This window comes from Microcebus murinus, chromosome 22, assembly GCF_040939455.1.
Source record: "Microcebus murinus isolate Inina chromosome 22, M.murinus_Inina_mat1.0, whole genome shotgun sequence".
Taxonomy (NCBI): Eukaryota; Metazoa; Chordata; class Mammalia; order Primates; family Cheirogaleidae; genus Microcebus; species Microcebus murinus.
Window position 1 is genome coordinate 23118306 of NC_134125.1, and position 71734 is coordinate 23190039.

Genomic DNA, 71734 nt, shown 5'->3' on the forward strand with positions numbered 1-71734 from the left:
TTCTTCCTGGGGCTGCTCAGTGACACTCCAACTCTGCGGCGTGTCCTCAGGCCTGGGGCCACTCCATGTCCCACATAATACACTCTTATGTCCCGTCCCCTTCCCCTGCCCAGTCCTCACCTGCAGGCTGATGACCCCAAATATTCATCCATGGCAAAGGTCCCAGGAAGGGCTGGGTCTCTAGAAACCAGCAGGGCCAGCCACAGTGAGCACGTGGCGCCTCTGGGGCCACTCCAGAGCCAGGCAGAGACCCTGAGCCCAAACTCAGTAAATCTCTGTGCGGGAGTTTAGGTAGACAGGGCAGGTGGTCTCTTTGGGACTCTCAATGGATCACTTAACAGGAGCGAGAGGATATTTTTCAAAATAATGAACACATTAATTTATAACATATGGAATAAACATGTGTCAATATTTTATTTAGCTGGGATGTTACTGAGGAGACCAGCGAGATGGTAAACTTGGCCAATGAGGGTTTGCAAATCACCGTATACAAACTGAACAGGAAAGGACCTTGGAAACCAGCTGCCTGTGTTGGACCTGGACCAGTTGACATTCTCTGTGTTAATAAAGCCAGAAACTTTATGTTCATCTTCTCCTCTGACAGATTCTGCAAATTAGCAAGACTCCATTTAAACGAAGTTTCCAGAGAAGGACGCGTGTGTTTGGACGTTGTCTGTCTTCACGTTCCCACCCAGTCTCCCCTGCAGGGGTGTCTGTGTCCTTCTTCAGCGTCTCCTCATCCTTCCCGCCACCCCCTCAAAGGCAGGGCTCCCCCTCCCGCCCTGCAGCCCCTCGACCTCTGCAGACCATGACACCGTCAGCAAGCTCCTCGCCCTGACACGTCCACCCTCCCGGATGGCTGAGACCCTGGTCCCGCCAGCTCCTTCTCCTCCTGACCCCCCGTCCCTCAGTCCCCTGCGGCCCCTTCATCAAGTCTCATCCTTCATCCCTGCTCCTCCTTCTAGATCTACTTTGCAAACGTGTCTTCATCTTCACTTGAACCCAGGAGTGGCCTCTCCGCTCATGTGTGCTCTGATTCTCTCCTCCCCTGTGGTGCCAGGAACCTCCAGCCGCTCTGACCCCCGAGTGCAGCCGCTGCCCCTGCTCTCTGCCTGCAGCGGTGACATGAGGAAGGGAGCCCCCGTGAGCGCCACACCTTGTCACTCCATCAGGGCAGCTCCCTGAGGCAGGGACAAGGCTGCTCCCTGCACAGTGACACACCCCCTGCTGAGAGCGCCCAACACAAGGGACGCACCCAGCGTCTATGTGCCACATGCAGCCCTGCCTCTCACCACACGCACGCTGTCCTGAGACAGTGGGTGACCTGGGGACCAGGCTGTGGCCCTGCTCCTCTCCCTGTCCTCGGCCTGAGAGCTTGGGGACACCCCTGGGAGAATGTTCAGGGGCCGGGAGGGGACTTGGGCTGCCTCGTCCTCTCTGCAAGAGACATTGCTCGCCTGGGGAGTCCCTGCTCATTCAGGTGGAGCAAAAGGGAAACAAGGGTTACTGTGACGGTCCCAGCTCCATCAGAGAGGAGGCGGCTCTGGACGCACAGACCACGGCGCAGTGGCTCAGATCAGTGTCCGCATGGCAATCACAGGAACATTTACACACGGCAAGGCGAAACACAAACATAATTTAAAATAATAATTAAAATAGGTTATGCTTATAAAACCAAAATGAAAATGTACTATAGATTAACACAAACTTATACACCTATGTTATTTGGGTGACTAAATATTCAATAAATTAATTTTTGAGAAATATAAAATGTGGTGCACTTAAAATCTGACAGTCCTGGAACCAGGTTGTGATGCAGTCATTGATACAGATGCGAAGCTGACGGCCCTGGTGGTCCCCAGCAGCCCCACCCCCCACGCTCACTCGCTCACCCCGGCTGGTGCATGTACTGCCCTCCACACGTCTACAGTCACACACGAACCTTTGGTTCTTTTTGGTAATTTTAGTATTTGGAATTATTTTTTCTGCTAAGCTTACTTGGTTTTATGATAAAATAATGTATAGCAAATATTCTTTTTGGTGAGAAATTATTAAAATGTCATTTTAAAAAAGATAGCATCATCATTAAGAATAAACCCCATTTTCTCTTAGCCTTGTATTTTGAAGAGTCAGTCTTAATGGTTCTGACAAATCAGGGTCATATGAGACTGGGGCAGTGGACAGAGCAGTGGGGAGGAAGTGCTGGCTCTGGGACACTCTGGTGACAATGTCACACGATGGAGTCTCTGGGTCTGGACACCAGGGGACGATCGGGGTCTACTCTTGAGAGGTGTAGGGTGATCAGAGCTGGAACCAGCACCTGCCCTGCCTGGTGCCCTCTGCTCAGGGCACAGCTGTGACCTCCCCATCCCCTGGGACCACACAGCCCCGCCCCCACCCACCCCTGACACCCTCAGGCACAGGGGCCTGACCAGGGCCCAGGGGGGGCAGAAAGCCGGGGCCATTTGCATGGAGGAGCCTCCCCTCTCAGGGTATGAAGAGGGGAAGGACAGACCTGGGGAAGCTGCTGCAGCTGCGGGCACAGAAGGCAGCACTCCGGACAGTCCCGCCATGGCCTGGGCCCCGCTCCTGCTCTCCCTCCTGGCTCACTGCACAGGTGAGCTGACTCGGGCCAGGGAAGGGCCTGGGAGGACCGTGGGGCCCTGCTCTGTCCTCTTGTCTCCAGACCCAGAGTCACCATGTGTGTGTCTCCCCCTTCCAGGGTCCTGGGCCCAGTCTGCGCTGACGCAGGCGCCCTCGGTGTCTGGAGCCCCGGGGCAGAGCGTCACCATCTCCTGCTTGGGAAGCAGCAGCAACATCGGGGGCAATTCTGTGTCCTGGTACCAGCAGCTCCCAGGAACGGCCCCCAAACTCCTCATCTATTATGATAGCGATAGACCCTCGGGGGTCCCTGCCCGGTTCTCTGGCTCCAAGTCTGGCAGCTCGGCCTCCCTGGCCATCACGAAGCTTCAGGCTGAGGACGAGGCTGACTATTACTGTTCATCCTGGGACAGTAGCCTGAGTGGTCACACAGTGCTGCAGACACAGGGGGAAGTGAGACAGAAACCTGCCCCTGCTTTCTTGTGATCACTGTCACGACTGCCTGTGACAAACGCCAGGCAAAACATTGACTGTGGCCAACCCCAGGCATTCACGTCTGAGGATCTAACTCTCAGCGCACAGACCTGCTTTAAATGCTCACTGACCTTCCAAAGTCAGTGACCTTGCACTCTTTCATATTGTTTATTAAAATATCTTCATTAATATATATTATAATGTCTATGTCATAAATTGCACCCTTTTAAAATATACACTTCAAATTTTCTTTAGTGTTTATTGAGTTGTGCAACCATCACTGGAACATGAATTTAGAATATTTTCATCACCCTATTAATAAACAACTATTAGTCTAATAGCTAGTATCACTATAACTTTGGTTTGTGTATCCAATTTTCATTTCCCACATAACTTAGATTAATACATGAAAATGTTTACTAGGTTAACTTTCATACATGAAATACATCAAGACCTAATTTAGTACTTCATTCATTTTTATTGCCAAGAAAAAGATTCCATGGCATGTACGTCCTACAGATTGTTAAACCATTCATGAGTTTTTGGACATTTACTTTGCTTAAGCCTGTTCGTTTTATGAGTAAGGCTGCTGCAATCAACAAGTTTCCAGTTTCCCTGTGGACTTATGTGTGTATTTTTATTGGGTAGATTGGTAAGAGTGGACTTTAGGGATGATATAATTACTGTCTTACAGGAAATGTCAGATTGATTTCCAAAGTGGTTGCACCAGTTCGCATTTCCACGAAAAACACACGAGAGTTCCAATTGCTCCCCATTCTCATCAGCATTTGTCATCACGGGTCACTGTGTTTGTGGCCACCCCAGTGGGTCTGCAGCGGTCCATCTCTTTGACTCGATGGCATTTCCCTGGTGGCTCATGGTGTGGGACCCACTCGTGTGCCACCTGCTTCCAGTCACGCAGGGGCAGCGAAGGTCTGAGGCCCTTCCCGAGTCTCTCACTCAGGACACGCTAGACTGAGGCGGGTTGAATCCCACACGCAGCCTGCCCCCCACGGAGCGGACACGCCTGTCCCAGCACAGACTCCTCTCAGGGGCAGCGACGGCAGAGCAGGTGACACCCCCGTCCCAGGCCAGAAGACGAGGCGCCCTGTGGACTCCGCCTGCTGGCGCTGCAGCTCCAGGCTCCAGGCCTGTGCTAGAGCCGGCTCCTGCGCAGCCACCGTCCCTCCCCACGGGACACACGGCAGGTCCAGCGAGTGTCCCCTGTGCCTCAGCAGAGCATGCGCCACTGGGAACCGGGACTCGGATGGGGACGTGGCTGCAGTAGCTTCTCTCTGTGCTCACACGGCGCCAGCAGCATTGGCCAAATAGCCCATCAGCTTCCAGACACCCTCATGACAAAGAATGAAAAACAGTATTCTAGGAAAAAATAAAATTTCCTATAGATGGAATAACATGAGACGTAAGTAAGTGCAGAGGTAGACTACATCGATGGGTAGAATTGTGATAACAAAAATATAAAAAATACATGCATTTAATGTACCAAGAAAGAAATCAGACCTAAGAGGTACAGTGTATGCTACCTGGGTGATGGACACAGGTAACTTGGGCTCAGGCAGTACAGAAGCAATTCATGGAACCAAGACATTTCTTCCCATGGAGTATTCTGAAATTTTAAAATAAAAAAGTATTAATGTATTTGAATAAATGCTATTTGAATAAAAATGAAAATTTTTATTGAATCTCAAAATTTTTTTGATAATAATATGGGAAAATTTAAATCCAGGAAAAGCCTCAAGTATTTTGCAAAGGAACACAAAATGAGTGGACACACACTTACTATTTGAGACACAGACTAAAGCAATATTAATTTGAACAGTCTAAGGCTGTTGCTGGAACAAATACAAGAAAGTTTCTTTAACAGTTCAGATATAGTCCTAGGTATGAAATGCACTAGGATACATTTAAAGTACCATGTAGCAAACACGATGGACTCAATGACCAAACAGAGGCATGAATCACAATAAAACATTGCTTCTAAATTTTTTACACAGCAAGATTGAGAATGATATGTAGGAAAAGTATTTTACCTTAATTTGAAAGAACAAGCAGTCCCCCCTGGTGGAATAACACAGAAAGCCTTTCACTGCTCGGGAACTACTAGAGAACTGACAACAGTGAGTTTCAGATTTTCCATCCCACACAGCAGGCCGTGCAGGGCTGGGATCTTGAGAGAAACAGAATGAGGTGGCGTCACGGACGTGGGCTCCGCCATTGACTGGGCAAGCCAGGGAGCCTCCCTGGGCTGTCCTGATCCTGCGCAGACTCGAGTGGGCACCAGGGCTCAGGGTTGCAGCCCCGCTCCGGGTGCAGGGAAGCCTCCCAGCGCTGGGCCTGCCTCCCCTCGGGGCCAGCCTGAGCTCCAGGCCACTCGTGCCACACAGTGTTTCTCACAACGGCGTGCAGGGGGCTGCCTCGGTAAGTTAAAGTTGTTTTGAGTTGGGGCCTCTGAGAATCATGTGAAAAGAAAGGCTTAGACAAGAAAGTGATTTATTTTGGGGAGGGACACTGGAGACAGACACATGGGGAGGGGGCTGGCATGGGTGGAGGGGTCTTCACACTACAGCCCCAACCCCTGTGCAAGGAGAGAGGGAGGAAGGATGGGTAGGACCAGCCTCAGACCACAGGCAGATATGAGGATACCCCAGCAGGCTGAGCGGGTCCTGGCCCATGGGGAGCCCGTTGGAGGATCCTGCTTCCTGCAGGGGGACCTGGCTGCAGGGTCCCCTGGCTCATCACTACCTGAGCCAGCCCAGGGGCAGGGGCTCAGTCACCTGTGCTCCTCCCTGCAGGTTCTCCTGGACAAAGGTCTGGGTGGGCACCTCCATGGCCACAACAACTGTCCTCTGCTGCTGTGTCCACCCTCAGGATAAGGTGTGCCGTCCTCCACCTACACCCCACGCGAGGTCAAAGCTGAGATGTCCTGGGGTTGGGGGCCTTGGGCACCCACAGGCCCTGCAGCCACTGAGACGCCCCGTCTGCCCAAGCTGCATGCCAGGGACAGGGGCTGTGGAAGACCTGACTCACAGCAGCCAACTCTTCTGGGGTCAAATGAAGCCCTCAGGCCTGGGGTGTCCTCTGGAGCCATCCTGATCCTGCTCGAGTGCTGGCGCTTCCTGCTCCCGTGACCTGGGTCCTGTCCCAAAGCTCCTGCTCCATTCCCAGCATCTAACAAATGGCAGGCCTTCCTTGAATATTCTTTTAAAGAATGAATGAACAACTCAACCTCAGTTCCCTGCCAGATGATTATTTTCACACCCCCATTATTCCTATGAAAAGGTAAATGAGTTCCCTGGACATGAATCTCTCTAAATTGTGCAAACTTCTTTCCACACTGTCATTCCATGGTGACAAATGCACAAACAACCCTACCATAGTCCTGAGCCCTGCTCTTCCCTGTGGCCTTCCCTGCATCAGCTGCAGCATCACAGTCTCTCTGGGGTCACTCGCGCCCACCGCACACTCTGACTGTCACCTCCTCTCTCACAGCCTGGGCTTCAGTCTTCTGTCCCCATGTCCCACCTCAGAGGCAAATGCCCTTCTTCCCCTTCCCTATTTCCTCTGCTGTCATCTCCCTCAGCCGCCCAGGAATGTTTCCTGCCCATTCTGTGCTTCAAGGTCTCCTAAAATTCGTGTCCTAGAGCTGAGTCTCTAATAGGGTGACAGAGGACAGGCACAGCTGTGGGTAAACCTCTCCCCTTAAATCAAGGAGACTCAGCCTCATGGCCCTGGGCATTGTCCCCACTGGATGCCTCAGCCCCACCCCCAACCCCTCTGCCCCACACCAGAGTCTGCCACCCCCTCTCTGAGCCTTGCTCTGGACAGGGCTGAGCATCCCACACTCTATGTTCCCCTCTGTGAACGCCATTTCCCCTCAGTGACCTCCTAGTCACACTGAGCAAGTGCCCCTCCTCTGAGCCGTCCTCCCAGAGAGTCCCTCTCTGTGCTCCTGTCCAGAGCAGGTGACACGCTCTCATGACCCGGAGTCCACACGGGCCTCCTGTGATAGTGCCTCCTCTCACCCATTTTTGCCAACAATTCCCACAGAGTCTCTGAAAAGTTCAAAGAAAACATAGACAGTTACACAGCTACTAAGAAATACAAACAATTTCCATTAATAAAAAAATTGTGCAACAGAAGGTGAAATGTATCCAGATGACATAACATAATATCACTATATATAAAGTAAAAATTCATAAAACTGTGCAGGGTGCATATACTATGTATCAGTCAATTTCAGAATGTCACTCCCACCCTGACCTCCCGCTGGAGCCGTCTCTCCCCCCAGACAGGGCAGGGGCTGCTGCAGCCATGGCAGGTGCAGGAGCTCAGGGTGGCCCAGGACAGAGCAGTGGGTGTGGCTGGAGCCCCAGAGCCAGGGGAGGGGCTGCAGGGCTGTGGGGTGGGCGGGGCCAGACCAGGAAGGGGCTGAGGGGTGAGGACTGTGGGGTTCATGCAAACAGCCCTGGGCAGTCACTGACAGAATTTAATCCCAGGGTCATCTGCCTGACCTGAGTGCAAAGCTCTCTCCTGGTGTCCTGAGGACAGAGGCCTGAGGGAATCAGAGGATCCTGGTCATAGTTATTTATCACGAGAACCTCACAGTCTAGGAGTCTGGGACCATTTGCACAGTTAAGCGGATTTGCATCTGGGATGCAGTGAGGAAGGGATGGTGTCTGCATTCATCTGCCCAGGAGTCAACGTCTCTACAGAGACATTAAAATGTCACACTGACCTTCCTAGTAAACTATAAAAAATATAAGTAAGAAAATAAAAATAAGGAAATTATGTTTAGAATGATACAGCTGGAGCCCATTCTACTAAGTGAAATATCACAAGAATGGTCATGCAAGCACCACATGTACTCACCATTGACCTGTGTATAAATTGATCAATACTTATGTACACATAGAGTAGTGACATTTGCCGAGTGTCCAGCAGGTGGGAGGGGTGGGGGATGGGTATACTCACTCATAATAGGTCAGTTCACACCCTCTGCGAGAGGGACAAGCTTGAAGCTCTGACTCAAGCGGGACAGAGAAAGTAGATACAACCTAAACATTTGCACCCTGTAATATGCTGAAATAAAATGAATGAATCAATGAATTAATAAAGAAACACCTTGCATTCTCTGCAAAACAAAATAGTACTAAGAAATATAAGACACAAATAATCAGAAAAATATAAATTTAGGAAGATAAAATTCACTTCAAAAACTTAAGAAATGTGTTAGACTATGAACAAGTAAATGTTATTCACACCAACCTACTAATTTTTCACAAATCATACCTAATCAGTATCCTCAATGTGTAAGTTTTGAAATGTTTTCTGAGTTTCTGAATTTTAAACACATCACTGAACCAATACCTAGTGGTTCTTCCATTCCATTCCCCTGAACAGCCTGTCCCGCCATTCAGATCAGCTCAATGTTCCAGCAACTGAAGAGCCTACAAAGATGGCACATGAGAGTCATTTAGGTTTTTCTAGAATGTAGAATAACATGGGTGGCTGATAAATAAAAAAGTTATATATGCACATAGTCGCACCTCTCATAGTGCAGGGGTCCTTCTGGGAGTGAGAAACCCCAGTGATCACTCACAGTGTACTGGGTCACTCCACCAGGGACTCAGCCCATGGGTGTGTGACCAGAGACAGTGACTGGGGAGCTGCAGAGACCAGCTGGGCTCTCAGGTCTCTGGGCCATGGGGAGGTGTGTGCCTGTGACCAGCAGGGGGCGCTGGGGGACTGCCCTGTGGTCCACACACAGCTGCTCAGGGAGGACCAGTCACTCTAAGGAGCCTGGGCCTCAGGTCTGTGCCCTGTGCTCATTGATGCGGACTCAGCAGTTGTGTCCTCTCTGGCCTGGCACAGTCCCCTGAGCAGGGCCCTTTGTATGGTCCCAGCAGCTGCTTCCTCCTAGGGCTCCCCTAAGGGGCAAAGCAAACCCCCCCCCCCAGTGTGCAGTGAGAGCTGAGCTCCAGCCCAGGGCTCAGGGAGGGGCTGGGCAGTCCCTGGATGGAAACACATTTGCATGAGCAGCCCCTCCTCTGCAGAGGGTGGGGACAAAAGGAGGCCTGTGCAGCCCAGCCCCACTGTGGGGACCAGGGGCTGTGTGCACCATGGCCTGGGCTCCTCTCCTGCTCGTGCTCCTCTCTCACTGCACAGGTAGGGACAGGCCTCGTAAACTGAGTCTCAGTTTCCATGGTGTGTCAGCCCCTTTGTCTAAGACCCATGGAGTACTTCAGTCTGGATTCTGCCCCAGCACTCAGGAATGTCTCTCTTTGCAGGTTCCCTGTCCCAGCCTGTGCTGACCCAGCCCCCTCCCTCTCTGCATCTCCTGGAGCATCAGCCAGACTCACCTGCACCCTGAGCAGTGGCTTCAGTGTTGACAGTTATGCTATAGCCTGGCACCAGCAGAAGCCAGGGAGCCCGCCCCGGTACCTGCTGTACTACCACACAGACTCGGATAAGCACCAGGGCTCCGGGGTCCCCAGCCGCTTCTCTGGCTCCAAAGACGCCTCGGCCAACGCAGGGATTCTGCACGTCTCTGGGCTGCAGCCTGAGGACGAGGCTGACTATTACTGTATGACATGGGATGACAGCTCTAAGACTGACACAGTGATCCAGACACATGGGGAAGTGAGACAAAAATCTCCCACGTTCTTCTGGCCTGGTGCTGTCACCCTTTGTTTGTGGCCCTGACAACATCTACTTCAGGGGTGACTTCTGTTGTCAGATCTTCTAGCAATACCTGATTTTTCTGGGGCAAATAAATGTGACAATGTTACATCATGCTGTTCGGTTCAACTTTTGGATTGACCCAGTGCTCAAATCTTCTCACCCTGTGCGTGTTTTGTCTTGAAAATTCCTTATGTAAGTTAAAAATCTCTCCATGGAGACTTTGGAGGAGACTAAACATATTTCACTCAGGTGGTGTCTCGCTCAGAGTAGAAAGTGTGAGAAAAGATGTGAGTGGGATTGCAGTCCTGGCAGACGCTTGCCTGGGGGCACGTGACCTGCTGGCGTGTGGGGAAGGGGGCGTGGGCTGCTGGCTTGCAGTCAGGGGAGGCCGACAAGGTGGGCAAGGAGAGGCCCAGACCAGGACAGGACTCGCTGCTCTGAGGCTGCTGGGCAGAGTGTGGGAGCGGCAGGCCGGGGCTGGGCTCTGCTGGGCTGAGACTGTGCTGTCACCTGCAGTGTGACCTGAGGGGGTGTGGTTTGGACTCTCCCTTCACCCAGTGAGGCAATGCATGACCTGCCAGCTGTTTGAAGACAGTCACCCAAAAGGCTCTTTGGAGGAGATTCAAGATTTTTGGCTGTATTTTCCAGATTTAGAAATGGAACCTACATCCATAATCTCTGGATGGGCAATACAAGACCTTTCTCTCCAAATACACCCTGTCTGATAGCTGTCATGGCCTGTCCCAGAATTGGAGGGTGTGTCCCTGCCCACATTGGTGCTGTTGGCCTGGTCCTGTAGGGGGAGTAGATTGGGGTGTGACGCATATTGGCGGAATGTGAGACTCAGACCTTTCTGCGTTTTGTAGGAACTGGGGAACAGGCTTCCCCATCCTCCAACAATTAGCACAGAATGTTCCACGTAACAGGACCCAGGAAATACTAGAAAGGCAAAGAGAATGATGACGATTTGTTTGAAGTGACTCTACCGTTGCTCTGTGAATGGGGCAGGGAAAGAGATTCAAGGCAGCTCTGTCTTCACTTTGTACCCTAAGGTGCAGGGATATGGGCTGTCCCCATCCTGCCCTGGGTCACCTCTTCCTCAATATTCTGTAACATGACCCAGGCCCAGGTGTCTGAGGCCCCTGCAGATATCCTGCCCCTGCTCTGCCCACCCTCGGGGACCCTGCCCTGGGATCACAGGTCTCTGCACTTCTCCCTGCTGGTCCAGTCTCCTGTAGGGACCAGGTCCCCGGGAGAGAAGCTGACACCTCCTGCCCTGGAAGACATAACAGCGCTCGGTGGAATGGGCAGGCTGTGTCGTGTTACCATCAGGGATATCTCATCAGAACTCTAGACCCTTTGAAACAACCGCGTGCTCATGGCATGGCAGTTCTTCATGTGGGTTCCAGGCCATCCTCCCCCAAGAGCTCTTGCTTTTATTTCAGGGATGAGCTCAAGAAAGGGATTCTTACATGACAAACACCACTCACTCGTCACCACACAGGTGGCTGTGTCTTCTCAGTGCCAGCAGTGATGTGCCCCACGTGTGCTTCCAGGGTCCTGCACACAGGCTGTGTGCACTCACTGCCCGTCCTCTGGAGAAACGTCACCTCCCCCTGCACTGGGGTCAGCAGCGTGGGGTGGACAGTGTGGTCTGGTCCCACCAGCTCCCGAGAGAAACCACAAATGCGGATACCTGGTGGTTCTCAACCTGCCGGGTCCCATGTTGCATGTCTGGCTTCACGTGTGGCCACGTGGACTCCTGCAATACTCTGGGCTTCTATCCGAGGATGAAGGTGCTGATGACGGTTCAGCATGTGGAAGGAGCCCCGTGCTAACCCTGGGCACCTGCTCCACAGGAAAATGAGACACACGTCTCCTCTCTGATCCCCATCCTGGCCCATGAACCCACTCTGTCATTTTATGGCCAACACCAGACTCAGGGAACATTCCTACAGTCATTCCTCGCTCCAGGACTAAGATTCTGAGAGGAATCCCTGGATCTGGGACAATCTATCAACCCAATGCTAATATTAAGCTATTAAAATAAAAGACCCCAGTCTCGGCATTGTCCCATAGACAGGCAGGTCAGATGGGAATGCCTTTGGCCATCTCAGATGTCTGGGCACGTGTCCTTGCTGTGTGTCTGTGTCCATGACTCAGGATGGGCATGTGGTTAGGAGTGAGGGTGGTCACCATGGATCAAGGGAATGGTGCTGAGTTTTGTAAAGTCAAAGAGTCACTGCTCTTATCTTTACCTAAGGCAGCTTCCTGATGTCTGCAGGTTCCTGTGATTGTCTTCAAATGGTGCTGGAACATGCCTAGACTAGATGATGGGGACACCACCAAAAATCGGGCAGGAAAAAGGTGCAGACTTTAGCACAGACTAATCAATGAAAAGCCACTAGCGTATGCCCAAGGAGACTAAAACACATTCTACTGTCATGCAATTCCCTGTAGGTGTAAAAACAAACTGAACAATGATGGTTTTAAATCACCACAAGGTCCTTGTGGAAACAGATGGCGACTTCCAGCCCACATGTGGCAGGGGCAAAAGAAAGGAGCAGAAAATTCTGGAATCCAGATGGAGGGAATGTCTGCAAGTTCTTGGTGCTGAAGCGATAAAAACTAGCTGGAGGCTCTCTGGAAAGTCCTGCAGGCTCACAGCACAGGGGGAGGGAATGTGTGGAACACACAGTTATAGTGAAGCCAGAGTCACCACCACTGCCAGCAACAGCGACAGTTTCCACAGATTTTATAATTCATACATGTGGACATGTAGAACATGTAGCAATGTTAATTATCAAAATGGACAGGCTTTCTGTAAACCTCTGTTACTTAGAGCGAAGGAGGGTCGGCAGCCCAGCCTGGCAGTGCCACTCGGTGTGTCCCACCACAGCCCTGGTCCCCCCACTGCTGCTCCTAGACACGGTTCACAGGACAGTGCCAGCGGGAAACCCCTGTCCCTTCTCGCTCCCAGCCACGGCTCTGAGGTTTCCCAGGGGGCTCACTGCTGGAGGGAGGAAGACGCGCTACTCATCCACCAAGAAGACGTGGTGTCATTTCACCTGTGCAGGCAGGAAAATGTTCTCAGGTCTTGGGTTACGTTTGGGAAAAATTCGATCATCAGGGCAGGATGTTGAGACCTCATGTAGCTCATCCTTCAGCCCTGAAGTTTCCAGAGAAGAAATGCAGGACGCAGGTCACTAAGGGGAGCTGATTTGGTGACAGATGTCACTTCATATCAAGAGTGCACTTCCCCTTCCTCAAGTCATAAGCAGCACTGGGACACATTTGTCCAACTGCAAAGAGAAAGATCATGATACAGGATGAGAGAGGCGTGAGGCTGCAGGACCATTTCAGCAGGTGGAAAGCAGACTGCAGGGGACCCATTTCCAGGATGGTTTGACTGATGACAAAATCTGAAACTAAATGCTTATCAAGGGGAATGTGTCCCATTTCTCCTTAGAATGGCAAAAGGAAAATTAATACAGAAAACCAATCAACCAAAAGCAGGCACTATTATGGATCTATTGACAAAACCTTTTGAGATTCTCATAATATAATATCCAAGATGTCTTGGATAAAATTTTTAAATCATTTGACATATCAAGAACCATAAAAATAACAACTTGAATTTAAAAAAGACAATCCACAGACAGAGACACTGAGATGATCTTGCTGATGAAATTACATGGCTCATATACTCAAATCAGCAACCACACAATTCCTTTGATGAGCTATTTCTGATATTCTTGAAATAAATGAGAAAAGATTAAATCTCAGAAAAATTTATAAGTCATAAAACAAAGTAAATATAAATTATAACACCAAAAAATTTTAATAAAATTAAGAAACAAACTCTCTTTGAGGAAGCTCAAGTACAAGTGACAATGAAACTGAAATTCAGCTTTTGGACAAGACATTTAACACAACTAGAGAAAGTACAAGCCATCGTTATCACGGCCCAGCAGGGGGCGCTGTGGGTCTTCTCAGAGCTGAGCCAGGCCTGTGACAATCTCAAATGGTTCAAATTTCATGGTCCCTGGGCCCTGCTCACTGGCCTTTGATAGAGGTGACAGCAGGTGCTTCCTCCCAAGGCGCAAACTCAGAGGTCACACACCCTAACTGTCCTCACAACAGAGCTGTCCTCTGGGCCAAAGACACAGACTCACAGGGTGCTGGTGGTGTTGGTGACGGGCCCATATTTGCAGGAAGCGTGACGCAAACACACGCTTCTCCCAGGGAGCTGAGGAGGAGACACGGGAACCATCCCAGAGACCAGGAACAGCTGTGGGTCCAGAGGGTCTTTGGCAAGGCCACACCATGGCCTGGACTCCTCTCCCTCCTCACTGTCTGCCCAGGTACAAAGGGACTTCAGAGACCTTTGGAGGGTCCCCGTCCTCCTTCTTAGTCCTAACTCGTGTCTGACTGGGGTTCCAGGTTCTGTCCTCAGTCTGTGGTGACTCAGGGGCCTCCCATAGTGTCTCCCAGAGGGACAGTCACTCTTTCCTGTGGCTCCAATGCTGGGGCCGTCACCAGTGGTCACTGTTGACACGGGATCCCACAGAAGTCCGGCCATGTCCCCAGGATGCTAATAAATGACAGAAACAACAGACAGTCCTGGAAGCCCGCCTGGCTCTCAGTTTCCCTCCTTGGGGGCACAGCTGCCCGGGCTCTCTCGGGGACCCACCCCAACACCGGCACACATGCTTCAGTATCACCAAGTGTGTAAGGATGGTGACAAAGAAGAAGGAAAGCCACTGGCAAATAGCAACTAAGGAGAACCTGTCACAGAGAGAACTAAAGGGCTTTGATGAAAGAAGGGTCCTGATCCAGGCAGGGAGGTGACCAGAGAGGGCAGCTCAGGATCCGGGGGAGGCTCCACCTTCTTCAGGAAACAAACCAGAAATGAAAACAACACACCCCAAACCTCCCTTGACCCAACCACCCACCCCGGCTCCTGCCCAGTGTCCCCACTGGCTTCTCCTCCAGTCCCTTCCACAGTGTGGACCGTCCTCACCCTCCCCTTCCCGTCTCTGAGTCACGACCTCCCTTCTCAACCCTCGGGCCTCTCTCCTTCCTTCTCCTGCTCTTGTTTCTTGTCAGCTCCTCAGCTAATTACTAAAATATCTTTTATAACAAAAGCTCAGGATTTTTACAACATCTTTTCTTAGGCGTATTCACTCATATCCTGCTTCTCTTGAACTTCTCTGACCCTGAACTTCAGAAGGAGCCCCCAGCGAGCCGATGCCCTTTTCTCATCACTCCAGGACCTCCCCCTTCTCCTCCCTGGTCTGTCCTCATCCCCAGGGAACCCAGGGAGTCCCCAACCTGCTCACGTGTCCTCCAGACACTCCCACTCTGTCCTGTGAGTGTCCTCCTGAGGAATCCCGGGGGAGAGACACCTGCTTCAGGAGCAGCCTGGGAAGGTCCTCGTGGCTGAACTGTCCCTGTTCTCAGCTAGGGCGCATTTTATTCCAGGCACAGTTTGTACAGGAGACACTCCTGCCCCGTCTAGTGGGGGTCCTGTGTGCTGCGCCCACTGAGGCGACCCGAACAGCAAACTGGAGACTGAAGTGAGGTAGGAGCTGCTCTGCGGAGGGGCCTCACTCTGCCCTTGTGCAGGCACGGGCAGTGTGGACGGTCCTGCTTGGGAACAGGAGCCTCTGTCAGGACCCCCTGGCATCCGCTCACAGACGTGCTGCACCTGGGCCTGGGCAGCAGGGGGCGCTGCGGGCCTGATAGTGAGGGCGCTGTGGGGCTCAGCTGGGGAACCAGACAGCTGACCCTGGGCTCTGCTCAGGGCTCCTTGGTGCCAGCAGGTGGTTCCTCTCTGGGGCCCTGGGGAGACTTGCACTCGGCCCCCCTCCCAGGAATGAGGCCCAGCCACTGGGGCTGCACACAGGCCCAGGGCGGGATTGGTGGCAGGGGAGGAGCAGCACATTTGCATGCAGGGCCCTGTCCCTCCTCTGGGCTGGAGGGTGGATAAGAGACATCTGCAGCGTGGCAGCCGCGGCAGAGCTCTGGCTGTCTGCACCATGGCCTGCGCCCCACTCCTCCTCCTCACCCTCCTCCTTCACTGCACAGGTCAGGACGGTCCCCAGCACCCTGACCCCCAGCTCACTGACACCCCTCCCAAACCCATGCCTCACTGTCCCTCCCTCCTGTCCTTCCTCCAGGACATAATGTGTGTCTGTGTTTGCAGGGTCCCTGTCCCAGCCTGTGCTGACCCAGCCGCCCTCTGCATCTGCCTCCCTGGGAGCCTCGGCCAAGCTCACCTGCACCCTGAGCAGTGCGCACGGTGGCTACGGCATTGCGTGGCATCAGCAGCAGCCAGGGAAGGCCCCCCGGTACTTGATGTGGCTTAAGAGTGATGGAAGCCACAGCAAGGGGGACGGGGTCCCCGATCGCTTCTCGGGCTCCAGCTCCGGGGCTGACCGCTACTTAACCATCTCCAACGTCCAGCCTGAGGACGAGGCTGACTATTACTGTCAGACCTGGGAAACTGGTGTTAATCACAGTGACACAAGCAGATGGGGAAGTGGGACAAAAACCTCAGCCTGCTCAGGGTTTTGTTCTATGGCAAGTTTCAAATTTTAAAATAGGTTAAATACATTCAAAGCCTACCTGAATGCACCTTCTGGTTTAAAATACTTCTATTCTCAATTTCCAGTCAATGTTTCAAAGTTTCAGGAAAAGTAAAAACAAAAACAAAAACCTCCCGATAAGACTGAAACATGGTCTGTTTCTCCCAACGTCCTAAACCGGTGCGTGTGGACTTTTGTTTGTTTCCCTGAAAGGCGGAAAATGAGCCTCTCCCGACTCACACCGTGTTCAGAGCCCAGGGCCGTGCCACAGAGACAGTCCTACATGCTGTGCTCTTCCCGTTGTTACAGCAGACACCCCCTGTCCCCCCAGCCGTCTGTGCTCGGCCTGCCAGGGCTCCCCCCGCCCCAGGCACCAGGCAGTGGGGCGGGACTTGCTGCCTGAGGTCGTGGGTCAGGAGGAACTCCAGGGGCACATCTGGCCATGCTCACTGGCAGGCACCTCAGCATAGGGGGTGGGGACGGGGACAGCGATGGGGCTGAGGCCAGCGACCGCCCTGTGGGAGCTGGGAGGGAGGGAGGCGCCACCACTGCTGGGGACCCTGAGTGGCTCAGGGGTGTTGGGAGCAGCAGGTCCTTGGGTGTGACTTTCCTGCAGCTGACGCCAGCAGGCGCACAGGGACCACGGGGCGCTGTCCCTGAGCCCACCGGCACTGACGCGTGTCCTCTCCTGTCCTGCCCCGTGGGGGCTTTTCCACAGTCCATGCCGTGCAGTGTGATCTGTAGGACATCAGGGAGCAGAACCCCGACCGGTGCCGTGTCCTCTCCTTGTGGAGCTCGTGCTGTCCCTTGAGGTCACCTTCTCCTGCACAGGGAGCTGCACAGGCTTTGGGGGTGACCGTGGAGGCTGGTACCACGTGCTCCCAGATAAAACCCCAAGGTTTTTAGGAGACGAGTGATGTCCCTGAGCCCTGAGCTTTGGGTCCCAGCTGGTAGCCTGCCCTGGCTGCGATCTGCGCCCTCTGTCCCCTCCTCACTGGGACAGCAGCGGTGACCTCACAGGCCCCCAAGGATCCACAGAACAGCCCTGCCCAGGCCCACCCAGCACGCCGCTTGCCCTGGCAAATCAGAGATAACTTGCTCCTATTTGTGAGTCACGCGCCCTGCCAGGGTGTCCTTCTGAGCCCCAATCCCTTCATTCTCGGGAGTCCCCTCCTCCTGGGGCGTGTTATTCACCTCCACGTTACTCCACCCAGATCTGCTTGCTGGCCGTCTCTGGGTCTTCACCTCAACCCAAGGAGTCTTCAGGTCACAGCGATGTCCCCTCCGTTCTCCTGTCACCCCTGTCCCCTCTTCCCTGTGATCCACGCGTCATCCCCTCTCAGCCCCCTGAGTGCAGCAGGGGCCTCGCTGGGCTCCCTGGACCCGTGTTGAGGGTGAGGGGGGGCCCTGTGTCCCCACCCTGTGCTCCCATCAGGGACAGCCGCTGAGGCAGGCGGGGGCGGTCTAGACCAGCCTGGTGTTCACAACCAACACTGAGCTCTGCGCTCGACACAAGGTCGGGGCCGGCAACAATTGGCCGACTGCAGACCTGCCTCTCGCCACACTGGCCACGCAGCACTGCCCAGCACGGCCGCCTGGGGCGTCCGCTGTGGCCCTGCTCCCCCTCTGCCCTCAGCCCGGCAGCTCAGGACTCACCCAGGACAGCAGCCCACGGCAGGCAGGGGACACAGGCAGCCTTGTCCTTGTGAGGGACACCTCAGCCTGGGTGACTCTCCAGCCACCCAGGCGGGAGAAACGGGGAAACAAACTCGGCTGGGGACACGTGCACATCACAGAGGAGTGACGGGAGGAAAACGTGGGGTGCAGGCTTGTCTGCAAGAATGCGTTTCCACCTGCTAGTCAGTGACACTTAGTGTCGGTATTTGGTTGTTTTCTTTAAACACAAGAAATCTATTAAAAACCGATCTATGAAAAAGAAGAAATGGCACGGCTTACAAAGACAAAGAACATCACAAATAATGGTATGCTGGGAAAGTGGCACTGGAATCTGGCATGTATTCTCGTGTGCGTGAACCTGTGAACTGATCACGTGTAAGTGTCTGCATTAGCTGTAGCGATTCAGCTTTGTTAGATGGTGCAAGAGAGCCCGCCAGCATTGCGGCTGCCTGCGAGACGCCCACCACACAGAGAGCCAGGCCGCGTCCCGCAGCTCTCCTCCCCCCGAGACGTCCCCGCCTGTTTGTAAAATTTGAGCAAATATGCCAATAGTCTCACAATCATTAATTTTCTTTCATTTTTGCTTTGATAAATGGGAACATCTTTACTGCTGAAGCTCAGTGTAATGAAAAACACCGTCCATAAGATATCGTTCAAGGACAGGAACCATGAGATTCTCTCGTCTTTCCCCAGGGGATTATATATTTGATCAATGATTTGTATCCTGAATATACAAAGAAATTCAGAGCTCAGTAGGAAAACAGATAACCTGACAGAAAATGGGGAAAGACCCGAACGGACATTTGCCTACAGGACACAGGTGGACAGGAAATAGAGCACCTTGGTGAGGCACAGACTTGGACTCCAGCAGTTTAAAGTTCATCTGTAAACGAACAGTCATATCGAAATAAAAGTAAATGATCATATATCCATATTAGAAATTATTTCATAATGCATTTTACTGTGATAAAATACACAACATGAAATTCACCATTAGAAAGTGTGCAATTAGGCCGGGCGCGGTGGCTCACGCCTGTAATCCTAGCACTCTGGGAGGCTGAGGCAGGCGGATTGCTCGAGGTCAGGAGTTCGAAACCAACCTAAGCAATAGCGAGACCCCGTCTCTACTATAAATAGAAAGAAATTAATTGGCCAACTAATATACATAGAAAAAATTAGCCGGGCATGGTGGGGCATGACTGTAGTCCCAGCTACTCGGGAGGCTGAGGCAGGAGGATCGCTTGAGCCCAGGAGTTGGAGGTTGTTGTGAGCTAGGCAGATGCCACTTCACTCACTCTTGCCTGGGCAACAAAGTAAGACTCTGTCTTAAAAAAAAAAAGAAGAAGAAGAAGAAAGTGTGCAATTGAGTGTCATTAGATATATTTTCAATATTTTAGAACCTCACTGCTACCAATGTTCAACATATATCCTTAACCCACAAGGAAAAGCGTGACCTCGAAGGGTGCTCCCTCCTTCCTGCCTCTCACCCCTGGCACGCGCTAGCCCGCTGTCTGGCTCTGTGGGTTTCTATTCTGGGAAATTCATGTAAACGCCACTGTGAATAGCGCTACTGTGACTGGTCCCGCACAAGTGTTTGCATGAACAACTGGTGTCAGTTTTCTTACCTCTTGCTAGCTGTGGAATGAATTGCTGAACTATCAGGTAATTTTATTTTTAACGTATGGAGGAATCATAGACCTGTTTTCCCAGGCAGTTGCGACCCTGTCTGTTCATACGAGCAACGCACGAGGTTTCTGCATTTTCACTTTCTTACCACATTCAGTATTTGCAAGACTTTTTTCTGCTTATCATGTACAGTCTTCATTATATTGAGGGACATTGCTTTGCTATCTAATTCACTGGGTCGTTTTTATGGTGAAAAGGTGGACTCTTGTGAAATGCTTTCTCTACATCTACTGAGATGATCAACCAACTTTTACCCTTGATTCAGTTGCTGTGGTGCAGCATGTTCCTACATTTGCACTCAGGGGTCCTCTCATTTTTGAAGTCTCCACGGCCTCACCCTTGAGAATCACACACACACACACTCACACACACACACACTCACTCACACACACACACACTCACACACACACACACTCACACACACACACTCACACACACACACACACTCACACACACGCACACACACACACTCACACACGCACACACACTCACACACACACGCACACACACACACACTCACACACACGCACACACACACACTCACACACGCACACACACACACACACGCACACACACACACACTCACACACTCACTCACACACACACACACTCTCACACACACTCACTCACACACACACACACACACACACATCTTGTATCCTCAGTGCCCTGTGTGGAGAGCTGGACCCGCACGGCCCCGTGCAGGAGGCTCACGCAGGCCCAGGCACTGCTGGGCGGGACCCGCAGTTGTCACTCGTTCTCTCCGCACACAGCGTGTTTGCCCGAACGCTTCTTAGGTAAAATGTCGTGAGCGTCCTCACTGGGCGCGGCCCTGCAGCCTTGAGCTTGGACGGAAGATTCTTAGAGGCGAATCCTCGCTCTGAGTGTAGACTGACTCTGATTTCCCGTCTCTGGAAACACAGACAGTCAATACGTCCACAGCACAGCCCCTGCACACCGCGCCTCGCGTCTCCTCCCGGCCCGGCACGAGAGCTCCTTTCTCCCCAGCACTGCGGGGCCCACGGCAGGGAGAGCTCTGGCCTCCACGGAGGAGCCTCACATGAGGAGAGGACCTGGAGGCCCAGGGCTGGGGAAGCGGGTTCCTGCTGCGGACTTGGTCCTGACCTGCGAGGACTGTGCGTGGAGACCCCAACTCCGTGCTGACCCAGGGACGGCCCAGGGAGCCGTGCACACGTTCACCCGGAGGAAACCGGTAGAGCGAGAAGATGGCTCTGAGGGATGGGGAGGCCACAGGAGCACCCCTGTCCTGGCCTGAGGCAGGGGCAGTGGACAGAGCTGGGCGGAGGCTGGGCTGGCTCTGGGGGACTGGTCACCATGTCCCGTGATGGTGTGTCAGGGTGTGGACAGCAGGGGGCGCAAAAAACCCATTGCTGAGGTGTCTATGGGTGATCAGAGCTGGGAACAGCCACCTGCCCTGCCTGGTGCCCTCTGTTCAGGACACAGCTGTGACCTCCCCACCCCCTGGGACCACACAGCCCCGCCCCCGCCCACCCCTGACACCCTCAGGCACAGGGGCCTGACCAGGGCCCAGGGGGGGCAGAAAGCCGGGGCCATTTGCATGGAGGAGCCTCCCCTCTCAGGGTATGAAGAGGGGAAGGACAGACCTGGGGAAGCTGCTGCAGCTGCGGGCACAGAAGGCAGCACTCGGGACAGTCCCGCCATGGCCTGGGCCCCGCTCCTGCTCTCCCTCCTGGCTCACTGCACAGGTGAGCTGACTCGGGCCAGGGAAGGGCCCTGGGAGGACCGTGGGGCCCTGCTCTGTCCTCTTGTCTCCAGACCCAGAGTCACCATGTGTGTCTCCCCTTTCCAGGGTCCTGGGCCCAGTCTGCGCTGACGCAGCCGCCCTCGGTGTCTGGAGCCCCGGGGCAGAGCGTCACCATCTCCTGCTCGGGAAGCAGCAGCAACATCGGGGGTAACTATGTGTACTGGTACCAGCAGCTCCCAGGAACGGCCCCCAAAACCCTCATCTATCGTAACAGCAATAGACCCTCGGGGGTCCCCGCCCGATTCTCTGGCTCCAAGTCTGGCAGCTCGGCCTCCCTGACCATCGCGGGGCTCCAGGCTGAGGATGAGGCTGACTATTACTGTTCAGCCTGGGATAGTAGCCTGAGTGCTCACACAGTGCTCCAGCCCCACAGGGAAGTGAGACAAAAACCTGCCCCTGCTTTTTCTGATCACGGTCATGACTGCCCGTGACAAACACCAGGCAAAACATTCACTGTGGCCAACCCCAGGCATTCATGTCTGAAGATCTAACTCTCAGCGCACAGACCTGCTTTAAATGCTCACTGACCTTCCAAAGTCAGTGACCTTACCCTCTTTCATATTGTTTTTTAAAACATCTTTATTAAGATATATTATAGAGATTGGATCAAGATGGGGGACGAGAAACACAACCAGACAGAGTGTCTCTGCAGAAAAGACAGATTCTAGCAGAAATGAGAAGAAAGAAGCAATAAGACGAGCATACAGCGGACGAGGGCCTGAAGGAGGGGTACCTGAGACCCCGGGAGACTCCTCGGGAGGAGGCTGTGCAGGAGAACTGGAAGCTGAGACCCCGGAGCAGCCTGGAGACCAGTGGGAAGGGTAGGTGGATCAGGCACCTTTCTCCTCCCCTGCATCCGGGACTGCTGGTGGGCTCCCCAGCGGGTGGAGAGACCTGCGGACACCAGCCCAGAGACGGCCTCTGCCAGCGAGCAGTGAGCCAGTAGCAGACACGGCACCAGGCTCCCAAATCCCGCTCTGCACCTCCGAGTTCACAGACCCGAGCCGTGCGGCAGGCGCCATATTGCCTCCTTCTCCCCTCCGCCGACCCTACGCTCGGCTGCCGAAAGAGACAATATAGCCACCAGGAAGAGGCACCTCCAGTGAAAGGAACCTTCCCTTTTGGGACCCTACAGCTGACTAAGGGGAACTCAGACTGTGAGCTCCCTACCTGCCAGCCCTCCCAGGTGCTGCTGGCACAGTGATCCCAGGAGAACGGGGCAGCCCGTGAGGATGGGAGACATCGACCCAGCGTGGGCTCCCTGTGGGTGAATTGGGACTGGCACTCCTTTCCCTGGTGGGGATATAGTTTAAACTCTGTGGCCCAGAGGTCAGACCTGCAGACCAGATCCCGTGCACCGAGGTCTCGAATTGCCCGGGGCACAGAAGGGATATACGTGAACAGCCTGCTGAGGTGTGTGTGACTCCAGGGGCGGATCGGCGTCCTAGAGGGCAACCGTCCTCCCAAAGGGAGGCCGTGCGCCCAGCCCAGGTGGTGTTCCTGCGCAGGGAACCTCCTCGGCGGCATCACAGTCCAGGGAGGCCCGGTGGCGTGTGGTCTGGCATGGTGGCAGAGGCCCAGGAGTAGCTGCGGAGTTGGGGAGGGTGGAAAGAAGCCAGGCCCGCTCCAGACTGCGGGTGTCAGACAGCCCCACCCCAATACACGCAGACTCTCTGACTGAGCGGGGCCATTCCAGCCCCGCCCTGACAGCTTTTCCTGGAAGCAGAGAACAGAGCTTTGACCCCTGCTAATGGCATTGGTGGTGCCTGAGGGCAGGCTTACCCAACCCAGCTCCGCCCAGACTCTCTCCTAGGCCAGCCCTCACTGAGGGGCAGAAAAGGACACCCCTGGAAGTCCCAGGGCCCCACCGACCACCTGAGGCACTAGAGTGTCTCCCCAGAGGAACAAGAGCTGATAACAGGACACAAAAACAACAGCCTAGCCTGTTCCTCCAAGCAAGCGCCACCTACTGACAGGGAGGACATCCTGCACAGCCTTTTCACGGCACCCACTGACTCATTATACAGGGAGTGGTCGAATCTCACCCACAGACACCACCTACCTGTTCAGAAACTAAACAAGGCATGTGAATACCCAAACAAAAACCTAAAGAAAAGAAACAACTGATCGACATGGGAAGAAATCAGGGAAGGAATTCTGGAAATATGAAGAACCAAACGGAAAACACACCCCCAAAGAGGAGCACCAGTCCCCTAGAAACAGGCACCAAACAAAGTCAGGCAACCAAAATGACAGAAGGGAAATTTCGTATGTGGATCATAAGAACACTCATCAACCTGCAAGAACAACTCAATAACCAACACAAAGAAACCATAAAAAGCCTCCAGGACCTAGAACAAAAGTTCACTAAAGAAATCGACACAATGAACAAAAGTTTAACCGAACTCCTGGAAATGAAGAATCAATTCAGGGAACTACAAAACACAGTGGAAAGTCTCAAGAACAGGGTAGATCAAACAGAAGGAAGAATTTCAGAGATTGAAGACAATACCCTCTAACTAAATAAAACAGTCACAGAAATACAGCAGAGAAACAAGAGAAAAGAGCAAAGCCTACAAGAGATGTAGGATTATGTGAAGAAACCTAATGTGAGGGTCATAGGGTTACCAGAAGGGGAAGAAGACAACACTCAAGGGTTGGACAAGCTATTTGAAGATATAATAGAGGAAAATTTCCCAGACCTTGCTAAAAATCTTGACATACATTTCCAGCAGAGAGCACGGTGAGACACGCAGTGGCCAGTTCTCGAGGGGCCTGTTGGGCCCTCTGGGCCTTCCAGGCCCTCCGGCTCCATGTGAGCTGGTGCGCCCTCCAGGGATGAGCCTCGGCCCTGCCCTGCAGGAACCCGGTGCCTCGCTGTGGCTGCCCTCCAGTGAAGCCCAGGCCTAGAAGCAGCAGCGAATGTCTCTGGCAACCCCACCTTGGTGACCTGATGATGGCGGCCGACCGCCTGGTCTTTTGGCCCAGCCCTGCCTGGCCTAGGCTAAGCCCCTTCCAAGCTTCCAGAACGCGACGCCTTTGGGAGGCTGCAGGTGTGGCGGGGTGAGAAGTATGGCGACCGCCCAAACGCTGAGGAGGGCCGTTAGGCCTTGGAGAGCCTGAGAAGGCCGGTCTGTGGGCGCAAGCTCGGTCACCTTCTTGGGCCGTGGAGTGGCGCAGATCCGGGTCTTGCTGTGCCCGCTCTGTACCAAAGGGGCATGCCCCACTTAGTCCTGACAATGGCGGACAAAGGCCTTAACGGGCCTGGAAGGTGAGCGGAGCCCGGGATGACGATGGGTGGAATGGTTAGCGGGCCTTCGGGCGGTCGGTCTTCGTTCTGCCACCAGACAGAAGAAGAAAAACACAACCACATTTGGAAATGCCCACCACCTTTTCGGAAGATTTACTGGCCAATTATAGAAGAAGGCCTGTGTATATAATATGAAAAAGCTGTTCTCAACTTTCCCCCCAACCTTTTAAAAGAAAATGTTTACTACATCTAATCCTTCTAGATGTAAAGAGGTTGCCGAAATATGATAGAGTTAGAAAATAACACATCTTGTAAATGCCCATTTGTTTAAAAAAAAAATCATAGGAAAAAAATGTCTTCTGGAAGTGACTTTTTGAAATGGAATTGTTAGACCATCTCTGGAAGCGACACATGTTCACGTTTGTTCAGTGGGTTAAAGGACATGGAGCAGAAAACCTTGAGAAGGAAGAGAAGATTCTGTGCCAGACTGGTCATATTTAGAAGACATTTTCATATCATAAGCATTGTTTTGTGTTTGCATTTTGTTCCTCATTACTGTATATATAGTTCACAAAACTAAGTACTTTTTTGAAATATCTAGTCTTTCTAGATGTTCTGAAGTGCCTGATATATGTTAAAAGTAGAAATAGTAATACCCTTTGTGAATACCTTTTTGTTAAAATTCATATGAAATTTTTTGGGGGAATGGCTAAACCACCTCTTTGAGTAGTGCACATTGTGTTTGTGCAGGGGTTCTGGGGAAGAGGGAGGACAAGGAGGAGCTCTATGCCAGTGCCCTTATAGTGAGGCAAGATTAACCATAGTTCCTATGTCTGTGCATTTTGTCTTACCTGTGTATATAGTGTATATAAAAGACAAACAATAACTAATTTACATCTAGTCTTTCTAGATGTTAAAAGAGGTTGCCAGTGTATGACAAAAATAGAATTAGTAAACTAATAGTTTGTACATTTTTGTTTTTAAATTCGTAGGAAAGATTGTCTTCTGAAAAATCTGAGCATTAATAGCCCACTGAGTTGGTGGAGGAGGGAGGGTTCTAGGCCAGAATGTTCATATTTTGAAGACACTTTCAAATTATAACTGTTACATGTGCGCAGTTTATTCACAACTGCTGTGTATATAGTGGACAAATAAAATCCTTACCTGAAACATCTAGTCTATCTAGATGTTTACAAGTGCCCAACGTATGTTAAAGGTAGAGGTAGTAAAATATCACTTTGTAAATATTTTTTTGCTAAAGTTCACAGGAAATACTGTCTTTCGGAAATAGAATTGTTAAACCATCTCTGAGAGCAGTATAGTACCATGTATGCTCGTTCAATGGTTTGGAGGAGGTGGGAGGGAAGGAATTGGCAAAAGGACATTATCAGATATCAGTTTTCTTATGTTTTGTGCATTTTGTTTTGCTGTGTATATATGGATATATATAATGTATATAATGGATAAATGAGTCCTAATTTTCCAATATCTAGTCTCTAGATGTTAAAGAGGTTGCCTGTGTATGATAAAGTAGTTAGTAAAATTAGCACATTATGCACACTTTGTGTTGAAATTCATAGGAAATCTTGTCCTCTGTAAATTACTTTTGGATATGAATTTGTTCGACCATTTCTAAGCATTACATATGCCTGTACTTGTCCACTGGATATAAGGCAGAGAGAAGGAAATGGAATGGTTCAAGACCAAAATGGTCATATTTAGATGATACTTCAGATTATAACCATTGCTATGTGCATGCAGTTTTATTTAACAGTGCTGTTACATAGTGGACAAGTTCTTATATGAAATATCTATCGTTGTAGATATTTAGAAGTGCTTGATGTATTTAAAAGTAGAAGTAGTAAAATAACACTTTGTAAATAGCTTTTAAAATCTGATGTCCAGATGGTTTCACACCCGAATTTTACCACACTACAAAGAAGATCTAGTACCTATCTTGCAGAAACTATTCCACAACAATGAGAAGAACAGAAACCTCCCTGACACCTTTTATGAAGCAAATATTACTCTGATACCAAACACAGGAAAGGATGCAACAAAAAAAGAAAACTACAGACCAATATCCCAATATAGATGCAAAAATTTTCAACAAAATCCTAGCTAACCGAATCCAGACGCTTATCAAAAAAAATAATCGAACACGACCAAGTGGGCTTCATCACAGGGATGCAGGGATGGTTCAACATACGTAAATCTATCAATGCAATTCACCACATAAACAGAAGCAAAAACAAAGACCACACGATTCTTTCAATAGATGCAGAAAAAGCTTTTGACAAAATTCAACACCCTTGCATGATACAAACACTTAAGAGAATAGGCATAGAAGGGACATACCTAAAAATGATACAAGCCATATATGACAGACCCATAGCCAACATCATACTGAATGGGGAAAAATGGAAAGCATTCCCACTTAGAACTGGAACCAGACAAGGCTGTCCACTATCTCCACTTCTATTGAACATAGTGCTGGAAGTCCTGGCTACAGCAATCAGACAGGAAAGTGGAATTAAAGGTATCCAGATAGGGGCAGAAGAGATCAAACTTTCACTGTTTGCTGATGATATGATATTATATTTAGAAAACCCCAAAGATTCAACCAAGAAACTCCTGGAACTGATAAATGAATTTAGTAAAGGCTCAGGATACAAAATCAATACACAGAAACAGAGGCATTCATATACGCCAACAACAATCAAATTGAGAACCAAATCAAAGACTCAATTCCCTTCACAATAGCAACAAAAAAATTAAAGTACCTAGGAATATATCTAACCAAGGAGGTTAAAGACCTCTACAGGGAGAACTATGAAACACTGAGGAAGGAAATAGCAGAGGGTGTAAACAGATGGAAATCCATACCATGCTGGTGGGTCGGCAGACTCAACATCATTAAAATGTCTATACTACCCAAACTGATCTACAGATTCAATGCAATACCTATTAAAACCCCACCAGCATTCTTCAAAGATATAGAAAAAATAATTTTACACTTCGTATGGAATCAAAGAAGACCCCAAATATCAAAATCAATTCTAGGCAACAAAAACAAAATGGGAGGTATTAATATGCCAGATATCAAACTATACTACAAAGCTGCAGTAATGAAATCAATCTGGTATTGGCACAAAATTAGAAACATTGACCAGTGGAACAGATGTGAGAACCCTGATATAAAACCATCCTGATATAGCCATCTAATCTTTGACAAAGCAGACAAAAACATATGCTGGGGAAAAGAATCCATTTTCAATAAATGGTGCTGGGAAAACTGCATAGCCACTTGTAAGGCTAAAGCAGGACCCACACCTTTCACCTCTCACAAAAATCAACTCACGCTGGATAACAGACTTAAACCTAAGGTATGAAACTATTAGAATTCTAGAGGAAAATATTGGAAACACTCTCGTAGACATCGGCCTAGGCAAAGAGTTGATGAAGAAGTCCCCAAAGGCAATCACAGCAGCAACAAAAATAAATAAATGGGACATGATCAAATTAAAAAGCTTCTGCACAGCCAAAGAAGTAGTCATGAAAGTAAACAGACAACCTACAGAATGGGAGAAAATTTTTGCATCCAACACATCCGATAAGGGGCTGATAACTAGAATATACTTAGAACTCATGAAAATCAGCAAGAAAAAATCAAATAACCCTATTAAAAAGTGGGCAAAGGACTTGAACAGAAACTTTTCTAAAGAAGACAGAAGAATGGCCAACAAACATATGAAAAAATACTCAACATCTCTAATCATCAGGGAAATGCAGATCAAAACCACAATGAGATATCACTTAACTCCAGTGAGAATGACCTTTATAAAAAAGAATCCAAACAATAAATGCAGGTGTGGATGTGGAAAGAGAGGAACACTCCTACACTGCTGGTGGGACTGCAAACTAGTTCAACCTCTGTGGAAAGAAATATGGAGATACCTTAAAGCGATACAAGTGAATCTACCATTTGATCCAGCAATCCCATTGCTGGGCATCTAACCAAAAGATCCAATGACACTCTACAGAAAAGATACCCGCATTCGAATGTTTATAGCAGCACAGTTCATAATCGCAAGGCTGTGGAAACAGCCCAAGTGCCCGTCAATCCAAGAATTGATTAATAAAATGTGGTATATGTATACCATGGAGTACTATTCAGCTGTAAGAAACAATGGTGATATAGCACATCTTATATTTTCCTGGTTAGAGCTGGAACCCATTCTACTAAGTGAAGTTTCCCAAGAATGGAAAAACAAGCACCACATATAGTCACCAAAAACTGGTATTAACTGAACAGCACCTGAGTGGACACATAGGTACTACAGTAATAGCGTATTGGGCAGGTGAGAGCGAGGAGGGGGGCAGGTATATCCATACATAATGAGTGAGATGTGAACCATCTGGGGGACAGTCATGCTGGAGATTCAGACATGTGGTGGAAGGGGGGGAATGGGCATCTATTGAAACCTTAAAATCTGTACCCCCATAATATGTCGGGAAAAAAATGATATAATGTGTTTGCCATAAATTTCACCCTTTTAAAATATACACTTCAAATTTTCTTTAGTGTTTATTGAGTTGTGCAACCATCACTATGACACGAATTTAGAATATTTTCATCACCCTACTAATAAACAGCTATTAGTCTAATAGCTAATATTATTATAACTTTGGCTTGTATATCCAATTTTCATTTTCCACATAACTTAGGAGATTAACAAATGAAAATGTTTACTAGGTTAATTTTCACACAAGAAATATGTCAAGACATACTTTAGTACTTCATTCATTTTTATTGCCAAGAAAAAGATTCCATGGCATGTACGTCCTACAGGTTGTTAAACCATTCATGAGTTGTTGGACATTTACTTTGCTTAAAGCTGTTCATTTTATGAGTAAGGCTGCTGTAATCATTGGTAAACAAGTTCCAAATTTCCCTGTGGATTAATGTGTGTATTTTTCTTGGGTTTGGTAGCAGTGGACTTTCACGGTGATATAATTACTGTTGTTGAGGAAATGTCTGATTTCTTTCCAAGGGGGCTGCACAACTTTACATTTGCATGGATAACACACGAAAGTTCCAATCGCTCCCCATTCTCATCAGCATTTGTCATCACGGGTCACTGTGTTTGTGGCCACCCCAGTGGGTCTGCAGCGGTCCATCTCTTTGACTCGATGGCATTTCCCTGGTGGCTCATGGTGTGGGGTCCACTCGTGTGCCACCTGCTTCCAGTCACGCAGGGGCAGCGAAGGTCTGAGGCCCTTCCTGAGTCTCTCACTCAGGACACGCTAGACTGAGGCGGGTTGAATCCCACACGCAGCCTGCCCCCCACGGAGCGGACACACCTGTCCCAGCACAGACTCCTCTCAGGGGCAGCGACGGCAGAGCAGGGTGACACCCCCGTCCCAGGCCAGAAGACAAGGCACCCTGTGGACCCCGCCTGCTGGCGCTGCAGCTCCAGGCTCCAGGCCTGTGCTAGAGCCGGCTCCTGTGCAGCCACCGTCCCTCCCCACGGGACACACGGCAGGCCCAGCGAGTGTCCCCTGTGCCTCAACAGAGCATGCGCCACTGGGAACCGGGACTCGGATGGGGACGTGGCTGCAGTAGCTTCTCTCTGTGCTCACACGGTGCCAGCAGCATTGGCCAAACAGCCCATCAGCTTCCAGACACCCTCATGACAAAGAACGCAGAACAGTATTCTAGCAACAAATAAAATTTCCTATAGATGCAATAACATGAGACGTAAATAAGTGTAGAGGTAGACTACATCTATGGGTAGAATTTTCTTAACAAAAATATTTAAAAAATAACATGCATTTAATGTACCAAGAAAGAAATCAGACCTAACAAGTACAGTGTACCCTACCTGGGTGATGGGCACAGGTGACTGGGGCTCAGGCAGTACAGAAGCAATTCATGGAACCAAAACATTTCTTCCCATGGAATATTCTGAAATTTAAAATAAGAAAAGAATAAATGTATTTGAATAAATGCTAGTCAAAATTTTTATTGAATCTTAAAATTTTTTTGATAATAATATGGGAAAAATTAAATCCAGGAAAAGCCTTAAATGTTTTGCAAATGAACAGAATATGAGTGGACACACACTTACATTTTGAGACACAGACTACAGCAATATTAATTTGAACAATCTAAGGCTGTTGCTGGAACAAATACAAGAAAATTTCCTTAACCGTTCTGAAATAGTCCTAATACATTTAAAGTACCATGTAGCAAACACGATGGACTCAATGATCAAATAGAGGCATGAATCACAATAAAAACATTGCTTCCAATTTTTTTACACAACGACATTGAGAATGATATGTAGGAAAAATATTTTACCTTAATTTGAAAGAACAAGCAGTCCCCCCCTGGTGGAATAACACAGAAAGCCTTTCACTGCTCGGGAACTACTTGAGAACTGACAACATGAGTTTCAGATTTTCCATCCCACACAGCAGGCCGTGCAGGGCTGGGATCTTGAGAGAAACAGAATGAGGTGACGTCACGGACGTGGGCTCCGCCATTGACCGGGCAAGCCAGGGAGCCTCCCTGGGCTGTCCTGATCCTGCGCAGACTCGAGTGGGCACCGGGGCTCAGGGTTGCAGCCGCCGCTCCGGGTGCAGGGAAGCCTCCCAGCGCTGGGCCTGCCTCCCCTCGGGGCCAGCCTGAGCTCCAGGCCACTCGTGACACGCAGTGTTCCTCACAACGGCGTGCAGGGGGCTTCCTCTGTAAGTTAAAGTTGTTTTGAGTTGGGGCCTCTGAGAATCATGTGAAAAGAAAGGCTCAGAAAAGAAAGTGATTTATTTGGGGTGGAGGGACACTGGAGAAAGACACATGGGGAGGGGGCTGGCGTGGGAGGGGGTTCACACCACAGCCCCGAACCCTGTGCAAGGAGAGAGGGAGGAAGGACGGGCAGGATGAGCCTCAGTCACAGGCAGGTCTGAGGATACCCCAGCAGGCTGAGCGGGTCCTGGCCCATGGGGAGCCCATTGGAGGATCCTGCTTCCTGCAGGGGGACCTGGTTGCAGGGACCCCAGGCTCATCACTGCCTGAGCCAGCCCAGGGGCAGGGGCTCAATCACCTGTGCTCCTCCCTGCAGGTTCTCCTGGACAAAGGTCTGGGTGGGCACAACATGGCCACAACAACTGTCCTCTGCTGCTGTGTCCATCCTCAGGACAAGGTGTGCTGTCCTCCACCTACACCCCAGGCGAGGTCAAAGCTGAGATGTCCTGGGGTTGGGAGCCTTGGGCACCCACAGGCCCTGCAGGAATTGAGACGCCCCCTGTGCCCAAGCTGCATGCCAGGCACAGGGGCTGTGGAAGACCTGACTCACAGCAGCCAACTCTTCTGGGGTCAAATGAAGCCCTCAGGCCTGGGGTGTCCTCTGGAGCCATCCTGATCCTGCTCGAGTGCTGGCCCTTCCTGCTCCAGTGACCTGGGTCCTGCTTCAAAGCTCCTGCTCCATTCCCAGCATCTGACACATGGCAGGCCTTCCTTGAATATTCTTTTAAAGAATGAATGAACAACTCAGCCTCAGTTCCCTGCCAGATGACTATTTTCACACCCCCATTATTCCTATGAAAAGGTAAATGAGTTACCTGGACATGAATCTCTCTAAATTTTGCAAATTTCTTTCCACACTGTCATTCCATGGTGACAAATGCACAAACAACCCTACCATAGTCCTGAGCCCTGCTCTTCCCTGTGGCCTTCCCTGCATCAGCTGCAGCATCACAATCTCTCTGGGGTCACTCTCGCCCACCGCACACTCTGACTGTCACCTCCTCTCTCACAGCCTGGGCTTCAGTCTTCTGTCCCCATGTCCCACCTCAGAGGCACATGCCCCTCTTCCCCTTCCCTATTTCCTCTGCTGTCATCTCCCTCAGCCACCCAGGCATGTTTCCTGCCCATTCTGTGCTTCAAGGTCTCCTAAAATTCCTGTCCTAGAGCTGAGTCTCTAATAGGGTGACAGAGGACAGGCACAGCTGTGGGTAAACCTCTCCCCTTAAATGAAGGAGACTCAGCCTCATGGCCCTGGGCATTGTCCCCACTGCATGCCTCAGCCCCACCCCCACCCCCTCTGCCCACACCAGTGTCTGCCACCCCCTCTCTGAGCCTTGCTCTGGACAGGGCTGAGCATCCCACGGTCTATGTTCCCCTCTGTGAACCCCATTTCCCCTCAGTGACCTCCTAGTCACACTGAGCAAGTGCCCCTCCTCTGAGCCGTCCTCCCAGAGAGACCCTCTCTGTGCTCCTGTCCAGAGCAGGTGACACGCTCTCATGATCAGGAGTCCACACGGCCCTCCTGTGATAGGGCCTCCTCTCACCCATTTTTGCCAACAATTCCCACAGAGTCTCTGAAAAGTTCAAAGAAAACATAGACAGTTACACAGCTACTAAGAAATACAAACAATTCCCACTAATAAAAAAATTGTGCAAAAGAAGGTAAAATGTATCCAGATGACATAACATAATATCACTATATATAAAGTAAAATTTCATAAAACTATGCACGGTGCATATACTACGAATCAGTCAATTTCAGAATGTCACTCCCACCCTGACCTCCCGCTGGAGCCGTCTCTCCCCACAGACAGGGCAGGGGCTGCTGCAGCCATGGCAGGTTCAGGAGCTCAGGGAGGCCCAGGACAGAGCAGTGGGTGTGGCTGGAGCCCCAGAGCCAGGGGAGGGGCTGCAGGGCTGTGGGGTGGGCGGGCTAGACCAGGAAGGGGCTGAGGGGTGAGGACTGTGGGGTTCATGCAAACAGCCCTGGGGAGTCACTGACAGAATTTAATCCTGGGGTCACCTGCCTGACCTGAGTGCAAAGCTCTCTCCTGGTGTCCTGAGGACAGAGGCCTGAGGGAATCAGAGGATCCTGGTCATAGTTATTTATCAAGAGAACCTCACAGTCTAGGAGTGTGGGACCATTTGCACAGTTAAGCGGATTTGCATCTGGGATGCAGTGAGGAAGGGATAGTGTCTGCATTCATCTGCCCAGGAGTCAACGTCTCTACAGAGACATTAAAATGTCACACTGACCTTCCTAGTAAACTATAAAAAATATAAGTAAGAAAATAAAAATAAGGAAATTATGTTTAGAATGATACAGCTGGAGCCCATTCTACTAAGTGAAATATCACAAGAATGGTCATGCAAGCACCACATGTACTCACCATTGACCTGTGTATAAATTGATCAATACTTATGTACACATAGAGTAGTGACGTTTGCCGAGTGTCCAGCAGGTGGGATGGGTGGGGGATGGCTATACTCACTCCTAATAGGTCAGTTCACACCCTCTGCGAGAGGGACAAGCTTGAAGCTCTGACACAAGCGGGACAGAGAAAATAGATACAACCTAAACATTTGCACCCTGTAATATGCTGAAATACAATGAATGAATCAATGAATTAATAAAGAAACACCTTGCATTCTCTGCAAAACAAAATAGTACTAAGAAATATAAGACACAAATAATCAGAAAAATATAAATTTAGGAAGATAAAATTCACTTCAAACACTTAAGAAATGTGTTAGACTATGAAGAAGTAAATGTTATTCACACCAACCTACTAATTTTTCACAAATCATACCTAATCAGTATCCTCAATGTGTAAGTTTTGAAATGTTTTCTGAGTTTCTGAATTTTAAACACATCACTGAACCAATTCCTAGTGGTTCTTCCATTCCATTCCCCTGAACAGCCTGTCCCGCCATTCAGATCAGCTCAATGTTCCAGCAACTGAGGAGCCTACAAAGATGGCACATGAGAGTCATTTAGGTTTTTCTAGAATGTAGAATAACATGGGTGGCTGATAAATAAAAAAGTTATATATGCACATAGTCGCACCTCTCATAGTGCAGGGTTCCTTCTGGGAGTGTGAAATCCCAGTAATCACTCACAGTGTACTGGGGTCACTCCACCAAGGAGTCAGCCCATGGGTGTGTGACCAGAGACAGTGACTGGGGAGCTGCAGAGACCAGCTGGGCTCTCAGGTCTCTGGGCCATGGGGAGGTGTGTGCCTGTGACCAGCAGGGGACGCTGGGGGATTGCCCTGTGGTCCCCACACAGCTGCTCAGGGAGGACCAGTCACTCTAAGGAGCCTGGGCCTCAGGTCTGGACCCTGTGCTCATTGATGCGGACTCAGCAGTTGTGTCCTCTCTGGCCTGGCACAGTCCCCTAGGCAGGGCCTTTTGTATGGTCCCAGCAGCTGCTTCCTCCCAGGGCTCCCCCAAGGGGCAAAGCAAAGCCCCCTCCTCAGTGTGCAGGGAGAGCTGAGCTCCAGCCCAGGGCTCAGGGAGGGGCTGGGCAGTCCCTGGATGGAAACACGTTTGCATGAGCAGCCCCTCCTCTGCAGAGGGTGGGGACAAAAGGAGGCCTGGGCAGCCCAGCTCCACTGTGGGGACCAGGGGCTGTGTGCACCATGGCCTGGGCTCCTGTCCTGCTCGTGCTCCTCTCTCACTGCACAGGTAGGGACAGGCCTCGTAAACTGAGTCTCAGTTTCCATGGTGTGTCAGCCCTTTTGTCTAAGACCCATGGAGTACTTCAGTCTGGATTCTGCCCCAGCACTCAGGAATGTCTCTCTTTGCAGGTTCCCTGTCCCAGCCTGTGCTGACCCAGCCGCTCTCCCTCTCTGCATCTCCTGGGGCATCAGCCAGACTCACCTGCACCCTGAGCAGTGGCTTCAGTGTTGACAGTTATGCTATAGCCTGGCACCAGCAGAAGCCAGGGAGCCCGCCCCGGTACCTGCTGTACTACCACACAGACTCGAACAAGCACCAGGGCTCCGGGGTCCCCAGCCGCTTCTCTGGCTCCAAAGACGCCTCGGCCAACGCAGGGATTCTGCACGTCTCTGGGCTGCAGCCTGAGGACGAGGCTGACTATTACTGTAATATATGGGATGGCAGCTCTAAGACTTACACAGTGATCTAGACACATGGGGAAGTGAGACAAAAATCTCCCACATTCTTCTGGCCTGGTGCTGTCACCCTTTGTTTGTGGCCCTGACAACATCTACCTCAGGGGTGACTTCTGTTCTAGATCTTCTAGCAATACCTGATTTTTCTTGAACAAATAAATGTGCCAATGTTACATCCTGCTGTTCGGTTCAACTTTTGGATTGACCCATTGCTCAAATCTTCTCACCCTGTGCATGTTTTGTCTTGAAAATTCCTTATGTAAGTTTAAAATCTCTCCATGGAGACTTTGGAGGAGACTAAACATATTTCACTCAGGTGGTGTCTCGCTCAGAGTAGAAAGTGTGAGAAAAGATGTGAGTGGGATTGCAGTCCTGGCAGACGCTTGCCTGGGGGCACGTGACCTGCTGGCGTGTGGGGAAGGGGGCGTGGCCGGCTGGCTTGCAGTCAGGGGAGGCCGACAAGGTGGGCAGGGAGAGGCCCAGACCAGGACAGGACTCGCTGCTCTGAGGCTGCTGGGCAGAGTGTGGGAGCAGCAGGCCGGGGCTGGGCTCTGCTGGGCTGAGACTGTGCTGTCACCTGCAGTGTGACCCGAGGGGTGTGGTTTGGACTCTCCCTTCACCCAGTGAGGCAATGCATGACCTGCCAGCTGTTTGAAGACAGTCACCCAAAAGGCTCTTTGGAGGAGATTCAAGATTTTTGGCTGTATTTTCTAGATTTAGAAATGGAACCTACATCCATAATCTCTGGATGGGCAATACAAGACCTTTCTCTCAAAATACACCCCGTCTGATAGCTGTCATGGCCTGTCCCAGAATTGGAGGTTGTGTCCCTGCCCACATTGGTGCTGCTGGCCTGGTCCTGTGGGGGGAGTAGATTGAGGTGTGACGCATATTGGGGGAATCTGAGACTCAGACCTTTCAGCGTTTTGTAGGAACTAGGGAATAGGCATCCCCATCCTCCCACAATTAGCACAGAATGTTCCACGTAACAGGACCCAGGAAATACTAGAAAGGCAAAGAGAATCATGACGATTTGTATGAAGTACCTCTAACGTTGCTCTGTGAATGGGGCAGGGAAGGAGATTCAAGGCAGCTCTGTCTTCACTTTGTACTCTAAGGTGCAGGGTTATGGGCTGTCCCCATCCTGTCCTGGGTCACCTCTTCCTCAATATTCTGTAACATGACCCAGGCCCAGGTGTCTGAGGCCCCTGCAGATATCCTGCCCCAGCTCTGCCCACCCTCGGGGACCCTGCCCTGGGCTCACAGGTCTCTGCACTTCTCCCTGCTGGTCCAGCTTCATGCAGGGACGAGGTCCTCAGGAGAGAAGCTGACACCTCCTGCCCTGGAAGACATAACAGCGCTCGGTGGAATGGTCAGGTTGTGTCACGTTACCATCAGGGATATCTCATCAGAACTCTGGACCCTTTGAAACAACCAAGTGCTCGTGGAATCCCAGTTCTTCACGTGTGTTCCAAGCCATCCTATCCCAAGAGCTCTTGCTTTAATTTCAGGGATGACCTCAAGAAAGGGATTCTTACATGACAAACACCAGTCAGTCGTCACCACACAGGTGGCTGAGTCTTCTCAGTGCCAGCAGTGATGTGCCCCACGTGTCCTTCCAGGGTCCTGCACACAGGCTGTGTGCACTCACTGCCTGTCCTCTGGGAGAAACGTCACCTCCCCCTGCACTGGGGTCAGCAGCGTGGGGTGGACAGTGTGGTCTGGTCCCACCAGGTCCCGAGAGAAACCACAAATGCGGATACCTGGTGGTTCTCAACCTGCAGGGTCCCATGTTGCAGGTCTTGCTTCACGCATGGCCACGTGGACTCCTGCAATACTCTGGGCTTCTATCCGAGGATGAAGGTGCTGATGACAGTTCAGCATGTGGAAGGAGCCCCGTGCTAACCCTGGGCACCTGCTCCACAGGAAAATGAGACACACGTCTCCTCTCTGATCCCCCATCCTGACCCATTAACCCACTCTGTCATTTTATGGCCAACACCAGACTCAGGGAACATTCCTACAGTCATTCCTCACTCCAAGACTAAGATTCTGAGATGCTTCCCTGGATCTGGAAACATCTATCCACCCAATGCTAATACTACGCTATTAAAATAAAAGACCCCAGTCTTGTCATTGTCCCATAGACAGGCAGATCAGATGGGAAATGCCTTTGGCCATCTCAGATGTCTGGGCACATGTCCTTGCTGTGTGTCTGTGTCCATGACTCAGGACGGGCATGTGGTTAGGAGTGAGAGTGGTCACCATGTGGTCCAGGGAAAAGGTGTTGAGTTTTGTGAAGTCAAAGAGGCAACTGACACATGTCACTGCTCTTGGCTGTACCTAAGGCAGCTCCCTGATGTCTGCAGGTTCCTGTGATCGTCCTCATATTGGGCAGGAAGATTCCCTCGAATGGATGACTGGGACCCCACAACATATCAGGCAGGAAGAAGGTGCAGATTTTAGAACAGACTACTCAAGAAAAGCCACTAGATGATGCCCAAGGAAACTAATAGACATTTGATTGTAATGCAAGTCCCTATAGGTGTAAAAACAAAGTGGACAATGACGCTTTTAAGTCACCACAAGGTCCTTGTGGAAACAGTTGGTGAATTCCAGCCCACATGTGGCAGGGGCAAAAGAGAGGACAGAAACCTCTGGAATCCAGATGAAGGGAATGTCTGCATTTTTGTGGTGTTTAAGGGATGAAAAACCAGCCAGAGGCTCGCTGGAAAGTCCTGCAGGCTCACAGCACAGGGGAGGGAATGTGTGGAACACACAGTTACAGTGAAGCCAGAATCACCACCACTGCCAGCAACAGCGACAGTTTCCATAGTTTTCATAGTTAATACGTGGGGACCTGTCCAACACCTAGCAATAGTGATTATGACAGAGGCAGGGATTGTGTAAACTTTTTAAATATTCTCCATTGTAGGGAAATTGGACAAAATATTAAATTAGTGGACTCTAAGAAGACAGGGTTGCAATATCTAGGGTCACTACTGAAACTGTAGGATGTAAAAGTAAATACCTAGTGAGTGTGAAATCATTCAGTGGAAATGCTTGATTCATGAAAAATAAAAGGTGAGAAAGCAGGAATTAAGCAACGAAGCTCAGATTAAGAAAGATAAATTATACACAAACACAAGATCAGTAATTGCACTAAATGGATGGATGGGATGAAAATACAGTTCCTTACAGCAAGGACACAAACGTGTCCTTCCCCCTCTGCCCCACAGGGGAGTTTAAAGATGAAGAGTTTCTACATATTCCGTGATGTTAACAACAAATCATTCAAACATAGTATATATATATATATATATATATATATACATATATATATATATTTTTTTAATTTCTGGTTATGAGGCGCATGGTGTGCTGCGTTGCTGCGTGTGGGGTTGGGAGGAGCGTCTTCCTGTAACGATGACACTGTTTCTCCTCTGAGCGGGCAGCTCCGCTGAAGCTCTCCCTGGTCATTGGCGGTTACTTAGAGCGAAAGAGGGTTGGCAGCCCAGCCTGGCAGAGCCACGCTGTGTGTCACCCCCGCAGCCCTGGTCCCCCACTGCTTCTACTGCACACAGTTTACAGACTGTGCCAGCGGGAAGCCCCTGTCCCTTCACACTCCCAGCCACAGCTCTGAGGTTTCCCAGGGGGCTCACTGCTGGAGGGAGGAGGACCCGCTAGTCACCCACAAAGAAGACCTGGTGACATTTCACCTGTGCAGGCAAGAAAACGTTCTCAGGGCTGGGGTTAGCTTTGGGAAAAATTAGATCATCAGGGCAGGATGTTGAGAACACATGTAGCTCATCCTTCAGCCCTGAAGTTTCCAGATAAAAATGCAGGATGCAGGTCACTAAGGGTGTGGGGAGCTGGTTTGATGACAGCTGTCACTTAAGATCAAGAGTGCATTTTCCCTTCCTGAAGTCATAAGCAGCACTGGGACCCATTTGGCCAACTTCAAAGAGAAAGATTGTGATACAGGGTGAGAGAGACGTGAGGCTACAGGACCATTTCAGCAGGTGGAAAGCAGACCACAGGGGACCCATTTCCAGGATGGTTTGACTGATGGCAAAGAAACTAAATGCTTACCAAGGGAATGTGTCCCATTTCTCCTTAGAATGGCAAAAGGAAAATTAATACAGAAAACCAATCAACCAAAAGCAGGCACTGTTACGGATTTATGGACAACTCCTTTTCAGATTATCATAATATAATATCCAAAATGTCTTAGATAAAATTTTTAAAAATCACTTGACATATCAAGAACCAGAAAAATAACAACTTGAGTTTTAAAAAGACAATGCACAGACACAGATACTGAGATGATCTTGGTGATGAAATTATATTGCTCACATCCTTAAGTCAGCAACCAAACAATTCCTTTGATGAGCTATTTCTCATAATCTTGAAATAAATGAGAAAAAATTAAAACTCGGAAAAATTTACAAGTCATAAAACAAAGTAAATATAAATTATAACACCAAAAATTTTTAATGAAATTTAAAAACAAAATCTCTTTGAGGAAGCTCAAGTACAGGTGACAATGAAACTGAATTTCGGCCTTGGACAAGACATTTAACACAACTAGAGAAAGTACAAGCCATCGTTATCAGGGCCCAGCAGGAGGCGCTGTGGGTCTTCTCAGAGCTGAGCCAGGCCTGAAACAATCTCAAATGGTTCAAATGTCATGGTCCCTGGGCCTGTGTTCACCGGACTGAGTTAGAGGTGCCAGCAGGTGTTTCCTCCCAATGGGCAAACTCAGAGCTGACACCACCCCAACAATCCTGACAACAGAGCTGTCCCCTGGGCCAAAGACACAGACTCACAGGGTGCTGGTGGTGTTGGTGACGGGCCCATATTTGCATGAAGCGTGACGCAAACACACGCTTCTCCCAGGGAGCTGAGGAGGAGACACGGGAACCATCCCAGAGACCAGGAACAGCTGTGGGTCCAGAGGGTCTTTGGCAAGGCCACACCATGGCCTGGACTCCTCTCCATCCTCACTGTCTGTCCAGGTGCAAAGGGACTTCAGAGACATTTGGAGGGTCCCCGTCCTCCTCTCAGTCCTAACTCCTGTCTGATTCGGGTTCCAGGTTCTGTCCTCCGTCTGTGGTGACTCAGGGGCCTCCCATAGTGTCTCCCGGAGGGACAGTCACTCTTTCCTGTGGCTCCAATGTTGGGACCGTCACCAGTGGTCACTCTTGACACGGGATCCCGCAGAAGTCTGGCCATGTCCCCAGGATGTTAATAAATGACAGAAACAACAGACAGTTCTGGACGCCTGCCTGGCTCTCAGTTTCCCTCCTTGGGGTCACAGCTGCCCGGCTCTCTCGGGGACCCACCCCAACACCGGCACGCATGCTTCAGTATCACCAAGTGTGTAAGGTTGGTGACAGAGAAGAAGGAAAGCCACTGGCAAATTGAAGCTAAGGAGAACCTGTCACAGAGAGAACTAAAGGGCTTTGATGAAAGAAAGGTCCCGAGTCCAGGCAGGGAGGTGACCAGAGAGGGCAGCTGAGGAGCCGGGGGAGGCGCCACCTTCCTCAGGAAACAAAACAGAAATGAAAACAACACACCCCAAACCTCCCTCCACCCAACCACCCCAGCTCCTGCCCAGTGTCCCCACTGGCTTCTCCTCCAGTCCCTTCCACAGTGTGGACCGTCCTCACCCTCCCCTTCCCGTCTCGGAGTCACAACCTCCCTTCTCAACCCTCGGGCCTCTCTCCTTCCTTCCACTTCCCTCCTGTCCTATGAGCTCCTCAACCAGTTACCAAAATATTTTGTATAACAAATGCCCAGGACTGTTACAATATCTTTTCTTGGGCATATTCACTCACACCCTCTATTTTTCCTCAGCTTCTCTGACCCTGCTCTTCAGAAGAAGCCCCCAGCGAGCTGATGCCCTTTTCTCATCACGCACACACACACACTCACACACAAACACACTCAAACACACACACTCACACACACTCACTCACACACACACACACTCACACACACACACACACGCACACACATACACACACAGGCACACGCATACACACACACACAGGCACTCACACACACTCACACACACAAACACACACTCACACACACTCACTCACACTCACACACACACGCACTCACACACACCCACTCACACACACACACACACACGCACTCACACACACACTCACACACACTCACGCACACACACACACTCACACACACGCACACACTCACACACACACAAACACACACTCACACACACACACTCACACACACACACACACACACACACATCTTGTATCCTCAGTGCCCTGTGTGGAGAGCTGGACCCGCACGGCCCCGTGCAGGAGGCTCACGCAGGCCCGGGCACTGCTGGGCGGAACCCGCAGTTGTCACTCGTTCTCTCCGCACACAGCGTGTTTGCCCGAACGCTTCTTAGGTAAAATGTCGTGAGCGTCCTCACTGGGCGCGGCCCTGCAGCCGTGAGCTTGGACGGAAGATTCTTAGAGGCGAATCCTCGCTCTGAGTGTAGACTGACTCTGATTTCCCGTCTCTGGAAACACAGACAGTCAATACGTCCACAGCACAGCCCCTGCACACCGCGCCTCGCGTCTCCTCCCGGCCCGGCACGAGAGCTCCTTTCTCCCCAGCACTGCGGGGCCCACGGCAGGGAGAGCTCCGGCCTCCACGGAGGAGCCTCACATGAGGAGAGGACCTGGAGGCCCAGGGCTGGGGAAGCGGGTTCCTGCTGCGGACTTGGTCCTGACCTTCGAGGACTGTGCGTGGAGACCCCACCTCCGTGCAGACCCAGGGACGGCCCAGGGAGCCGTGCACACGTTCACCCGGAGGAAACCGGTAGAGCGAGAAGATGGCTCTGAGGGATGGGGAGGCCACAGGAGCAACCCTGTCCTGGCCTGAGGCAGGGGCAGTGGACAGAGCTGGGCGGAGGCTGGGCTGGCTCTGGGGGACTGGTCACCATGTCTCGTGATGGTGTGTCAGGGTGTGGACAGCAGGGGGCGCACAAAACCCATTGCTGAGGTGTCTATGGGTGATCAGAGCCGGGACCAGCCACCTGCCCTGCCTGGTGCCTTCTGCTCAGGGCACAGCTGTGACCTCCCCACCCCCTGGGACCACACAGCCCCGCCCCCGCCCCCGCCCACCGCTGACACCCTCAGGCACAGGGGCCTGACCAGGGCCCAGGGGGGGCAGAAAGCCAGGCCATTTGCATGGAGGAGCCTCCCCTCTCAGGGTATGAAGAGGGGAAGGACAGACCTGGGGAAGCTGCTGCAGCTGCGGGCACAGAAGGCAGCACTCGGGACAGTCCCGCCATGGCCTGGGCCCCGCTCCTGCTCTCCCTCCTGGCTCACTGCACAGGTGAGCTGACTCGGGCCAGGGAAGGGCCCTGGGAAGACCGTGGGGCCCTGCTCTGTCCTCTTGTCTCCAGACCCAGAGTCACCATGTGTGTGTCTCCCCCTTCCAGGGTCCTGGGCCCAGTCTGCGCTGACGCAGCCGCCCTCGGTGTCTGGAGCCCCAGGGCAGAGCGTCACCATCTCCTGCAGCAACATCAAGGGTAGCTATGCGCACTGGTACCAGCAGCTCCCAGGAACGGCCCCCAAACTCCTCATCTATTATAACAGCGATAGAGCCTCGGGGGTCCCTGCCCGGTTCTCTGGCTCCAAGTCTGGCAGCTCGGCCTCCCTGACCATCGCGGGGCTCCAGGCTGAGGACGAGGCTGACTATTACTGCCAGTCCTATGACAGCAGTCTTGATGCTCCACAGTGCTGCAGGCCCACGGGGAAGTGCGACAAGAACCCCGTCCTCACCCACAGGAGGGTGAACGCCGGCAGCTGCTGCTCAGGCCCAGCCTGTGGCTTCTGGTGCTGCTGCTGCCATAATGCAATAAATGGCAGCAGGTCCAGCCCTTATATAACGAACAGCCACAAGACAGAACCGATTACAGGAAACCACTCTTTGCAGACATGAAACACTGAACAACAATCAGAACAGGACTATGTGACCTCATAGAAGGGAACACATATATGCACACACACACACACACACATGCACAGATGGGCCCAGCAGTGGGTGTGTGCTCTTTCTGTTGGCACTTTGTGGACTGGAAGATCACTCCCTGCACTACTGAAGACTTGGAAGGGGCGTATGCCACCCTCCGAGAGGGAAGCATTCCCTACACAGGAGAGGAAGCTCTGCAGGGATCACGCTCTCTCATCAGGGGACATGGGGACATTCAGGTGACCCTACTTTGAATGGCTGTCAAGGATGCTTCAAACATGGGAATTTTCGCCAGGATGCAATGTGGACGGTAAGGATGAGAGGAGAAGCCCTACGGGATTGTGATGGTCAAGTTCGGGCTCCACTGTCTGCAGGACGAGATGTTGGGCATCTCGCTGACCACTCAGAGGCAGCCGGGGCGTCCTAGAGAGTCCAGGGCTAGTGTGTGCGCGGCATGAGCAGGCGCTGCGTCACATCAAACCCCTGCATCCTCCCTCTGTTGTGACCACACAGAAAGGCCAGATCTCACAGGTGTCCATGAACCCATGAATCCTTGGGAAGTTTCTCTGAACAATTGCAAAAATATGGAGATGTGGCTGGGCCATCCATGCCGTGGATGCTTTTGATTATCTCCCATAACACGGTAAAGTTGAGAGCCTTGCTTAAATCCCCTTATCTATAGGTAAGATGAAACTATCCTTTATCAGAGTTTTTACATTAAATGATCATAAGAAATAGATCTCCAGACTCCCTAGTGAGTCCCATTTCCCCAGTTACCCTGACTAAAGACAACCTGGAACTCAAATGCCACAGAGTCTCCAACGATGCTGAAACCTGCCCCAATGCAAGGAGGATATTCCATCTTTCCTCTCAGATATCCTTTCATCGTTTTGGAAAGATTAAATGTTTAGGGAACTTAGGAGCACGATACACAAACACACTTTGGAAGGTACAGCCAATGAGAGAACCAGAGGTTGACAGTATGGATCATGATCTTGCGCCATGCTTAGTATCGCCATCAGTCCATTCTCCGTGGGGAAACATGCACATGGGTGGGCAGAGATGCATCTGCGGGGGTTCCTGTTAATTCCACACAATGAAATAAACATCCCCACTGGGAAGAGGCACAGGCTGGGCAGGAGGAGCAGAAGTGCTGAAAGGGAAGGGGACACTGCGGGCCGAGGTCAGTAACATATTTCCATGGGGACCTGCACGGGCTTGTGTCCAGGCCCAGGGGCAGACGCTGGGGACCAGGGCTGGGGAAGAACTGAGGGGCCAGGCCCAGAGACAGTGGAATGAGACACTGAATGTTTTACGCCTTGTTCTCGGGGAAAGAGCCTGGGGTGTTTGGGAACAGAGTGGCGCTGTCTTCAGACGCGGGTGAAGCGTCCTCCGCTGTGTAAGAGGGAATGAGGTGAGGACACCTGCCGAACACGTCGTACCGGGCCGAGCGGCCAGGAGAGCGGTGGCGGCCCTGCACTGGGCACGGGCAGTCGGGGAGGCCGGCCTGAGGGCGTGGAGAGGGTGGGCTCGGCGCCCACGTCCTGCGCGGCCGAGGGGCGTCCGCTGTCAGGGCTCCGCGTGCCCAGGGCGGCGCTGCGTCTGTGCTCACTGCGCGTCCCCACAGGAGCCTGAGCTCCACGCACAGGGCTGTCCCCTCCTGCTGGTTCCCGCTCCTCCCCTCTGTGCACCGAGCTCAGAGCTCGGCGCGGCGCCCGGGACACTCTCACCGTCCGTGGAGTGACCAGGTGCCGTCCCCTCAGCGCCACCCCCAGGAAGAGCCTCATGTCTGAGGCAAACATGCTGAGTTTTCGCCGTGGACATCTCAGTTCAGAGTTCTGAGTTCATACAAAGAAGTTGGTAACGGCAGCGCTGCCCTCGGGGTCTAGAGAGCAGGAGAGGAACGTGGGCGCGAGCCCTGGGGAAGTGACCGGGAGCCGGGCGGGTCCCCCAGGCTCCTGCAGAGACAGCGGAGAAGGACTGGACGGGCGGCAGGGCCGGAGCACAGCTCCACGGGAGCGGCGGGAGGAGGAGCAGATTCGGGCACCGAGGACGGCAGACAGGAGCTCAGTCGCTGCAGAGCGAGGGTGGCTGCGTGGGTGGGTGTCACTGACACTCCATGGAACTTAGAAATCGTAAGGCAGTCACTTGTCAGCAAAGCGTTGTACTTCATGCTGGAAATTCACTGTGTGGATCGCGGATATCTCAGATTCACCTGCTCAACTGAAGCCCCTCAAACACTCTCTTGAGAACACACGTGAGGACAGTAGGATGGCGTGTGGGCTCAGTGTCCACAGAGCAGAGACTCGGCGCGGGAGAGGGGACGTGGGGCTGACGACACGGGATCTGAGGGCGCAGCGCCAGCCGCACGTTGCTGCAGTGCGACGTGGCAGGTGTGAGCCCACAGGTGCAACCTCAGGGCGCTCCGTGCCTCCTCCACGTGACAATTAGCACAGCGATGGCAAGAGTGAACAATCAGGAGAGTAAGACACAAATCGACTCATGTGAGAGTGGTTGGAAAACATTTCCATTATCACTAATGGCCAAGAAACAGTAGAAACACATGTATGTATTACACAATACACCAGGAAGCCTTATTACATTGGTAACATCTTAGATGAGGGGCTGACAACCTAAGTTGTCATTTATATACATGTTTGCTCCTCTCATAGTCCAAGATTCCTTCTGGGAGTGAGAAACGACAGTGATTCCACGCAGAGTATCAGCATTAGGATCACAGTTTGTAAGTTGCAGACTGCGCCTGTGTCAATACAGACAGTGACTGGGAGCTGCAGAGACCAGCTGGGCTCTCAGGTCTCTGGGCCATGGGGAGGTTTGTGCCTGTGACCAGCAGGGGGCGCTGGGGGACTGCCCTGTGGTCCCCACACAGCTGCTCAGGGAGGACCAGTCACTCCAAGGAGCCTTGGTCTGGGGGTGGGCCCTGTGCTCACTGATGGGGACTCAGCAGCTGTGTCCTCTCTGGCCTGGCACAGTCCCCTGAGCAGGGCCCTTTGTATGGTCCCAGCAGCTGCTTCCTCCCAGGGCTCCCCCAAGGGGCAAAGCAAAGCCCACTCCTCAGTGTGCAGTGAGAGCTGAGCCCCAGCCCAGGGCTCAGGGAGGGGCTGGGCTGTCCCTGGATGGAAACACGTTTGCATGAGCAGCCCCTCCTCTGCAGAGGGTGGGGACAAAAGGAGGCCTGGGCAGCCCAGCCCCACTGTGGGGACCAGGGGCTGTGTGCACCATGGCCTGGGCTCCTCTCCTGCTCGTGCTCCTCTCTCACTGCACAGGTAGGGACAGGCCTGGGAGACCCAGGGCAGCCCCAAGTCCACTCTGTCTCTTCTGGCTCAGGGACAGAGATGTTAACCCCGATCTCGGCCCCATCATCCATGTGTGTCTGTTTGCAGGTTCCCTGTCCCAGCCTGTGGTGACTCAGCCGCCCTCCCTCTCTGCATCTCCTGGGGCATCAGCCAGACTCACCTGCACCTTGAGAAGTGACATCAGTGTTGGTGGTATAGAAATGTCCTGGTACCAACAGAAGCCAGGGAGCCCGCCCCGGTACCTGCTGTACTACTACTCAGACTCGAATAAGCACCAGGGCTCCGGGGTCCCCAGCCGCTTCTCTGGCTCCAAAGATGCCTCGGCCAATGCAGGGATTCTGCACGTCTCTGGGCTGCAGCCTGAGGACGAGGCTGACTATTACTGTAATATATGGGATGGCAGCTCTAATACTTACACAGTGATCTAGACACACGGGGAAGTGAAACAAATATCTCCTCCCCTTCTTCTGGCCCTGTGATTTCAGCCTTTGCTTGTGGCTCTGACAAAGTCTACCTCAGGGCTGACTTCTACTGTCAGATCTTCTAGCAATACCTGATTTTTCTTGGGCAAATAAATGTGACAATGTTATATCCTGCTGTTCAACTCAACTTTTGGATTGACCCATTGCTCAAATCCTGTGCATGTTTTGTCTTGAAAATTCCTTATGTAAGTTTAAAATCTCTCCATGGAGACTTTGGAGGAGACTAAACATATTTCACTCAGGTGATGTCTCGCTCAGAGTAGAAAGTGTGAGAAAAGATGTGAGTGGGATTGCAGTCCTGGCAGATGCTTGCCTGGGTGCACGTGACCTGCTGGCGTGTGGGGAAGGGGGGCGTGGGCGGCTGGCTTGCAGTCAGGGGAGGCCGACAAGGTGGGCAGGGAGAGGCCCAGACCAGGACAGGACTCGCTGCTCTGAGGCTGCTGGGCAGAGTGTGGGAGCAGCAGGCCGGGGCTGGGCTCCAGCTGGGCTGAGACTGTGCTGTCACCTGCAGTGTGACCCGAGGGGTGTGGTTTGGACTCTCCATTCACCCCAGTGAGGCAATGCATGACCTGCCAGCTGTTTGAAGACAGTCACCCAAAAGGCTCTTTGGAGGAGATTCAAGATTTTTTGCTGTATTTTCTGGATTTAGAAATGGAACCTATATCCATAATCTCTGGACGGGCAATACAAGACCTTTCTCTCAAAATACACCCCGTCTGATAGCTGTCATGGCCTGTCCCAGAATGGGAGGTTGTGTCCCTGCCCACATTGGTGCTGCTGGCCTGGTCCTGTGGGGGGAGTAGATTGGGGTGTGACGAATATTGGGGAAATGTGAGACTCAGACCTTTCAGCGTTTTGTAGGAACTGGGCAACGGGCTTCCCCATCCTCCAACAATTAGCACAGAATGTTCCACGTAACAGGTCCCAGGAAATACTAGAAAGGCAAAGAGAATGATGACGATTTGTATGAAGTGCCTCTAACGTTGCTCTGTGAATGGGGCAGGGAAAGAGATTCAAGGCAGCTCTGTCTTCACTTTGTGCTCTAAGGTACAGGGTTATGGGCTGTCCCCATCCTGTCCTGGGTCACCTCTTCCTCAATATTCTGTAACATGACCCAGCCCCAGGTGTGTGAGGCCCCTTCAGATATCCTGTCCCAGCTCTGCCCACCCCCAGGGACCCTGCTCTGGGCTCACAGGTCTCTGCACTTCTCCCTGCTGGTCCAGCCTCATGCAGCGACGAGGTCCTCGGGAGAGAAGCTGACACCTCCTGCCCTGGAAGACATAACAGCGCTCGGTGGAATGGTCATGTTGTGTCACATTACCATCAGGGATATCTCAACAGAACTCTTGACCCTTTGAATCAACCACGTGCTCGTGGAATCCCAGTTCTTCATGTGGGTTCCAGGCCATCCTCCCCCAAGAGCTCTTGCTTTCATTTCAGGGATGACCTCAAGAAAGGGATTCTTACATTACAAACACCAGTCACTCGTCACCACATAGGTGGCCGTGTCTTCTCAGTGCCAGTAGTGATGTGCCCCACGTGTCCTTCCAAGGTCCTGCACACAGGCTGTGCTCACTCACTGCCCATCCTCTGGAGAAATGTCACCTCCCCCTGCACTGGGGTCAGCAGCGTGGGGTGGACAGTGTGGTCTGGTCCCACCAGCTCCCGAGAGAAACCACAAATGCGGATACCTGGTGGTTCTCAACCTGCAGGGTCCCATGTTACATGTCTTGCTTCACGCATGGCCACGTGGACTCCTGAAATACTCTGGGCCTCTATCTGAGGATGAAGGTGCTGATGACGGTTCAGCATGTGGAAGGAGCCCCGTGCTAACCCTGGGCACCTGCTCCACAGGAAAATGAGACACACGTCTCCTCTCTGATCCCCCATCCTGACCCATGAACCCACTCTGTCATTTTATGGCCAACACCAGACTCAGGGAACATTCCTACAGTCATTCCTCACTCCAAGACTAAGATTCTGAGATGCATCCCTGGATCTGGAAACATCTATCCACCCAATGCTAATACTACGCTATTAAAATAAAAGACCCCAGTGTCGTCATTGTCCTATAGACATGGAGATCAGATGGGAAATGCCTTTGGCCATCTCAGATGTCTGGGCACGTGTCCTTGCTGTGTGTCTGTGTCCACCACTCAGGACGGGCATGTGGTTCGGAGTGAGAGTGGTCACCATGTGGTCCAGGGAAAAGGTGTTGAGTTCTGTGAAGTCAAAGAGGCAACTGACACATGTCACTGCTCTTGGCTGTACCTAAGGCAGCTCCCTGATGTCTGCAGGTTCCTGTGATCGTCCTCATATTGGGCAGGAAGATTCCCTCGAATGGATGACTGGGACCCCACAAAATATCAGGCAGGAAGAAGGCTCAGACTTTAGAACAGACTAATCAAAGAAAAGCCACTAGATGATGCCCACGGAAACTAAAAGACATTTGATTGTAATGCAAGTCCCTATAGGTCTAAAAACAAAGTGAACAATGACGCTTTTAAGTCCCCACAAAGTCCTTGTGGAAACAGATGGCGACTTCCAGCCCACATGTGGCAGGGGCAAAAGAGAGGACAGAAACCTCTGGAATCCAGATGGAGGGAATGTCTGCATTTTTGTGGTGTTGAAGGGATGAAAAACCCGCCAGAGGCTCGCTGGAAAGTCCTGCAGGCTCACAGCACAGGGGAGGGAATGTGTGGAACACACAGTTACAGTGAAGCCAGAATCACCGCCACTGCCAGCAACAGCGACAGTTTCCATAGTTTTCATAGTTAATACGTGGGGACCTGTCCAACACCTAGCAATAGTGATTATGACAAAGGCAGGGATTGTGTAAACTTTTTAAATATTCTCCATTGTAGGGAAATTGGACAAAATATTAAATTAGTGGACTCCAAGAAGACAGGGTTGCAATTCACAATATCTAGGGTCACTACTGAAACTGTAGGATGTAAAAGTAAATACCTAGTGAGTGTGAAATTATTCAGTGGAAATGCTTGATTCATGAAAAATAAAAGGTGAGAAAGCAGGAATTAAGCAAGGAAGCCCAGATTAAGAAAGATAAATTATACACAAACACAAGATCAGTAATTGCACTAAATGTACATTCATGGGTGGATGGGATGAAAATAGAGTCCCTTACAGCAAAGACACAAACGTGTCCTGCTCCTTCTGCCCCACAGGGGAGTTTAGAGATGAAGAGTTTCTACATATTCCGTGATGTTCACAACAAATCATTCAAACATAGTGTATATATATATATACATATATATATTTTTTTTCTTTTTAATTTCTGGTTATGAGGCGCATAGTGTGCTGCGTTGCTGCGTGTGGGGTTGGGAGGAGCGTCTTCCTGTAACGATGACGCTGTTTCTCCTCTGAGCGGGCAGCTCCGCTGAAGCTCTCCCTGGTCATTGGCGGTTACTTAGAGCGAAGGAGGGTCGGCAGCCCAGCCTGGCAGAGCCACTCTGTGTGTCACCCCCGCAGCCCTGGTCCCCCCACTGCTGCTACTGCACACAGTTTACAGACTGTGCCAGCGGGAAGCCCCTGTCCCTTCACACTCCCAGCCATGGCTCTGGGGTTTCCCAGGGGGCTCACTGCAGGAGGGAGGAGGACCCGCTAGTCACCCACGAAGAAGACGTGGTGACATTTCACCTGTGCAGGCAAGAAAACGTTCTCAGGGCTGGGGTTAGCTTTGGGAAAATTAGATCATCAGGGCAGGATGTTGAGAACACATGTAGCTCATCCTTCAGCCCTGAAGTTTCCACAGAAAAATGCAGGATGCAGGTCACTAAGGGTGTGGGGAGCTGGTTTGATGACAGCTGTCACTTAAGATCAAGAGTGCATTTCCACTTCCCCAAGTCATAAGCAGCACTGGGAACCATTGGGGCAGCTTCAAAGAGAAGGATGATCATACAGGGTGAGAGAGACGTGAGGCTGCAGGACCATTTCAGCAGGTGGAAAGCAGACTGCAGGGGACCCATTTCCAGGATGGTTTGACTGATGGCAAAGAAACTAAATGCTTACCAAGGGGAATGTGTCCCATTTCTCCTTAGAATGGCAAAAGGAAAATTAATACAGAAAACCAATCAACCAAAAGCAGGCACTGTTACGGATTTATGGACAACTCCTTTTCAGATTATCATAATATAATATCCAAAATGTCTGAGATAAAATTTTTAAAAATCACTTGACATATCAAGAACCAGAAAAATAACAACTTGAATTTTAAAAAGACAATGCACAGACACAGATACTGAGATGATCTTGGTGATGAAATTATATGGCTCACATCCTTAAGTCAGCAACCAAACAATTCCTTTGATGAGCTATTTCTGATAATCTTGAAATAAATGAGAAAAAATTAAAACTCGGAAAAATTTTCAAGTCATAAAGCAAAGTAAATATAAATTATAACACCAAAAATTTTTAATGAAATTGAAAAACAAAATCTCTTTGAGGAAGCCCAAGTACAGATGACAATGACACTGAAATTCGGCCATTGGACAAGACATTTAACACAACTAGAGAAAGTACAAGCCACAGTTATCACTGCCCAGCAGGGGGCGCCGTGGGCCTTCTATGAGCTGAGCCAGGCCTGAAACAATCTCAAATGGTTCAAATTTCATGGTTCCCTGGGCCTGTGTTCACCAGACTGAGTTAGAGGTGACAGCAGGTGTTTCCTCCCAAGGGGCAAACTCAGAACTGACACCAGCCGAACCATGGCGACAACAGAGCTGTCCCTTGGGCCAAAGACACAGAATCACAGGGTGCTGGTGGTGTTGGTGACGGGTCCATGTTTGCATGAAGCATGACCCAAACACACGCTTCTCCCAGGGAGCTGAGGAGGAGACACGGGAACCATCCCAGAGACCAGTAACAGCTGTGGGTCCAGAGGGTCTTTGGCAAGGCCACACCATGGCCTGGACTCCTCTCCCTCCTCACTGTCTGCCCAGGTGCAAAGGGACTTCAGAGACATTTGGAGGGTCCCCGTCCTCCTTCTCAGTCCTAACTCGTGTCTAATTCAGGTTCCAGGTTCTGTCCTAAGTTTGGGGTGACTCAGGGACCTCCCATAGTGTCTCCCGGAGGGACAGTCACTCTTTCCTGTGGCTCCAATGCTGGGGCCGTCACCAGTGGTCACTGTTGACACGGGATCCCACAGAAGTCTGGCCATGTCCCCAGGATGTTAATAAATGACAGAAACAACAGACAGTCCTGGACGCCTGCCTGGCTCTCAGTTTCCCTCCTTGGGGGCACAGCTGCCCAGCTCTCTCGGGGACCCACCCCAACACCGGCATGCATTCTTCAGTATCACCAAGTGTGTAAGGATGGTGACAGAGAAGAAGGAAAGCAACTGGCAAATAGAAGCTAACGACATCCTGTCACAGAGAGAACTAAAGGGCTTTGATGAAAGAAGGTCCCGAGTCCAGGCAGGGAGGTGACCAGAGAGGGCAGCTGAGGAGCCGGGGGAGGCGCCACCTTCTTCAGGAAACAAAACAGAAATGAAAACAACACACCCCAAACCTCCCTCGACCCAACCACCCGGCTCCTGCCCAGTGTCCTCACTGGCTTCTCCTCCAGTCCCTTCCACAGTGTGGACCGTCCTCACCCTCCCCTTCCCGTCTCGGAGTCACGACCTCCCTTCTCGTCATCGGGCCTCTCTCCTTCTCGCCACTTCCTCCTGTCCTATGAGCTCCTCAACTAATTACTAAAACATTTCTTTTATAACAAATGCCCAGGACTTTCACAATATCTTTTCTTGGGCATGTTCACTCACACCCTCTATTTCCCTCAGCTTCTCTGACCCTGCTCTTCAGAAGAAGCCCCCAGTGAGCCGATGCCCTTTTCTCATCACTCCAGGACCTTCCCCTGCTCCTCCCTGGTCTGTCCTCATCCCCAGGGAACCCAGAGAGTCCCCAACCTGCTCACGTGTCCTCCAGACACTCCCACTCTGTCCCTGTGTGTGACCTCCTGAGGAATCCCGGGCGGAGAGACACCTGCTTCAGGAGCAGCCTGGGAAGTGGGTTCAGGGAGAGTTTGTGATGGGGACACCCCTTCGTCTTTTAAAGTGGAGTTATTTGTCCTGTTCTCACTGATAAGGCGGAAATAGCAAACAAAGGATTAAGACAAGGTAGCAGCTGACAACAGGAGGGACCTAAATTTGTCCCTGGACAGGGAGTGGGCAGTGGTCAAGGCCCTGGTGGGGACAGGAGCCTCTGTCAGGTCCCCCTGGCATCTGGTCACAGGCACCGTGGGCCTCGGCCTGGGCAGCAGGGGGCGCTGTGGGCCTGCCATTGTAGGTTTGTGGGGCTCAGCTGGGAAACCAGACACTTGAGCATGGACTCTGCTCAGGGGTCACTGGGCCCCTGAGGAGCCTCAAGTCAGATGAAGCCAAAGTCGCCCTTATCTGAAATGACACCCAGCCACTGGGGCTGCACACAGGCCCAGGGCGGGATTGGTGGCAGGGGAGGAGCAGCACATTTGCATGCAGGGCCCTGTCCCTCCTCTGGGCTGGAGGGTGGATAAGAGACACCTGCAGCGTGGCAGCCGCGGCAGAGCTCTGGGTGTCTGCACCATGGCCTGCGCCCCACTCCTCCTCCTCACCCTCCTCCTTCACTGCACAGGTCAGGACGGTCCCCAGCACCCTGACCCCCAGCTCACTGACACCCCTCCCAAACCCATGCCACACTGTCCCTCCCTCCTGTCCTTCCTCCAGGACATACTGTGTGTCTGTGTTTGCAGGGTCCCTGTCCCAGCCTGTGCTGACCCAGCCGCCCTCTGCATCTGCCTCCCCGGGAGCCTCGGCCAAGCTCACCTGCACCCTGAGCAGTGGGTACAGCAACTATGGCATTGCGTGGCATCAGCAGCACCCAGGGAAGGCCCCCCGGTACTTGATGTATGTTTACAGTGATGGAAGCCAGAGCAAGGGGGACGGGGTCCCCGATCGCTTCTCGGGCTCCAGCTCCAGGGCTGACCGCTACTTAACCATCTCCAACGTCCAGCCTGAGGACGAGGCTGACTATTACTGTCAGACCGGGGACAGCAGTGGTGTTAATCACAGTGACACAGGGAGATGGGGAAGTGGGACAAAAACCTCAGCCTGCTCAGTTTCTTACCAGTGACAATAATGAAACTTAAAGAGGGTTTCCATGTACACAGAACCTACTTGGAAGCACCTCTGCTTTCAAATATTTCTAGTCTCACCTTTGGATTCAGTGTTTCTGAAGTCTCAGGAAAACAGAAATCAGTAAAAAAAAAACCCTGATGACACTAAATTGTTTCCTGTTCATCCAAATGTGCTAAAACCAGCGCCCCTGTGCTGTTGTTTTGTTTGTTTGTTTGTTTGTTTTCTTGAAGGTGGAAAATGAGCCTGTCCTGCTCACATCTTGGTTTGTGCCCAGGGACACTCCCGGCAGGTGACGGTCCTGCAGCTTGGACTGTGTTCTTCCAGGAGTCACAGCAGACACCCCCCTCCCCTCCCAGCCATCTGTGCAGGGGCTGCCCGGGCCCCCTCCAGCCCGAGAACCAGGCGGTGCCGTGGGACATGCTGCCTGAGGACACGGGTCAGGGCTGGGTCCAGGCACAGGGCTGGCCGGGCCCACTCTGTGTGCCTGCAGCCTCAGTCACCACGTCAGCACGGAGGGCTGGGCGCGGGCGGCTGTGGCCTGAGGCCAGCAGAGCTCCAGGGGGAAGGGAGGGGGAGGGCAGCCCTCCACTGCTGCCAGAGGCTGAGCCCCCTCCAGGGCCGTCGGGGGAAGTCGGTCCCAGGAACGTGACTTCCCAGCTGATCCCACTCGGGAACACGGGGACCCACTGGTGGGTGTCCCTGAGCCCACGGGCACTGACTTGTGTCCTCTCCTCTCCTGCCCCACTGGGCTTGTCAACAGCACCCCAGGAAGTGAGGTCTGTGGGACATAAGGGACCGGAAACCACCCAACCTGCGCATGCGTCACTCTACCCGTGGAGCCGGGATGGGCCCAAGTCTCAAGGTCACATCTGTTGTACAGGCGGCTGCACACACATGGGGGTGACTATGGGGGCTGCTTCCAAGGGTCCCAGAAAGAAAGCCTGAGGTTGTGACTGGGACAGGACTGAGGGGTGTTTGGAGCTCCAGCCTGATTCTCCTTTGTCAACACGGCCTCCCTGACACCTGCGGGCTCCAGGCTGATGCTCAGGTGTCACTGTTGTCACAGCTGAATCCAGCCTGGTGCCACCAAGAGCTCCCAAGCCAGGGTGATGTAGTAAACAGTGTGCCCTCCGTGCCCCACCCTCAAACCCATCCCTTCCCTGTCCCTGCCTTCGACCCTAACGTGCTCAGGCTGTGGCTTCTGCTTTGGCTTGTGCTCCCAGAAGGCCTGATGCCCGTCACCTGGCTCATCGTCATGGGGTCAATGAGATAACGCTGCTCTAACTGGCTTCCCAGTGTGCCCAGAGCACCTAACTCCAGAGGTGATAAGAGCGCCCACGTGTGGGTGGGGAATCATGGGGGATAGAAATGCAGCTTGTGTGACATGGAAGACCCAGGTCCCCTCTGCCCGGCCCCCTACATGTTCCCTGCAGCTGTTCAAGGCTTTGTGGATTCTTCGCTGACCTCTGGAGTCTTAGGGAAGCCGGGTCCTCTGTACCCTCAGAGTGTGTCCCCAGGGAGCCCCTGGAGTCCCAGGTGCAGGATGACCCTCCTTGTAAGCAGATGGCTCTGGGGTCAGCACTGCGTCCCTTCCCTACTTTAGTCCCTTGAATGGAATTCTTCCCCTCTCTGGGTGTTTGGTTGGGATGGTGCTGGATGCACCTAATTCCTTGGGGACTAGAGCAATAAAAGCACGGCCCACAGAAAGCTGTCACCTGGTACCTGCCAAGAGGCACCAGGGGAGCTGCTCTCTTCCCTGCTCCTTCCTGCATGGTGCTGTCTCTAGGACCTGAGCTCTTCTGCCTCATCCAGGTCCCCGGTCCTTCCATGCTCCGTGGGGACCAGGGGCTGTGGGGTGGGAGGAGCAATTGTCTAATAGGTAGGGGTTTCTGTTTGGGAATATTAAAAGCACTGCCAATGGTGTTTGCAGGGGAGATCGCCATCTCCACATCCCCTCAGGAACTGGTGTGACAGTGAAGTCAGACACTTAGGGACACGCAGGCTCAGCGTTCAAGAGGCTCTGGCGTGGCCAGGCGGGTGGAGAAGGGAAGCCAGCGCGAGGCTCAGCCTTGGCGGCCCAGGCCCGCTGTCCTGTGCAGGGCTGAGCTCTCTGCAGTTGAGTGTCCTGCAGAGACGTCCTCAGGGAGGCCGAGACCCAGGATCGTGCAGGAAAGCAAACTGCAGAGAGCAGGGGCTGGATGCGGGGGAGGTCGGAGGACAGGCGTGGGGCCCCCGTGGTAACAGGGGTGCACAGTGAAGAGGACATTGTCCTTTGTGACCCTACGAGGGAGGACACATGGGGCCTAGAGCCATGCAAAAGAAGAGACCTGGGCCCTGGAGCTGAAGTGGGCCTGGCCTGTCCCTGAGTGTCCCTGGAGAAGATCACATGACATCCATGGTCAGTGTGCTCTGTCCATGGCTCCCTGCCCCACCTGCTGTCCCACCCAGAGCCTCTGAGGCGAGCAGGCCACAGCCTTCCCAGTGATCTCTCTCCCAGTGCAGCTCCCAGGAGCGGGTCACACCCTGCCTGAGCGGGGCTTGCCCAGCCCCGTGGAGCAGCACAGACGGGAAGACCCATCTTCGCTGGCGTGTGGCTGGGCGAGGAGAGGTGGGCCTTGGGGCTCCACTAGGGGCCTTGGGGAGCAGAGCTCAGAGGTGCTCCCCACGCCTGCGCTCTTCCCTTCCCCTCCTCCTTCCCTCTGCTCACCGAGGCTCAGGCCAGCAGAGGAATCAGGGTGCCCGAGGGGCCTGCACAGCCAGGGCCCCCATCCCAGGACTATCCCCACGCTCTGCAGGGCTGTCTCTGAAGTGGCAGGAGCATTTGCTCCACGTGCCCAGGGTGGGATTGGAGGATGCTGGTCCCCACTTACAAGGTGCTGATCCCCGCTCAGTGCCCAGTGAGGAGGGACAAGGATTTGAGGACCCGGGAGGCTCCCGCCAAAGGGCTCCCCTGCCTCCTCTCCCCCAAACTCACACTCAGAGTCTGTGCCGCTGTGCAGTGTCCGTCTGGGATTGGCAAATGTTCATTATTTTTATTCTCCTGCTCATTCTGCAATGTGGGTCAGCAAGGGGCTGCGAGGGAGAGGGGGCCCCGAGGGAGAGGCTGGGACCAGGGACAGCTCCTGGCCATCTGGGGACCAGGCTCTGCTCTGCCTGGGAGGAGGAAGAGGCAGCAGCTCCTGGTGCCCTGGAGGGAGGTGCTCCCTGTCCCCACTGGGCTTCCTGCTCTGTGTCCCCAGGGCGCCCCTCTGTGAGCCTGAGCTCCCAGGACTGTCCTGTAACCGCACGGGAAGCTGGGCAGGGGAGGAGGCTGTGTGCAGACCTGAGACTAAGGTGCATTGGGGCAGGGACACTGCCCAGCTCCGCCCTTTTGGAAGGACAAAGTGCCCAGTGGGGCAGACAGGACACATGGGTTTGGGGGGCCTCGGGGCAGCAGGGGGCGCTGTGGCCTGTCCCTGAGGCCTGTGCTGTGGGTCCCAGCTGGGAGCCCCACCTGGCCCTGGTCTGAGCCCTGTGGCCCTGCTCACTGGGCCAGCAGCTGTGTCCTCACTGGTCCCTGGGGAGCCTCGGAACAGCCCTGCCCAGACTGACCACTCCCAGGGTCAGCTTTCCAGGCAGGGGTCAGAGGCAGGCCCAGGGTGGGGCTAGGACAGCCAGGGGTGGCTGGTTTCCATGAAGGGTCTCAGTCTAACCCTGGACTTCCAGAGGGGTAAGTAGGACTTGGGAGCTCAGAGCCCGCTGAGGGTCCTCAGGACACAGGGCTGTGGGGTCTCCCATGTCCTGGCGCCTCTGCGTCTCCCACTTCTCATTCACTGCTCGGGGACTTGGGCCAGGTGTCAGGCTGGGGATGAAGGACCAGGGATCCTGGATGTGTCCCTGTCCACTGACCAGCCCTCACTCTGTCTTTCCTCAAGTTCTGGGTCCTGGACCCAGTCTGTGCTGACTTGACCGTCCGCAGCTCCCAGTGTGGGGGCAGCGGCCCCATTTCCGTCCCTAGAAGCAGCAGAAATGCCGGGTCTAGCTTTATTGTATCCTATTTCATTTTTTTCTGGTGCCAGCAGCTCCCAGGCTGTGGTGACTCAAAAACACGTTTGTCAACATCTCCCTGTGCAGCAGCAGCTGGCCGTGCTCTGAAGGCCCACTTGGGTGGAGGCAGTGGGGTCAGTGAGGCCAACCCTGCACCCCAGCCAGCACCAACCAGGCTGGGCAGGGCAGCGCGGGCGGGAGCTGTCACCTCCTCTCCCCGCCCGACTCAGGAGGGCCCATGGCAGACCTGAACCTCCGCCCCATCCCCGGCAATGACAAGAATGGCATGGGACCAGGCACGGCTAGTCAGCACCCCAGCACCCACCCTGACTCCTGACGTGGGGTCCTGACAGCCAGGAGGGCGGAGCTGTGACCCACCTGGTGACGAGAACCCTGGACAGAGGGAGCGAGTCGGGTCACTGTCGCCCAGCTGTCCCCTCCCGCCTGGCGTCTGTAGGCACCACAGAGTCCCGTGGTCGGCGGACCTCCCACCTGTCTGAAGGGGACGCGTCTGTGCAAGCCACTGCTCCCCTTCCCGAGCGCGGCGGGCAGCCCTGGGGCAGCGAGGGTCAGGGCCCCGCTCATCTGCGCACTGGGAAGCGGAGCCGCCACCCCCGGCCCTCTCTCTCTCTAGAAATAAGAAAAATTAGCCCTTTCTAGCTGACATCTGGGTTGGAGACCGAGGACCAGCCCAGGAGGTCGCTGGGCCCTCACTGCTCGTGGCAGAATCTGTGGGGAAACTTCAGCCATTATGCCCCGTTTTGAGAGGCGCAGCCCTTCCATGGAGCTCGGATCACTTGGAGGACGTCAGCACCATGGCTATAGGACATCCTGAGTCTTGTCACCTGTGTGTGGACAGCTGTTCCATCCTCAGGACACAGAATCTTTCCAGTGGAAACAAGTGTGTTGACAGTTATGACTCTTGCATGGTACAGTTGATTGACCTACACTAATTAGTGTGTCTGTGATCCAAACATGATTGGGAGTGTCAGATACGTGTCCTGCAGGTACGGCGGGCACACTCAAAATCAGGTAATTACACACAAATTCAATAAATACGGACATTATGAAGGTGTGAGCAGAGTGTGTGGAAAGCCTAATTGAGAGTAGAAACCATGACTTGCCACCGAGCGGTCACTGTGTCCCTGCAGGGGGTGGCGACTCAGAGGGTTGGGGTGCAGAAGGCCACTTGTGGATCCCTGCAGTCCATGGTGACCCCACACGAGGGCCCCTAGGGAGCAAATGCTCCAGCGCACCCCACTACCTTTCCCAGGTGGGCAAAGGGCCAGAAGCAGGTTCATCTGCCAGGAGGGCTCAGCTGTGCAGTGCACATGCGCAGAGCATGCGAGGCTGTGGCCAGCAGGGGGCGCTGCGGGTCTGATGTGAGAGAGTGGGGGGAGCCCATTAGGTCCTCACTGGACAAATGGCTGAGCCTCCTCTTGTGGGACTGGGTGTGATGACCCCACACATGTGTGACTCTCCTGCAGGGGGGACAGCTCTAGCCACGGAGACACTGGGTGTAGGGGCTTCCTTCAGCCCATGGGAGACTCAGGCCATCTCTTCCTTCTCCACTCAAACCGGTCCTCTCTCCAGGCCAGAGTCCCAACAGGGGTTGGAGAGGAGCGTGGCAGGGTCACACCTGCATGAGGTGACTCCACCCACCAAGAAGGACAGGACAGACTCAGGTGTCCCCTGTCGACAGTGTGGAGCCCAGCAGGCGGTGCTGGGTGTCCCCACAGGGCAGAATGGACACTCGCATGTCGTATACACTCACAGGACAACACTGTGAGTTGTGCAAGGGCAGCTCACAGGCAGGTTCCTGTCCCCACTGCCAGTGAGGTGAACCCCTCCCCACCCCAGCCCGGGCGGGATCCTGAGATGCCACCTGCTCCCACTGTGGAGACCTGAGCAGCAGCAGCAGCGTCAGTCAGCCCAGGCAGGTCCCTGCCCAGAGTGACCAGAGCACCAGGGAGAACAGGGGGGCCCAGGGATCCTTTGTTGGGAAGGGGATGATTGCTTGTCCTGGGAGGATGGAGGGTGTGGGACTGTCCCCCACTGGAAGTCACAGTGCAGGTGACAGATGGCAGCATGTGAGCCCACAGGCCCAACTGAGCTGATATGGGACTGTGCTGTGACTGGTGGATCTTCCCACAGGTTTTCTGTGCCTGTAGCCGCCTCACACCCCAGCCATCATCCCATCCCTTCTGCAGGTCCCTGCGGCCCCTGGAGGGCAGCGCTCTGTGTGCAGACCCCATGGTGGTTCCTCTCTGCCACGGGTGCTGCTCCCTCCCCTGCTCCTCCCCATGTTGCCTTTTCTGCCTCCCCATTCACCCCCAAACCTCTGAGCTCTTGTCCCTCAGGGTCATTCACTGACTCCTCCCAGCCCTAACACACTGTCACTCTCAGGCACAGGAGGAGCGTCCTGACTTCCCCTGGGGCCTGGCGAGGAGCCGCTGTCCTTGGTCAGTGTCCCCAGGCACAGCCCTGCCAGGACCACATCCCTCCACGCCCCTCTGAACGCACCTCCTCCCCTTTTCTGCCTTTGCTTCTCCCCTCATGGCAGCCTCAGCGCCACACGGACTGTGTCCGGGACGGAAGGCGAGGGTGGCTCTCCTCCGTGGAGCAGACACGGGCTGGACGTCCCCACACACAGAGAAGGAGCCTCCCACGGGAACCGCTGTCATGGGGGATACCAAGAGTCTCCCAAGTGTCTTTATTTCTCTCCTCCCTCATCCAGGGAGGTTGGAGGGCGGCAGGCACACATGTGACCCATGGCCACCCTCACACCCGAGTGTTCACCTTGATGTCTCATTTCCTTGAGCATAAAATCGCTCTGGAATAAATCCATGCACTTTCATCTTTGCCTATGTCCTCACTCATGTGTACAACATATAGTATTCCAGACATTAACCCGTGATTTCAATATCCTTCCTTTATTTGCCATCCTGCACACCTTTGGATCCTGTGACACTGTCAGAAGGCTAATACTCAATGATTTCCACAAATATGTAAAACATAATTGAAAACAATTTACTAAAGAGCAGGAGAATCAATACAATAAAATTATAACTATATTGGAGTAAACCCATAGATACTAATTTATGGGAAGACATCTCAGACTAAACTTGAAGATATTAAGTTTGGGGAAATCATGGCAAATCCAGGTGTAATGTGCATTGAAAATCATGAACAAGTGATTTTGAACTGAGTCTGTCTTCCCAACTCCGGATACTCCTACTGTGTAAGGTGCATAGAGACGTTTATGATAATTATCTTTTTATGTCACCAACTTTGTTAATGAAGGCTGAACCAGCATCCAGTACAGGGTGGATGTCTGGGTGACGTCATAGGTTGGGGGAACCTGCCCAGTGACCCGGCTGAGGGCCCTGAGAGGGCGGGGAGGCTGAGGGCCCAGGGCGGATCCCGGAGAGGCGGCGCGAGCCCCAGGTCCCCATCCGCGCCCCAGCAGGCCCCGGCGTGGGCGCAGCGCAGCGCCCGGGGGCTGCACGAGCGTCTGTTTCGCACGCGCCTGCACAACTTCTTTATAAATAAACCACAGGTTTTTCCAACACACAACGAGCCTCGGCGTCTTTCTGTCCCCAGAGCGGGGGCGGCCCCTGAGGTCCCATCTCCGGCCTCCACTCCCGTGCACATGGCGCACCCGGGGACAGCACGCCCAGCTGGACCGCACAGCTCCGCCGTCACACGTCACCTGCCCCACTGCCTGCTGCACACTTGTCCCAACTGGGAAAGCAAACGTTCGTCCCAGGACCCCAGACAGGCCCTGCATACTGTGTCCCAGGACGGCAGCGGGGACCCCGCCGACCCGCACCCAGAGCGCCACATTACCCGGATCCTGACCCGCCCCCACCCAGACAGCCCGTCGCCCGGCCGCGCGGACCCTCTCTCCAGACCTCTCCGCCGTCCGGGCCCCGGGCCTCCCTCTGCCTTGGTGGCCCTCGGTGCTGAGGCTCTGATGAAACCGTCCCCTGACGGGCCTGGGCCCTCCCCCTCAGGGTCCCTCTGCCCTCACCTTGTCTCTGGTGGAGAACCTGGTCCCTGATAGAGTGCCCCCTCTGTGTCAGTCCTCTCAGTCACGTGCTCCAGCCCCGGTCACGTGGTCCCCCTGGAGAAGGCAGAGCCTCACCCCTGTCCCTCCACACTCAGCCCATTCTGCCTGCGACATTCACACCTCCAGTGACACACAGAGTCAGAGTGTCTTCACCACAGTAGTGGCCCCCGGACCATCGGGACAGATTTGGAGGCTAAAATGCGCAGGGAGCACAGGATACTGAGCAGAGACCCCGGGACAGTGGCTGGAATTGAGAGGGGTGCGGGGCGGGGAGGGCAGGAGCCTGAGCACCTCCCCTTCCCAGGTGCTGTACCTCCCATGTCCACCAGAGGGCGCGGTGGTCTCAGCACCTGCCCAGGCTCCCCAGGGCCTCAGCTGTGTCCCCTGCCCCACCTGCAGGTGTCCCTGTGCCCTCCGTGGGGTGTACCCTCCCCCGACACAATGTCTGCATCTCTCAGCCACAGCTAGTGTGAAGACTAAGGTGGGGCTGGTGCAGCTTCCAGGAAGAAGACATTTGCATGGAGACCTCCCACCCTGAGGGTCAGATGACAGATAAGGGGGGTTGGTGGGCTCAGTCCTGGCTGTCAGCTTAGGAAGCAGAGCCTGGGGTGTCCCCGCCATGGCCTGGGCCACACTCCTCCTGACCCTCCTTGCTCACTGCACAGGTGGCTGCCCGCCGGGAACTCAGGGAGGGCTCCCCAATGTCACCTGGAGTGAGGATCTCTCCCTCCTCTTTGAGATAGGGTCTGATCTGTTCTCACTGACCTCTGTGTCCCTCTCTCTTTGCAGGGTCTTTGGCCAACTTTGTCCTGACTCAGCCCAGCTCTGTGTCGGGGTCTCCAGGGCAGAAGGTCACCCTCTCCTGCACCCGCAGCAGCGGCGACATTGGGAGCAGATATGTGAGCTGGTACCAGCAGCGCCCGGGCAGTGCCCCCACCACTGTGATCTACGAAGATAACGAACGACCCTCCGGAGTCCCCGATCGGTTCTCTGGCTCCATCGACAGCTCCTCCAACTCTGCCTCCCTGACCATCTCGGCGCTGCAGTCTGAGGACGAGGCCGACTACTACTGTCAGTCTTATGATGGCAGCTACAATCACACAGTGCTCCAGAGCATGGGGAAGTGAGACAAAAACCCCAGAGCGTCCTTGCCCTGGTGCTGCCCTCAGCCTGTCCCCACTGGGCTGTCAGCTCTTCCCCTGTCCCTCCTCGATGCTTGAGATCAAATTGGCCTCTCACAATTTGGCATGTTTTCCTTCAGTGAATCAATTTCATCTTTCACGTGTTGATGGCTTATCTTCTAACGCATTTATAGTCCATCATGTGTTAGATTTAGTTGAAAACAATGTGTCTGAAGGTAAAACCAAATATTTTGTGCCGGGAGCTGTCTTGCACAGTGTAAGATGTTTAGTAGCAACTCTGGCCTCCAGTAACACTCACCCTCATTTGTGACAACAAACCTGTCTCCAGACACTGCCAAATGTCCCCAGCCTGGAGGGCAAGGTCAGCTCTGGTTGAAACCACTCAGTGACAGAGCCTGTCCTCACATGTCTGAAATCCCCTGAATTGCATCATGGAGCCACCATTCAGCCAGACATGGCACTAGATTGGTCTGATCTCTGTTGCGGTTTCCCTTTCATTAGACAAAGCAATGTCACAGAGCTCAAATAACTGCGTTCATAGTTGAAACGTATTTTAACCACAGTGAAGTCGGAGATCGTGTTACCCCATGGTGTGGAAACCTGAACCAGCGCCTGAGGCGGTGTTGAGCCAAGGCTGGTTGTGGGACAGTCACTTCTGTCTCTGCACACGCACACAGGGCGCAGGGATCCTCCTTCCACACATGGTGACATCACCCAGCCAGAAATAGCTATGAAGTTCGGATACATGCTCCGTATGCGTGGACCTTGTAAAATATACTCATGTAAAGGACCACTCACCAAATCCACATACTGCAGGATGCATTTTTAAGAAATATCCATAATAGGTAAATTCTGGAGGTTGGCCTTCGCCTGTGCAGGGAGGGAGGAGGTCCCCCTGATTGTCATTTCCTCTCTGAGAGCAGGCTGCCATCTCCTCGCAGCAGAGCTCGGGGACTCAGCGTAGCTCATCTCCCTGCACCACGTGAGAGGGTCCCCGCTGGCAGGACCAGCCACACGCGCCTCTGAGACACCCGCAGAGCCAGTCCCCAGCTCTCAGGAGCCCCTGGGACGCTTGGTCCATCAAGGGCCAGGTTCTGTCACCCCAGGGGGTCTGACTCAGGTGAGACCATCACCCATCACTACAGTGTGACGTAGACATTGTCTAGGACCGTGCGGTGGGCAGGGTGCAGGGACGCATTTGACTGTGGGAAATTCTCCCCCTATGGGACTCGCAGATACTGAAATAAAATTAGAGGAGCACACTGTCCCTGCTGGAGTCTAGGGATGGGGACATCTTGAGCACCTGCCCCACAACAGGCCCCACCCCAATGAGTCCTCCTCACTCTCTGCACAGGTGACAGCCCACCGGCCCTGGCTGGAGACTCCACGGTGCCCCAATACCCCTCTGGCCCCGCTGCCATCATTGGTCTTTTTGTCCTCTTTTTCCCCCAACTTCCAGTGTCTGTGGCCCAGGTGGGGCTGGCTCAGCCTCCCTCAGTGACCAGGTCCCCAGGACAGATGGTCATGAACATACAGACTGGAAACAGCCAGATGTTGTCAGCCAGGGTGCAGCTCAGCTGCAGCAGCTTCTTGGACGTGTCCACAAACTCCTGGTCCTCAGGACAACTGTCCTCAGGGAACTCAGAGACTCCCTGGCTCCAGGTCAGGCTGGGTGGCCTCCCTGTCCATCCCTGGACTCCAGCCTGGGGACAGTTCCGATCATCACTATTCAGCAGAGGACAGCAGCCTCAGTGAGGGCATTATGGGGACCCATGGGGACAGGAGACACAAGCCTGCGAGTGTCCAGGTGCCCATTCATTGCCCCAACGCAAGACCCAGCAGATCTGTGAGGAGGCCTGGCCTGGGAAGCTGGTGGGCGCTGTTGGGTGTTTGAAGAGCTCTTAACTGAAGTATCTCTTCTTAAGGAGGAACTACACACAAAACTCAGTGAATTTAGTTAATAAGATTTATATTACTCATTACATAAATATTTATTGGCCATGAAGCAGAAAAAGTAAATGCATTCAAAAAAAGATATAAAAAGAAGTCAAATATTGGAAGGGTTTTCTGTGAGGGGGTTAGCAAATTAACTTGTCATTGATATGCATGCTTGCACCTCTCCTAATCCAAGATTCCTTCTAGGAGAGAGTAACGACAGCAGGACTCACACAGTATCAGAACTGTAATCACAGGAGGTGGGAGTCAGCCTATGGGTGTGTGACCAGAGATAGTGACTGGGAGCTGCAGAGACCAGCTGGGCTCTCAGGTCTCTGGGTCATGGGGAGGTGTGTGCCTGTGACCAGCAGGGGGCGCTGGGGGACTGCCCTGTGGTCCCTACACAGCTGCTCAGGGAGGACCAGTCACTCCAAGGAGTCTGAGCCTGGGGCTGGGCCCTGTGCTCACTGATGGGGACTCAGCAGCTGTGTCCTCTCTGCCTGGCACAGTCCCCTGAGCAGGACACTTTTATGGTCCCAGCAGCTGCTTCCTCCCAGGGCTCCCCCAAGGGGCAAAGCAAAGCCCCCTCCTCAGTGTGCAGTGAGAGCTGAGCTCCAGCCCAGGGCTCAGGGAGGGGCTGGGCAGTCCCTGGATGGAAACACGTTTGCATGAGCAGCCCCTCCTCTGCAGAGGGTGGGGACAAAAGGAGGCCTGGGCAGCCCAGCCCCACTGTGGGGACCAGGGGCTGTGTGCACCATGGCCTGGGCTCCTCTCCTGCTCGTGCTCCTCTCTCACTGCACAGGTAGGGACAGGCCTTGTAAACTGAGTCTCAGTTTCCATGGTGTGTCAGCCCCTTTGTCTAAGACCCATGGAGTACTTCAGTCTGGATTCTGCTCCAGCACTCAGGAATGTCTCTCTGTGCAGGTTCCCTGTCCCAGCCTGTGCTGACCCAGCCGCCCTCCCTCTCTGCATCTCCTGGAGCATCAGCCAGACTCACCTGCACCCTGAGCAGTGGCTTCAGTGTTGACAGTTATGCTATAGCCTGGCACCAGCAGAAGCCAGGGAGCCCGCCCCGGTACCTGCTGACCTACCACACAGACTCGGATAAGCACTAGGGCTCCCGGGTCCCCAGCCGCTTCTCTGGCTCCAAAGACGCCTCGGCCAATGCAGGGATTCTGCAGGTCTCTGGGCTGCAGCCTGAGGACGAGGCTGACTATTACTGTAGTACATGGGATGGCAGCTCTAATACTTACACAGTGATCCAGACACATGGGAAGTGAGACAAAAACCTCCCCTGCATCCCCCTGTCACTAGTGCCTTGCTTGGGACCACATCTTGTTCTCCAAGTCACTTTTATTCTCACTTCTTCAGTCAATACCCGATTTTCTTAGGATCTGTGGATGTGAGAATGTCTTTCTTTTTTCCTTAGTTACAATGTGAATTTGATTCTTTGCTAATATATTCTCAGTCTGATCACGTCTACAGTGACATCAATCAGCTCTCAGAGCTCAGCGTGCCCCCAGGGGGATGACGGGTGCAGAAGGAGGTGGTGGCCCAGCCGTGCCCCCGCCAGGGTCTAGGCCTGACTCACACGTGTGTGTGGGTGACAGCTTGTGGTGGGTCCCTGGGTCCAGCACCCCAAGCCCAGCTCCACTGCTGAGTTCCAAGGCTGAGGTCACATCCCTACCTGGGCCCACTCCAGCCCGAGCCTGGAGCTGGGCCTCCCTCCTGAGGCTCGGGAGAAGGAGGCTGTCGCAGCTGCAGGGGTGCTGGGGAAACCAAGTCCTCAGCACAGCGAGCTGCGCCTGTGTGTGTGACCTCGCAGTGCGCACAGGACAGCTGGCGCCAGGCGTCCTCGCCCCAAGGCAGGTGCCACAGTAGCCACCGCTCGTGCATGCCAAGGCCTTTGCTGCTCATGCTGAGACTTCAGTGAGGCTGGGTCAGTCAGGAATGAGGGATGCCCCAAAAGGAAGAAAATTTATGCCACAAGGCACTGGAGAAGAATCAGACTTTTGTAGGGGAGCTGCTTCCCCGCTCTTGGGTTCCAGGGACCTGACTCTGAGGACAACCTGCCTGGCGGTCTCGTCCTCACCGTCCTGTCCTCACAGGGCACTGACTGAATGGGCCCATTAAAGGGCTTTGGCATCGGCTCAGCAGGAGCACCTTCCTGTCCCTCTTCTTATCCCCCCAGGATGATGTGGGGCCTTTGAACCAGCTTTGAAAAATGGCTCAAGTAAAAGAAGCAATTGGTGACACCAAGCTCCCACTTGGGGTACAATGGCCGAGCGTCCCTGGACCGCGTCTGCTCCTCCCTGATGTCTTTGTCCATTTTGGATGCTATTAATCCAACAAATAGTCCTATAAACCAGGTAGCTTACAAAACACAGAAATCATTTCTAAAAATTTTCGAGCCTGGTTATTCCAAAGTCAAATATTTTGCAGACTTGGTGGCTGGTGGGGGCCTGATCTCTGTTTCACAGGTGGCGCCTTCTTGCTCTGTCCCCCCGTGATACAAGGGACAAGGATGCTCTTTGGGACCTCTTTTGCAAGAATGCCAATTCCATCCCAGATGGCTCTGCCCCCCAGCGTGTGCCAGCTCCTGATGCCATCACCCCTGGGCTGAGGAAACGTGAAAGACACAAATATTCAGGTAACAGCAACCAATGACCCCACTGCCCTGTGTTCTCCCGGGGCGGGAGCGCGGGTTCCAGTCTGGCCTCGCGTCTCCCTGAGCAGCCGGAGACTCTTCCTTCCATCCCCCCTGCTTGCCTGCAGCACCCCCACTCCACTTATGAAAATTCACTAAAAGAACATTTGGGGAGGGGCACATTTATCTTGGAGCCCTCGCTGTGTTCCTCAGCTTGAATGTATTGTGAGGAACGGGACAGATTTGGGGTCACTACGTTCCTTGATCCCGAGACAAGGGACCAGAAAAAGATGAGATTTTCACCGGGGCTGAAACAGGTCTTCAGAATCATGTCCCACAAAGTCCACTTGTGGATGGTAAAGTAATTTTTCTCCACAGAAAATGAGGCAGCTGCTGTGATGAGGAAAAGTACGTGGGACTAGGCGTCTGTTGGGGACAGTTTTAGGCTGTCATGTTCACATCTGTAGGTGCTGATTCCCTGTGCCGAGTTTCCGAATGAGAGTTTGCACCATCGGGAGCCACTGTCCTGGCCTGAGAAAGTAGCCTGGGTGTGGTGGCTTCGATATTCTCTGGAGGTCAAGTGTGTAATTAGATTTAACCTTGAGAATTTATTTCATTAAAAGTTTGCATCATGTTTATGAAGTTTAATTCAGAAGAATAAAAGTCATCGTAGAACACATGGGCCCAACTGATAACAGGGATACATTACTCGTGGAGTGAGTCTCAGTCTTTTTTGGGGGGGATCCAAAATGCCATCAGCTACTTTGGGAAGCCGCCTGGCGATTGCTCACAAAGCCAAGCACACTCCCACCCTACTACGCAGCAATCGCATCAGGTATCTGTCTAAAGGAGTGAAGATGTCTCTCCTCATACGATCCTGCACACAGATGTTTACAGGAGCTTTATTCATAAATGCTAAAACCTGGAAACAAACTAAAGGCCCTTCAATAAAGAGTGCATAAACATTCACGGTATATCGACTCAGTGGAGCGTTACTCAATGATGAAATATAAATGAGCCTCAGGGAAACACAAAGACACAGAGGAACCTTAAATGCACGTTGCCCAGTGAAACAAGCCAATCTGAAAAAGCTGCCTACGTTGCAATCTCAACAATAAAACACACTGAAAAAGGCAAAAGTGTGCAGATAGAGAAATGATCAGTGGTTGTCAGGGGTGTGGGGCAGGGAGGAGGGAAGAATGGGTGGAGCAAAGAGGATGTGAAGGGCAGTAAAAGCACTGCGCAGGTCGTGACAATCACGGTGGGCATTTGGCAAAACTCACAGACTGTGCAACACGCAGAGTGAATCTCACCAGACTATGGATATTCATCCATAATAATGCATCAATATTGGTTTATATCATAAATGTTGGTTTATGCAATTTTATCAAAAGTGCAAACATTCAGGATGTTAAAATAGATGAAAGGGTGGAGGGAGGTAGAAGGAACTATATTGGAGCTATACTGCTTTCTGCTAAATTTGTTTGTAAACCTGTAACTGCTCTGAAAATGAAGTCTATGCATAAAAAAACTATTGAGAAAATTATTAAGTCCTAACAGTAAATACATGAAAATATTTTTATTATTTCAAACTGGGCATTTGCATCTTAAATAAACTAAAAATAACACAAAATATTAAATTAGTAAACATTAATAAACATTCAAAGAATACTAGGGAATAATATATAAGATAGAAAACTAGAAAACAAAAACTGGAAAAAGGTGAGTGATGTCTAGGATGCATTAGAGACATTTGCAAATTGGCAGCAACAAAAAATAAACACACTGGAGTAAAGGGGCTCCTCACACAAGGTAAAATTTATATTGACTCATTAATTTCCAACTAAAGTCAAATAGGTGGAGACAGCACCTACGGGGGAAGTGGTGGAGCGAGACGAGCTGCGAGTGAGACAAGGCTTGGGGACACCCTGGCAGAGGGACCTGCAGGTGCAGAGGCCTGCAGGCTGGAGCGGGCTTGGGGGAGGGCAGCAGCTGCAGGAGGTCTGGACCAAAGAGCCCAACCCCAGCATTAGAGTAACCAGCTGTCGCCCCCTACTGGGGCCTGGATGTCTGTGCACTGGCGGTCAGGGGGGTCTGCCCTCAGGAAAGGTGACCTGACATGGCACCAAGTAGGACAGGCTACTGTCTTTGAGAGAGTGGGAGCGCAGCTGGGCCGGGCTCCAGGTGGGGTGCTGCTCCTGTCACCTGCACTCCTCAGTCCGTCCTATGGGCCACGACGGGCTTCCAGAGAATCACATTTAGGGTCAGTAACTGGGTGCACATTTAGGGTCAGTAACCTCTTGCCTGAAGCCATAACGCTCTTCTGCAAGGGTGGAGAGAGCTAATTTTCTTAAAGAACTTCTCCTTGCTGTGAAATCTGCTCCCTCATTCCAAGACTGAGTCTTTCTCTGCAACAGGATTTCCACAGCTCCCACGAGGAGCCTTCCCGGGCAGCTAATACAGTCACTTCTGTCTCTTTGGCGCCCATTATCCAGGTCCCCAAACCAAGGTGATGCCAAGTGATGAGCATAATCCTGGATCTAGCACCCACACCCCCAGGTGGGTCAGGGACCGGGAAGGGCAGTGGCCATGGGTCCAGCAGGGGACAGTGGTGCTGGGCTGAGATGGGTGCGGAGTCGCCACGCTGGGAACAGCCTTGGAAGCTCTGGAACGGTGCACGAGAGGATTTCCATTTGGAAGAATCATAAACAATTCCTAATTAAACACATGCAATGCAAACACTGACAACTGCCCGCGCAGCTCTGTGTCTGCTTCTTGTCGCCAGCCCCTGAGAGGAGTGAGAGCCGAAGACGGCGTGGACCTGGAGACCCCCGCGGGGACGGTCCGCGTGGTGTGTGGGTGAGGGTGGGGGGAGTTGGGCCAGAGGCCTGATCCACAGGGGAGGGGTCCATTGTGCGACTTTCAGAACAAGCAGGAGGGAGATGGGTGGAGGGCGGGGGCCACAATGTTCCCATCAGAGCTGACAGTGTCCAGGAAGAGACATCCGTCATTGGAGTGACTGAGAAAAGCTGCCCTTGAGCCGAGCCTCGGTCACTGCAGCCGGCGGAGCTCTGTGCGGGGAGGCTGCAGGGCTGGAGGGAGGTCGAAGCAGATCTCCACGGGGGCCTCCCCTGAGAAGGACACAAGAGCCACGGAGGGCTTGAGTGGGTGGGGCGAGTTCACGTGGCATCTGGGCAGTGACTCTCCAGCTGGAAGGACAGTCACAGGGAGCAAGAGCTGGGCAGGGGACAGGACGGCGCTGGTGCCCCG

At 52.7% G+C, this 71734-nt stretch overlaps 4 pseudogenes and 1 gene segment (V, D, J or C); all 5 read left to right on the top strand.

Annotated features, from left to right (window-relative positions):
• The first annotated feature begins 2446 nt into the window (after positions 1-2446).
• Positions 2447-3425, top strand: LOC105879302 (immunoglobulin lambda variable 1-40-like; annotated as a pseudogene).
• Positions 3426-9193: 5768 nt separating this feature from the next.
• Positions 9194-9881, top strand: LOC142863525 (putative non-functional immunoglobulin lambda variable 5-48; annotated as a pseudogene).
• An 11398-nt stretch (positions 9882-21279) lies between these two features.
• On the top strand, positions 21280-32225 carry LOC142863511 (uncharacterized; annotated as a pseudogene).
• Positions 32226-42881: 10656 nt separating this feature from the next.
• LOC109729888 (immunoglobulin lambda variable 1-40-like) lies at positions 42882-43716 on the top strand (annotated as a pseudogene).
• A 3173-nt stretch (positions 43717-46889) lies between these two features.
• LOC142863526 (putative non-functional immunoglobulin lambda variable 5-48) lies at positions 46890-47617 on the top strand. The segment is given in 2 exon segments: positions 46890-47001; positions 47119-47617. Coding segments are annotated over 2 exon segments (387 nt in total).
• The last annotated feature ends 24117 nt before the right edge of the window (positions 47618-71734 follow it).